At 49.6% G+C, this 68,857-nt stretch overlaps 4 protein-coding genes and 1 pseudogene across 9 annotated transcripts; 2 read left to right on the top strand and 3 right to left on the bottom strand.

The window, feature by feature from the left end:
• Positions 1-1,434: 1,434 nt before the first annotated feature.
• On the bottom strand, positions 1,435-8,186 carry EBI3 (Epstein-Barr virus induced 3). Of its 3 annotated transcripts, none has more exons than XM_087816002.1 (5): positions 7,978-8,186; positions 7,222-7,353; positions 5,707-5,885; positions 4,669-4,826; positions 1,435-1,763 (listed from the first exon to the last, which is right to left on the bottom strand). In XM_087816002.1, the coding sequence occupies exons 1-5, from the start codon at positions 8,088-8,090 to the stop codon at positions 1,611-1,613; spliced, it is 735 nt and encodes a 244-aa protein (XP_087672128.1). In that variant the 5' UTR covers positions 8,091-8,186; the 3' UTR covers positions 1,435-1,610. The 3 variants fall into 3 exon arrangements, with proteins under 3 accessions (XP_087672128.1, XP_087672129.1, XP_087672130.1); XM_087816003.1 differs by having other exon boundaries at positions 7,222-7,345; positions 7,979-8,186; XM_087816004.1 differs by having other exon boundaries at positions 7,222-7,342; positions 7,979-8,186.
• Positions 8,187-9,618: 1,432 nt separating this feature from the next.
• ANKRD24 (ankyrin repeat domain 24) lies at positions 9,619-24,468 on the bottom strand. The gene is given in 22 exon segments (XM_087816001.1): positions 9,619-9,661; positions 9,663-9,692; positions 9,694-9,806; positions 10,020-10,145; positions 11,760-11,927; positions 13,966-15,468; positions 15,652-15,830; positions 16,003-16,075; positions 16,966-17,064; positions 17,151-17,195; positions 18,125-18,232; positions 18,399-18,479; positions 19,108-19,136; positions 19,620-19,807; positions 19,982-20,088; positions 20,278-20,348; positions 21,480-21,537; positions 22,048-22,112; positions 23,054-23,142; positions 23,220-23,350; positions 23,455-23,541; positions 24,427-24,468. Coding segments are annotated over 22 exon segments (3,435 nt in total).
• Positions 24,469-34,100: 9,632 nt separating this feature from the next.
• On the top strand, positions 34,101-43,994 carry SIRT6 (sirtuin 6). 2 transcript variants are annotated; one of them, XM_087816654.1, is made up of 8 exons: positions 34,101-34,186; positions 36,102-36,229; positions 37,761-37,943; positions 39,984-40,043; positions 42,064-42,159; positions 42,242-42,322; positions 42,884-43,007; positions 43,112-43,994. In XM_087816654.1, the coding sequence occupies exons 1-8, from the start codon at positions 34,121-34,123 to the stop codon at positions 43,451-43,453; spliced, it is 1,080 nt and encodes a 359-aa protein (XP_087672780.1). In that variant the 5' UTR covers positions 34,101-34,120; the 3' UTR covers positions 43,454-43,994. The 2 variants fall into 2 exon arrangements, with proteins under 2 accessions (XP_087672780.1, XP_087672781.1); XM_087816655.1 differs by lacking the exon at positions 39,984-40,043.
• Positions 43,995-45,104: 1,110 nt separating this feature from the next.
• Positions 45,105-53,935, bottom strand: CREB3L3 (cAMP responsive element binding protein 3 like 3). Of its 3 annotated transcripts, none has more exons than XM_016197972.2 (10): positions 53,909-53,935; positions 53,294-53,422; positions 52,640-52,940; positions 51,655-51,767; positions 49,650-49,787; positions 48,991-49,097; positions 47,317-47,385; positions 45,929-46,013; positions 45,618-45,714; positions 45,105-45,418 (listed from the first exon to the last, which is right to left on the bottom strand). In XM_016197972.2, the coding sequence occupies exons 1-10, from the start codon at positions 53,933-53,935 to the stop codon at positions 45,105-45,107; spliced, it is 1,380 nt and encodes a 459-aa protein (XP_016053458.1). The 3 variants fall into 3 exon arrangements, with proteins under 3 accessions (XP_016053458.1, XP_016053461.1, XP_016053459.1); XM_016197975.2 differs by having other exon boundaries at positions 49,650-49,781; XM_016197973.2 differs by having other exon boundaries at positions 52,640-52,937.
• A 2,428-nt stretch (positions 53,936-56,363) lies between these two features.
• On the top strand, positions 56,364-56,862 carry LOC107525698 (ubiquitin-ribosomal protein eL40 fusion protein pseudogene; annotated as a pseudogene).
• Positions 56,863-68,857: the final 11,995 nt, after the last annotated feature.

Below are 68,857 nucleotides of genomic sequence, written 5' to 3'. Positions count from 1 at the left end.
TTCAGCAAATAAAAGGCTCGGTGTCGGGCGCTGACCCTGTGTGCTGGCCTCTGGAAACCCACACATCGTCCGTGTCCTTAGTGCTCACGTGAGGACTGGGAGCAGTTGCCACGGATTACACAGGTCGCGGGCAAAAGAGTACCCTGGATGTCCCACCCCAAGTTTACCTTGAGTCACAGGCAAAGACTCAAGCCCAGGCTGCAAACCCACCTTCCGCCTACATACACACACTAGCTTTCAGATGGCCCCCCATGCCCGGCTGCATTGTCTTTTTAAAAAGGAAGCCCACCCCATTCCTTCCCCAGCCTCCTCCAGTCCTTTTATAAATGTTTGTTCTGTGTCAGATAGGTGCTCAGTCACTGGGGACACATCAGAGAACAAGACAGAAGATTCCTGGGCTCACAGGGATCGCTGTCTGTCTGGTGGGACAAACACACAAAAAGGACACTTTCGGGCTTGGTAAATGGTCTGAGGACAAAACAGGGTAACTATGGAAAGTGAAATGGCGTATGAGTTTCCTGTGGCTGCTGTGAAAAATTACAAGCTCAATATCTTACACACATCTATTATCTTAGCGTTCTGGAGGTCAGAAGGTCTAATGTGAGTGGCAGGGCTAGTTCCTTCTGGAGGCTCCAGAGGAGAATCCATTTTCGTGACTTTTCGGGCTTCTAGAGATGCCTGCAATACTTGGTTCATGGCCCGGCATCACTCTGGTCTCTGTTTCCCTGTCACATTGCCGCCTATCTCTCCCTCTGATCTCCTACCTCCCTCTTATAAGGATCCTTGTGAGTTTCTTGGGGCTCCTGGATAATGACCCTCCTTGATGCTCATTAACTTAATGAAAGATCATTAAACTTTAAATTAAGGAGTCTTCTCACAATTCTTAATTTAATCACACCTGGAAAGTCCCTTTTGCCATGTAAGGTACCATATTCACAGGTTCCAGGGGTTAGGATGTGGATATCTTTAGGGGGGTATTATTCTGTCCACCACAGAAAAGGTGGTCAGGGAAGGCTTCTTGGAGGAGGTGACCTTTGAGATGAGACCTAAATGAAATCCATAGATTCAGAAAATCCTTCCAGGCCTGGCTTCTTTGCCCCCCCTCAGAGAAATCTTCCCAAACTTATGTCCATCCACATTGGGGCTCACATCTGGGCAACTTTTGAGATGACCGGTGAGCCAACCTGCTGAACTGAATGGATCCCACCGTCACATCCCAGGCAGAACCCCCTCTACACCCACCCCAACTCCTCCAGCCCCGCTCTCTTCCTCCGGTCCAGCCCTGACCCTATCCATGGAGTGGTGATTCACTGTATGTGTGTTCTGCTCTGTCCTGTCCTCTCAGACTCCTCTTTGGGTCTATTGAACACAGGGAGGAAGAGTCCTGATTCTTGTAACAATGGTCCTTGTCTAATTACACAAATAAATAACATGTCACATTCACAGTTTTGTAGTCAAAGGAGGGAGTACATCCCTATTTCACAGATTAGGAAATTAAGTGTCAGAGAAGCAAAGTCACTTGTCTAAGGTTGCCCAGCAACTCGGCAGCAGTGAGTGGGAGGGGGATGTCAAGGAATCGGCTCCTCTTCCGGGGTGCTGGGATGCCCCTGCTACTTGCCCAGAGTCACTGAGGCAGTGGCAGGGACACTCCAGTCGCTTGACTCCCCGTAGTCAGTGAGGTCCTGAGCAGCCACCTGGATGCAATACCTGGCTTGGGGCCTCACAGCCCTGAGGGTGAAGGATGTGTCTTCAATGGGCCCCACCTGAGAGCAGAAAGAGGGTGGGTCAGTGGGGATGAGGAGGGTGGGAAGGGCCATTGTGCACAGATTCGTGTGACTGAGCCTTCATTCCTTATTCTCCATCCTAAACTACACACCCTCCACAGCCCCCTCCCAGTCTTTGGCCCTTCCTGGTCCTAACCTGGACTTCCGTGCGGGTCCCAGAGCCAACTTGTTCAGGAATCCTTTGTGGACCACACCAGTTTTAAGGGATGTCTCAGTGGTGAGAGCTCTCACTCCCCAGACTCTCCTCCCCACCAACCTCACTCCTCTTCCTGGCCCTGATCCAGAGCCTCTATCATTGGCCTCAGTGCCCCCCTCCCCCCTCCCCATTCCCACTGTATTAACCATGTTTTTTTGTATGTTCTTTAAAATTTTTATATCTTAGGATGTTTTGACACCTTAAACATCTTGCTGGCTGGGAACAGACTGCCCTTCTTGAGGTCAGCCAACTGTTAGAAATGGCAAAGGGTGGCCAGGAGCACACCTTTCATATACCAACCAACCAATCCTAAATCTGTACCCCTACCCCCATTTTCTCTAATTTCCCACACAAGCCAGAATTCCCCCTGCCCTAGATCACCCCAGGGCCAGCTGCCAGGCAACTCAAGATCACCCATGTAGCCCAGAGCTCGACAGAATTATTTACACTCACCAACCCCAAGCATTCACCCCATCCTGTCTTTCCTTTCCCTTAGAAACCCCAGCAGAGGTTCTGGCCTTGGCTCTCCACTCCCTCCTGCTCCAGCCTCCTGCCATCCTGATGTTGCCTGTGTGGCCCTGCATGGTTTGGCGTGTCCCCTTCTCTCAGGAAATGTAATCAGTTCTTCATTCAATAGCATTGACCTCTCCATGTCTCCACTCGGGCACCTCCATAGACTGAAATCCCATGGGCACAAATGAGACACCCACTCAACTCCACCTTTCCTGCCTTCTCTCCTGCTCGTCTTTTCTTCCTGGTCTCTGCTGCTCCACACTCTCCCTCCTTTACCTGGCCCTCACCTCCTTCCAACTCCCACCTCATTCTCAGAATGTGCCATTTCAGCCACCACACTCAGCTTCCCAACCCCAGGTCTGACTCTCCCTTTCCTGCTCTACCTGAGTTGTCCCATATCATAGGCTGATGTGGTGCTGCAAGTCTTAAATTTAGATTAATGGTTGCACAACTTTATGAACATACTCAAAGCCACTGGCTTGAACACTTTAAAATGGTGAGTTTTCTGGTATGTATGTGAGTTCTATCTCAATTTAAAAACTGCACTCCGGCCAGTGTGGTTGAGCCTCGACCCATGAACCAGGAGGTCATGGTTCAGTCAGGGCACATGCCTGGGTTGCAGGCTCGATCCCCGGTAGGAGGCGTGCAGGAGGCAGCCGATAGATGATTCTTTCTCTCATTGATGTTTTTGTTTTGTTTTTTAATATATTTTTATTGATTTCAGAGAAAGGAAGGGAGGAGAGGGAGAGAGAGAGAGAAACATCAATGATGAGAGAGGCATTGATCAGCTGCCTCCTGCACACTCTCCACTGGAAATCAAGCCTGTAACCCGGATATGTGCCCTGACCGGGAATTAAACCCCGATCTCCTGGATCATAGGTCAATGCTCAGTCACTGAGCCACGCCAGCTGGGCCATCATTGATGTTTGTCTCTCTCTCCCTCTCCCTTCCTCTCTCTGAAATTAATTTAAAACAAACAAGCAAACAAACAAAAATGTACATTTTTTTAAAAAGGGAAAAAACTACAAAAAATTTTAAAAATTAAATTAATGAACACCAATACAATTTAAAAGCCGGTTCCTGGGCTATTCGCCACATTGGAATGGCTTGGCAGCTAACTGCAGCTCATGGCCACCGTCTTGAGAAGAGCAGATGGAGAAGATTCCCACCGTCACAGAAAGGTCTATGGGACAGGGTTGTAAAAAGCTAAACTCTGCAAAGACACAGCTTCTCATCCCAGGATCTAACACTGACCAGGACACCACTGACCTTGGATGCTCACAGGACACTGCCTTTATTTTTTATTTTTTAAGAAGTTAAAACAGCCCTAGTTGGTTGGCTCAGTTGGTTGGAACATCGTCCCATACACCAAAAGGTTCTGGGTTTGATCCCTGGTGAGGGATCCCTGGCGAGGGGTGTGCAGGAGGCAGCTGATCAATGTTTCTCTCTCACATTAATGTTTCTCCCTCTCCGTTGCTCTCTCTCTAAAAATCAATAAAATCTTTTTTTAAAAAGAGTTAAACAATATATATTGTTTTCAATCAAGGTGAAATTCACATGGCATAAAATTAACCATTCCAAAGTGGACAATTCTGTATCATTTAGCACATTCCCAATGTTGTGCAACCGGCACCTCTAATTCTAGAAAATTCCATCACTCCCCAAAATACCCCATCAGCAGTCATTCCCCATCATCCCTCCGGCCCCTGACAACCATGAATTGACTTTCCATTTCTGGATCTGCCTGTTCTGGACATTTCATGTAAATGGAATCACACCCTGGCCTTTTGTGTCTGGCTTCTCTCACTGAGCATCGTGTTTGTAAGGTTCATCCACGCTGCAGTGAGTGTCATTGCTTTCATGGCTGAGGAAGATTCCAGTGTGTGGATGGGCCCTGATTTGTGTAGCCATTCACCCACTAATGGACGTTTGGGCTGTTTCCACCTTTCAGCTGTTGTGAATGGCACTACTATGAGCATCTAGTATAAGAATTTGTTTGAGTCCTTGTTTTTAATTCTTTGGGGCAGATACCCAGGAGTGGAGTTGCTGGGCTGCCTTTGTTTTGCACACTCGCCACAAGCAACCTCAAGCTACACGGGAGGCCCCAGCGCACCTTGGCAGCGCTGTTCCCTCTACCTGGAATCACCCTCCCCGGTCGCCACTCATGTGCCTCACCTGGCGGAAGCGGGCAGCTCCGTGACGCTTGTAGCGAATCCAGTACTTGAGTGAGAAGACCTCTGGGAAGGGCCAGGAGCTGGGAGGTTCCCACTGCACCCGCAGCCGCTGCCCATGGAGGGGGCTCAGGCGCACGCCTTCTGGAGGGTCCGGTTTGACTGATACACAAATAGGAGACACGGTCAGCAGAGGGCAGTTCCATCCATTCATTCGCTCACTGATGCAAACAACCAACAAATATTAATTGAGGGTCTACTGAGTGTCCGGTGATGTTCTGGACACCGGGGGACACAGCAGTAACCCATATAGACCCAACTCCTGTCCTTTTGAAGCTCAACCCACAGGACAGAATCCAGAGACAAGAAGCAAATCTACTGGTCATAAAGAGTAGGGAAGAAAGTTCAGGAGCGCAAGGAAGGGAGTGGTTTGCAAAGCTTTTTTGAGACATAATTCACATACCACAAAACTCGCCCTTTCAAAGTGTACAGTTCAGTGGCTTTTAGTACATTCACAATGTTGTGTGACCACCACCACTATTTAATCAAAACATTTTCATCATCCCAAAAAGAAATCCCACATCCATTAGCAATCACACACACACACACGCACACACACACACACACACTCCCAGCAGGGAAGAGATGGGGCAGGTCACGCAGGGCCCTGTGGGTCGTGGGGAAGACTTGGGTTTTTACCCTAAGGGAGGCGGGAACTAGAGGTCTGTGGGCAACGGAGGGGCAGGATCTGACTAGGGTGCTCACAGGTGCCATGTGGTGGCTGCTTAGGGAAGAGGGTGGAACTGGGGAAACCAGGGTGAGAGGACTGTGGACCAGGCCAGTGATAATGAGGCTGGATCAGGTGGAGGCTCGGGAGGGGAGAGAAGTGGGTGGATTCTTGATTTACTGAAGGTGGAACCCACAGAATCCAAGATAGAGGACAGGCCTGGGTGACGAGAAGGTGGGGGTGCTTAGAGAGAGAGGGAAAGAGCAAGAACAAGCCAGTGGCCTTCTACACCCCCCAACCATGGCCCCCACTCACTGATGTGCTCTGGGACAAAGGGCACGAAGCTGCTGCTGCTTCCCCAGGGGTGGACAGCTGTGAGGTTCAGCATGTAGGGTACCATGGAGAACATTTGGACGTCTGGGATGGTGCAGCTGGTGGCTTCTGGTGTTGGCTGGAGGCAGGGCTGGCTCTCCCCATGGGCGGCCACTCCAAGTCTGGACACAGGGTAGGCACTATGAGGGCCTCAGCACTTCCTGATGGCTGTGCCTTGGACCCCAAGTGGGGACAGCAGATGAGGAGCCCTGGTTCGGGGTCCTGCTCTTGTCTGTGTGACCCAGGAGGGGGCACTCACTTGACAACACAGAGCCCACAGTGACCCAGCGTTGGGGGTGAAAAGCACAGGAGATGCTCGGGTCACAGATTCTAAAGGTTTCTGGAATGTCAAAATTCCAGCCTCAGAATTCCAACGTTCTGAGGTCTACAGATTCACAGACTCTGGAATCCGAAGTAACAAGATTCTGATTCTCTCCATTTCTGAGACAGACTTTAGAGACTTGAGCTCAGTGCCACCCATAGAGCTTTCAAAGTGTCCTGTTCCTACCTTGTCCGATGTAGCAGTCATTAGCCACCTGTGGCTACCAAGCACTTAAAACACGGCTAGTACGACTGAGTGAGACTTTTAAGTTTTATTTATCTAATCTAAGTGTAATGTTATCAGCCCAGCTGGCATGGCTCAGTAATGGTTGAGCATTGACCCCATGAACCAAGAGGTCCCCGGTTTGATTCCCAGTCAGGGCACATGCCCAGGTTGTGGGCTCAATCCCTAGTAGGGAGTGCAAGAGGCAGCTGATTGATGATTCCCTCTCATCATTGATGTTTCTTTCTATCCCTCTCCCTTCCTCTCTCTCTAAAATCAATAAAGACATATTAAAAATAAATAAATGTAATGTTTCCAGTTATTAGAAAACTCTGAAAAGTTGTTCAGAACAAGTTGGGTGTGTGAATTTACTGCTCTAACTGCAAATTTTATGAAATCCAATCAGAGATAAAGAATTTCTAATGAAAGTTTAGTATCTGAATTGAAATGCACTATATGCAAAAAAATACACATGGAATTCTGAAGACTTAGTATTAAAAGAAAGAATGTAAAATATCTCACTAATAAGATAATGATTACATGCTGAAATATTTTAGTTACTCTTATTGAATATTCATTTATATTCTAAATTTATAAACATTGTATATAAGCATGTTCAATTACATTATGCTCAATCACATTAAATGATAAATATTTGGAATATATAGATATTACTTAAATAAAATATTAAAATTAATTTCACCCACTTCTTACGTTTTAAATGTGGCCTCTAGAAAATTTTAAACTACACATGTGGCTTGAAATATGTATTGTAGAAGGTATATTTCTATAGGATAGCGCTGCCCCTACGACTCGGCGGGTTTCAGGTCAGCGTTAAGTCTGCAATTATTCCCATCCTAGGAGGGTCAGGCCCAGCTATGGAATCTCCAGGAAGCCCCTCCAAGCTCTCTGACCTGTATGTGGCAATGAAGGATGTGGGCCTGGTGGAGTCTGCAGCAGGTGGCAGGGTCCAGAAGCAATCCACGGCAATCGGGTACCTAAAGGCCCAGCACCACACCCTGGGCTGGGTGGGGGCTGCTGGGGTGGGGGTGGGGGTGGAGGGAGGAGTGTGAGCTTTTGATCCACCCCTGGACCACAATGCCCTACCATGGGTTTGTCCTCGCCTCACTGCCAGCCAGTGCCAGGCATACAGTAGGCACCTAATTAAGGTTTGTGGAATGAATGAGTATATGAATGAAAGGCACCTACGTCATCTCTCATCCCCACTACAACCTGCCAAGTTAGGAACTATAGGCTCATTTTCCAGATGGGGAAACTGAGGTTTAATAAGCCACAGAGGAGACCTGGGTAGTGGAGAACTCTGATGAGAGGGAGATATTTTACTGTACCCCCTCTTTGCTACAGTTTTGTTTTGAAGCACATGAAAGAAATGTATGCAATTAACCCCCCTACCCCACCCCCCTACCATTTCTCTCTTCCTCTCTCTTTCTCCAGGCTGTGGCTGCCACTACCTGGTGTCACTTTGGGGGACTCGTCTTTTCTGTGTCTCACTTTCCCCATCTGTGCAAATGGATGGTAACCCCCTCTTACCAGGAGGTATGCATACAGGAGGTGTGTGAGATTGCACCCTACCCCAGAATGTCCCAGAACAAACAAAGTCCAGTTTCCAGACTGGCCCTGGTCCCCCAACCCCCCAGGGGTCCTACATACCTTTTCTCCCATTGCAGGGTAAGTAGCCAGCCCAGAGGACAAGGGCCAGGAGGAGTCTTGGGGCCATGCCTCTGTAAGTTCTGCTTTCAGGAGCTGGGGCAGAGAGCACCATTGGGGAGGTAGGGCACTCAGACCCACCTGGGGGATACCAGCCCCGGTCAAGGCCCCCCACTTCGGTCAAGGCCCCCCCACTTCCCCTTCTCCAGATCTGACTCACTGGCAGGTTTGTGGGGCGGTGGAGAATCCAGCAGGAACAGCAGAGGAGTCGCCAGTCCCTTTACGGGCCACTCTGGGACAAGGGTGCGGAAGGCTCTGAGGATGGGGGCAGGGAGGAGAGGCCACGAAAGGGAGAAGTGGAGACCCTGTGGCCTTTCCCAGCACAGTCAGTCCTTCCTTCCGGCTTCAGTGAGGAGGGGCTGGGGAAACCCCAGGAGGGGGATGATCACATGGAGAAAGACCGAGACACAGCCAAGAGGGGAAGGACAGAGAAAGAGACAGAGAGGGAGAAGGACACTCAGAAGGAGGGAAAGAGAGGAGACACAGAGAGATGGAGATAGAGAGAGACACACAGATAAGAGGGGAGACAGAGAAAGACAAGGGAGCTAGACACAGACAAGAGAGACAGAGAAAGAGACAGAAAAGAGAAAGAGCCGGGACACTGAGATATAGAGGCAAAAACAGGAGCAGAGACAGAGACAGGGACAAAGGTTTAGGAAAAAGAAGATAGGGACCCAGAGAGACCCAGGCATCTACTCCGAGATGCCACAGGGATGGGGTCCCATGCTTACCAGCCACACTTCACCTCCACACCCCAGGCCATGGAGAGGCAGAAACACACCCCCTAGAGAGGCAGCCCCACCCCCACAGTCGTTCTCCTAGCGATGGGGATGTCCAGGGGCAGGCTGAACCCTTGCTGGACACTGCGCCTGCCCTGGATGAGTAAGGAAACCCCCAGGGACAGGCTGAACACTGGGGGGTTCACAGCCATAGTCCCCTCCCCTCCCTTAGCTGGAAAGAGCTGAGAACCACCAGGGTATTTCAGGGAAGTTGCCCAGGGTCAGGGAGGTTGGACTCTCCCTCCCAGGGGCTCGGTTCAGGGTAGGGACAGTGAGGTAAGTGCAGGCTTGGCTTCCATCCTCACTTAACACTTGGATATTTTGTTCATCCTGAACTTCTGGCATCCATTTTAACATTTTAAAATATTGCATTAACATAGCGTTCATCTTGGAGACTGAGATTTTGGTGCAGGAGGGGAGTACCTCACTCTCCTCACCCTGATCTTTACGACCTGCTCTGGGCCACTCCCTCCCCTCCTTGCAGTGGGAGCCCAGCAATCAGGCCACACGATTTCCTCTGCTCTGTGAACATTTATTCTTGTGGTGACATCTGGTGACGGGACATGAGAGAGGGAACTCACAGATTCTCTGATGGGGGGGGCATGGTCAGGGCCTGAGTGATGGGCAACAGGGACAGTCGGGAGGGGGACCAGGCTGATCCCCAAGTTCGGAGGGTCCGTGCATGAGCCCCAACACCCGCTGTACAGGTCCTAGCTAGTGGAGGATCAGTGTTCCAGGGCTTAGTGTCCCTGAGCCTGGAGCCTTTGCATCTGTAGGATCTGGCTCAGGATCCGTTGCACGTCTTCATCCATCTGGCCCTGGGGCGGAGGGAACAGAGGGAGAGCCTGGCGCCCCTGCCACTGTACAGACGGGGAAAGAGGACCGGAGGGCGGCCAGGGGTGTAACCAAAGCCAGGGCGGACTCACCTGAATGGCGTATAGGAGGTGGCTCCTATACAAGGCCACCACTGCACTGTGCTCCCTGGCAGCTTCCTGTGGGTATGGCAGATGGACGTTCAGAAAAGCAAGACAAAATGCCCCCTTTGCATTCTGAGCCCCTATTTTGATGGCACGGACCAGTGTGACAGTGCCACTTGACAAAAAATTGCAATATTTTCCTCCCATGCCTGGCACATGTACCCCAGGTTTCTGCGTGCCCCTGAACCCTCTCCTGGGGTCTCTGAATGTGCCCCGTGCAGCTCTCACCTCCAGCTGCCCCTGGAGAGCCTTCACCTGGCCCCGGAGGGCCTCCACCTCAGGGCTGCCTGGGGCTGCTGGCTGGTCCTTCAGCGCCTCCTTAAGACTGAAGACCTCCTTGGAGAGCTCTGTGATCTGGGGTGGGGGTGGGAGGTGTCAGCAGTCACCCTGGTCACCCTGAGCCCAGGGCTCTTACAGCAGCAGTAAGAAAGGTGGGACAGGCTTGCGAGGGAAGGTCACACCTTAGAGGTTAGCAAACTCTGGCCATTGGGCTAAGAATGGTTTTCGTAGTTTTAAATGGTTGGGGGATTAAAAGTCAAAAGGAGAATGCTATTTTGTGACATATGAAAATTAGATCAAATTCACATTTCCATGTTCACACATAAAATTTTATTGGTGCATGGCCACACCCATTCGTGTTCATGTCACCTATGGCTCCTGCTGCAATGGCAGACATGAGCCAAAACCACTGCCTATTGGGTTCTTTACAGGAAAAGTTTGTCGATGCTGTCACATCGCCTCTTGGAGTCTCTAGAAAGGGAAGGCTGATGGAACAGGGGTCAGGAAGCCCGGTGAGGCTGCGGTGGGGTTGTGTCAGACAGCCCTGGGTTTGGGTCCCTCTCTATCCCTTTCTCAAAGGAGATCTTGGGAAGATGATTTAACCCCTCTGAGCCCAGTTTTCTCATCTGTAAAGTAAGAAGAATCATGGTTCTCACCAGTTAACTGATTCTGAGCAGTGATTAGTTTAAACTGCTTGGCAAAGAGCAGGCACTCAATAAATAATAAGCTTTATTATTATTTCTATAGATAAGAGATTCTCAATCAGAGGCCATTCTGCCCCCAGGGGACACTGGGCAATGTCTGGGGGGTGCTGCCAGCATTATGTAGGTGGGGCCAGGGATGCTGCCAACACCCCACAGTGCCCAGGAGAGCCCCCTGCCCCCAGAGAGTGACCTGTCCCTGAATATCAGTAGTGCTGAAAAGAAGAACTCTGCTACAAATAAAGCACAATCTCTACCACAATTTTATCCTCATTTTACAAATGTCAAACTGGGGCTTAGAGAGGTCAAGTGACTCATCCAAGGTCACACAGCAACTCGTGTCTGGGTGACTCTTTGCACTAAAGCACCTGGGGCCTTGGGGATCACATCCACTATCAGGTGACATGCTGTGTAACTTTGAGCCATTCACTTTGCCTCTCAGAGCCTCAGTTTGCTCATCTGGAAGATGGAGATAAAAGTGCTTTCTGGCCCTTAGGGTTGTGAGATTAAAAGTGATGGTGTGTGAAGAACAGCTGAGTCAAAACCAGAGGTCTCTGTTATTATTATTCTCACTATTTGAGAAAGGAACTTGGGAACTTGGGTTTGAACCCTGGAGGAACCATTGCATAGCTGTGTGATCTTGAGCAAGTGGCTTCACCTCTTTGTGTCTCAGTTTCCTCAAATGGGGATAATAAAAGCAATAATCTTATTGGAACTTAATGTGAGGATTAAATGCATTAATCCATATTAAATGCACAACACAGGGCCTGGCATGCAATAAGCACTCAATAAATGTTACTGTGGTAGTAATTAGTGGTTGGAACAGTAGCCTGTGTGTCTGAGCTGTCCCCTTCCTTCTCTGCATCTCAGTGTCCTATCTGGAAAATGGACTCGTTTCCCAGAACCCTTTTAGCTGGGACATTCTTAGATTCCTCCCAACCTCTGTTGAGTGGGGGCCTCTGACTAAGTATAGCAAAAGGGGACTCACCTTCTTGTCCTTCTCTTTGGCCCTGTCCAGGGCCTCCTGGGCGCGGCTCTGGGCCTGGCGTGCCTTCTCGGCCTCAGTACGTAGCCCACGCAGCTGCTGCTCTGCCGTAGCCAGCTGGGCCTCAGCTGCATGCCTTTCACTCTTCATGAATAGCGCCTCACGCTGCACCTGTGGCCCAAGTCCATGTGTGACCCTGAGGACACTTGGACCCCAAGGATGCCTGGACCTCAGAGTTGCTCTGACCTTCTATTTTGGCCTGAGGATATTCAAGCCCATTTTGACCTTGAGGATTTTGATTCAGGGAAGTTCTGAATTCCACAGGGCACTGAACATTCTGACCATGCCAAACACCTCTGATTTGCTAGTGGCCTTAGACAAGGGACTTAACCTCTCTGTGCCTCAGATTCCTCATATGTAAAATGAAGATAATAACAGCCCCCCCCTCCCCCATTTCATAGGGTGGTTGTGAGGATAAAATTAGCAAATATATGGAATATGCTTAAAACAGTGCTTGGCACACAGTAAGTGCTATATTTGAGTTGGTGGTATTATTATTACCACTAATGTTCTTTCCTCTGCCTGTGGTTGAAGACCTGTAGATTTCTTACAAAATGAAAGAAAACTTGAAGAATTTGGATGAGAAACAAACAGATGTCCAAAAGTTGACGACCGTATTTTCACAAAAATATCAAGATCGCAGCAATGTTAGATTTGCAAAAATTGATCCTGGAGGAAACATTGACCTTTACAGAAATAACAGCTCCAGGGAAAAATGGATAGTAATTAGATGTTCCAATTAGTATAGACTGGCACACATTAACAATTTAAATAAATCCTAAACTGATTGATAAATCAAATCAGACTTGTAAATTTTACCCAAAAAGAAGTGCTCATGAGGAAGGTAAAATTGCGGAGACATCCATGAAGATGATCACACTTAGGTTGGACTGTGATCAAGGGTTTAACTGGTTTAAAAGAGGGTGTTCTTGAAGAAAGAATAATTCTGGATGTTATTTATTGATTGCTTGTACTGTCACTGTCCTAAGTAGCTAATATAAGTTAAGCCACTTCATTTTCACGTGAGGATTCAGAATTATTATTATCTCCACTATATGAGTGAGTAAACAGAAGCTCAGAGAGGAAAATGCTTTCCTGATAAATAACGAATGTAGCTTCTTATTTACATATTTGTTAAAACAGTTCCCAGTTTTCTCTTGTTTTGTTTTGTTTTTAAGAAAAAACATGAAGTCAAAAGGTCCATCATCAGGGACAAAATAAATATTCCATGGGTTAAAAAACCCACAAAACTCAGCATCAAAATCTACTGGGTTCAAAATGAGATAAGAAATCCGTGTCTGATGCCCTCCTCCAGAATGGGTTGAAGCATCAAAATGATCATAAGATAAAATGACAATCTCAAAAAAGCCAGCTGTAAAAAACCATAGGGTCATTTTGACCAGCAGAGAAAATGGGGCATTTGGTAAAAACATCAAGGCAAAACCCCCAATTCAGCCCTGGCCAGTGTGGCTCAGTGGTAGAGCATCAGCCCGAGCACAGAAGAGTCACAGGTTCAATTCCCAGTTGAGAGCATGTACTTGAGGCAACCAATCAATGTGATGTTTCTCTCTCACATCAATGTTTCTTTCTTTCTCTCTCCCTCCCTCAATCCCTTCTACTTTCTCTGGAAAAGCAATGGAAAAAACATCCTCAGGTGAAGATTAACAACAACAACAACAAACCACAATTCACTACTTGCAAAAAGAATGAGTAAACACTGATCCCCACCTCGCACCATACATACAATCAGAGCCAAAGCATAAACAGGATTATGAAACGAAAACAATAAAGATGCTGGCAGAAAACATATGAGAATATCTCCATGACTTTGGTACAAATTGGTTTTATAAAATAATTGCAAAAAGTACTAACCATTAGAAAAAATGATAGGGTCGAAACGGCCAAAGGATTTAAAGAAGAAAATATAAACAAAAGAAAAAAAAAGAGAGAAAAAAGGAAGAAGAAAAGGCAAGTTGAAACATCCAGGAGGTCAGAATGGCAGCAGGGTCAAAGGTCGACCTAGAAACACTGGCAGGATCTTGTCTGTAGGATTAAAATCTATGGGACTGAAACCCCCCTTGGCTGTAGGATCAAAACAGATGCCCAAGTGGCTGCTGGGTGTGACTGGTAGGGGCCTGGCCATGCTCACCTGGAAGACTTCGGCGCTGGTCTTCTCGTGGCGGCGTCCTAGCTCCTCCAGCTGCCCCTCCAGCCGGGCCACGTCCGCCCGAAGCGCGCCCACTATGCGCTCGTGCTCCAAGCGGGCTACACTGCCCACGCGCTCCCGCTCCAGCTCTGCCCGCAGCCGGGCAGCCTCCTTGCCTGTGGCCACCACCTCCTGCTCCAGGCTGGCCGCCCGGCCCCGCAGCTCGAGGGCCTCCTCCTGCAGCCGGTGATGCTCAGAGGCTGGCACTGCTGACTGGCGGAGCACCTCCGAGGCCTCGCGCAGCTCCGCCAGGCCCCGCCGAGCCTCCTCACAGGCCGCGGCCAGCTCAGCAGCCCGGGTCTCTGCTGCTTCTCGAGCTTGACTCAGCTCAGCGGCCGCTGCCCGCTGTTGTTCCTCAGTGGCCGTGGAGGTGGCCAGCTGCTCCCGTAGCACCTCCAGCTCCCGGATTTGCTCCAGCCGCACCTCCTCCCGCTGGGCCAGCTCTGCCCGCAGGCCCCGAGCCTCCTCCTCGGCCAGCAGCCTGCCTGCTCGGGCCTCATCCAGGCAGGCCAAGGTGGCCTCCAGCTCCCGGAGGCGAGAGTCCCGTTCTCGGAGGTCCTCCCGGGCCTGCTCCAGGGCAGCTCGCAGCTGGACCATGTCACCACTGCCTCCACCACCAACCCCACTGCCCTCGGCTTCAGCCTCTGTAGCCTCGCCCTTGCCACGGGCTGCCTCCAGCTCTGTGGCTGCCTCCCTCTCCCGCTGCCAGAGTGCCTCCTCCAAGCCACGAATCCTAGTCTCCAGTTCAGCTTGCAGCTTTTCCGAGGCCTCAGCAGCACCAGGGTGTAGGACAGAGCCATTGGGGACTCTAGGGGTGGTGGCCTCCACTCCCCTGGCCTCCATGTCTGTGGTCTCTGCATCTGTGAGCCTTCCTTCCACAGCACCCACTCCATTGGCCTTCATTTCTGGTGCCTCTACTTTCATGTTTGTGGCCTCTGTTCCTGTGGCCTGTGTTTCCAGGTTCTCTCCTTCTTCTAGAGATTTCGTTTTTGTGACCTCAGCCTCTGTAACCTTTGTTTCTAAGGCCTCGGCTCCCGCACCCTCTGTTTCCATGGCCAGAGTGTCCATGGGTTTTGTTTCCATGACCTCGGTTCCTGTGGATGCTGCTTCCAAAGTCCTGGCTTCCGCAGCTTCAATGTCTGCAGTCTCCTCGTCTGTGGTCTCAACTCCATTAACTTTGGTTTCTGGAGCCACGATGCCATCAAGTTCCATTTCTGTTGGCCCATTTTGGGTGGTCTTGGCTCCTGTGTCCTTGCGCTCCCCGGGGGTTACCTTCTGTTCTCTGGGGGTCCCCTGTGCTTCCTGCTGCTCCAGGGCCCGCACAGCCTCGGCGTGCTGCCTGCGCAGCTGGTCAAACTCAGCCCGGAGAGAGTCATAGAGAGCCAAAGGGATGACCTCTGCTGAGCCATTTGCCTCCATTTCATCCTTCTCAAAGCTCTCTAGGATCTGGAGGTGGAGGTGGGGGTGGGGGTGGGGAGGGAGCTGGCGGGAGCTGAAGTGGCCATGGGGGCACAGGGCAGCCTTGCCACCTTCCCTGACCATGGACTTGGCCACATGCCACTCCAACCCCCTGGGGGAGCAATCCCTCAGCTCTGTCCCCAGCCCACTCTACCAGGCCTTGTTTCCCACCTGGACCTTTTCCATCAGCTCCTGGTTCTGTCTGGTGAGGGTGGCCACCTGCTCCTGCAGCGAGGCCAAGAGCTCCTGGGCTGACGGGCTTAGCTGCTTGGAGGGCAGCATCTCGGCCCCTGGCAGCGGCACAGAGTCAGACCCTGGGGTTCCAAACCACAGGGGATGGAAGCTGGGGTCTAGGGCGGTGCTTTGGGGCCCCCAGGGCATGTGAAATAAATAACAAGTGAGGGCCAACCTTCCTTTCAGCTTCAAACTCTCTCCATGCCTGTGGGTAAAAGCTCCCTCTCCTGGGACCCCAGGGACCAGGTGTGTGGGGGTGCATGGGGGGAAGATAAGGTAAGGGCTCACCTGGAAAGTCAGGCAGCTCACCCTCCTCATCCTTCAGGGTGGCCACGTCATAGCTGGTGTTCTCCCGCTCATTCTGAAAGGGGGCCCAAAGTCTGGTTTGGGGTCCTGCCCCCCACCTCAACAACCCCCAGGAATCTAGAATGGACAGAGGTGTTCATGGGTCTGTTTGACTCCCCACAATCATCAAACTGGCTGTGGCCCACAAGTTTTAATTGAGTGCCTACTGTGTGCCTAGGACTATGCTGGACTCCCAGGAAGATTAGTAAATGGCCCAATCACTGCCCGAGTGTGTGTCCATAACCCCAATGACTGGGGTTGTACATGCAGCTGGACACAAGGGACTGAGAGAGAGATGGTGGGTGCATCCTTGCGAGGGTGCATCTATATGGTTTGAGGCTGCAGTGTGCAGTAAGCACGTGTATGCGTGTGTGTGTGCCCTATGCGCCATGGTTCTTGCCTTTCCTGTGTGAGTTCCTGTGACAGTGTGTGATTCTGCACTTGTGTTTCAGTCTGTTGTGTGTTTGTGGTTGCATTTTGAATGTGTATATGAATATGTTTGTGTAATTATGTATTTTGAGAAATATGTGTGTGTATATGTGTTTGTGGGTGTGCCATCTGTGTGTGTGATTGGATGAGAAGTTTATTGTATGCACATTTTGTGATACGTGTGTGATTGTGCTTCCATGGATCTGTTTGTTGTCTGTTTGCCTGTTATATGTGTAAGACCACACGCATATGAGTGTGGCTGTTCATCTGTATGTGTGTGCGTGTGTGTGATTGTATGTTTTGGAAACTGTCCATTATGTGTATGTTATCTGTCTGTGGTTGTGTTTGTATGTTTGTCTGTTGTGTGTGTGTTTGCATGTGTGTGAGACTGTATGTGCATTAGTGTGGTTATCATGTAACTGATTTGAGAGAGGCTCCGCCCCTGGAAGCCCCACCCTCACTCTCCACCCAGCCCACCTCCAGCAGGGACAGCCGGCTCTGCAAACTTTCCACCTCCCGTCCCAGACTCTCCTTCTCCTCCTGCTTCTCTGCCAGCAGCTGCTGTAGCTCTTGCACCTGGAGGAGGGTGGTGGAGGCTCAGCCGGGCTCCAGGAAGAAACACTGGGCAGCTGGGAGGCTGGCTTTCCCGACCTTCCACCTACCTGTCTCTCCAGGCTGTGAAGGGAGCTGGCCTCTGCCTCTGGCAGCTTATGAAAGAAGTGGGGAGAGAACTTAGATCTGGGCTGGGGGCCTCACTGGCCCACCTCCTTAGTAGCCCTCCATCTCAACCACAGACACCCGCTGTGCAACTATTTGCACGCCCAGCACTGCTCAGCCCGCTCACTCATTACTTAGTACTTGCTGAGTACCTACTTCGTGCCAGACCCTGCTTTTGACCACTCACTCATTCACTATTTGTCCATCCTATAAATATTTATCAAGCATCTCCTGTGAGCCAGGTACCATTAACTATGCTTTCCCTCGTGGGCTTATAATTGAATGAGTAGACATGAATAAAATATATAGCATGTCCAATAGCCATAAGTGCTTTACATAAAAATAAAGGGAACTGGGCCCTGGCTGGTGTGGCTCAATTGGTTGGGTGTTTTCCCATGCACCAAAAGGTTACCAGTTCAATTCCAGGTCTGGGCACATGCCAGAGTTTCAGGCTTGTTTCCCGGTAGGGGGAGTGCAGGAGGCAGCAGATTGATGTTTTTCTCTCTCTCCCTCTCCCTCTCCCTCTCCCTTCCTCTCTAAAAATCAATAAAAAATATTGTTTTTAATAAAGGGGACTGGGAAGTGAATAGAAGAGCATTACAATTTTAAATAAGGTGGGCAGGGAAAGTATATTTGACAAGGAATCTTTGAGCAAAGACCTGAAAGAGATAAGGGAGGGAGCCATGGAGAGATCTGAGAGAAGAGTGTTCCAGGCAAAGAGCACAGCACATGCAAAGGCCCTGGGGCAGAATTGTGCCTGATGTGTTGGAGGAACAGCGAGGAGGCTCATGAGGCTAGAGCAGAGTGAGTGATTGGAAGAGAGGGAGGAGGTGAGGGTGGGGAGGTAGGAGCAGGCTTCCCTCCAGAATTGCACCTCACCCCAGACAAAGCCCCAGCCTGTGTTCCTGCTGCTCCTCACCTCCTGCTTCCTCCGTTCCTGGTGCTGCTCCAGGCCCCGGATCTTCTGAAGCAGACGGCCCTTCTCCTGTCTCAGCCGTACAATCTCCTCATAGGCATCACGATCATCCTGTCCCCCAACCCCAGGACCCACCACTTTTACATGAGGCTCAAGGGCTGGTTTCATGCTGTGGTGTGCAGTGAGTACTCATCCCATATGTGAGCAGGATCTTCCTCCCCCATTCCTACTCCTGCAGACACCCCCCATTCTTACCCATGGCCAGGGTATCTCTCACCGGCATAGGGATGCTGGTAGGGGGCTGAGGTGCCTTCCGCTTCTTGGGAGCCCCTCGCTTCTCATGGCTGGACACAGAGTTCTGGTGGGAGGGAGCGAAGAAACACATGGGAGACGTGCCAGCCTCCCACCCAGAGAAGTGAACCCACATAGCCCACTCTGTCACCAGCTCAAACTCTGCCCTCGCTTCCTGTGTGATCCTAAGCAAGTCCCTGCCTCTGTCTGGTCCTCACTTATCCCAGCATAAAAGGGGATGAGACCATGTTCCCAGAGAGTTCCAGATCTTTTGCTTTACTTTCTGCTCCTCTCTGTGACTTAGGACTTTCCCCAGCTAGACCAGACAGTCTCCAAGTGACCTTTCCCTGTGGAACTGAGGTGCTGTAAGCTGGGAGAGGGAAAGAGGCAGACCTGCCTCCTCCCCTGACTACATCAGTCCTCACCAGTCTCAGTCCCCCTCACCACCTCACCCCAGTTCCATGATGTGACCTCATCCCCACAATGTTCTCACCCAGTTCTGAGTTATGCTGTGGGTGATGCTGCCACTTGGTGGCAATGTACCCTGAAGGTAGCATTCTTCTCAAACAGGTCCTTTCGAGTCATAACCCTGTGGCAGGGGTCCATCTCTTCCTTCTCTTCCCACAGAGTTTAGGGCCAGGGGAAGGCAGTGTGTGCACAGGGGGGGGACTCGCTCACTGCGTAGAGATCCATACCTGAGATGATGCCTCGCCTGACTCATCCTCTAGGGGGGCAGGGGAGAAAGAAAAACAGGGTCAGGCACTGTGTTCTAGGGAATCCCCCCCCCCCAGGAAGGGCATTAGTGAACCCAGGGGACCTATGGGGGATCTCCTGATTGCCCAAGAATCAGAACTTTTACATTGGGAATCAACCACATTGGCAGAATACTGATAGGAGAGGCCTTGAAACTCAAAAAAGAGAGGACAGTGACATCTCTAGGATGGGGCAAATGAGATGTCAATTCTTAGAAAAGATAAAGACCCAAGAATAAGAACGACCCAGGAAAGCAGAGTGGACCACTAGACTGTTCTAAAAGTGCTGGTGCTCCTTGAAACTGTCCCAATTAGGATCAGGGAAGCCAAGAAGCCTCCTCTAATGCAGCATATAGGGATACCTTGAAACTATCCACAGTAGGAAGAGAAAGGGGTAGCAAGAAACTGCCTAGAAAGAGGGTGCCTGGAATTGCTTAGAGGCGGGGCTTGCATACCGCTGGGTGGTGAGGGGCGCTGGGCCGCCTCCTGCAGGAGGTGCAGGATAAGTTTGTCCCCTGCCAGGGTGCCATAGTGAGCAGCGTCCTGGCCCAGCGCGTCGGTGATGCCTGGCTGGGCCCCTCCCTGCAGCAGCACCTCCACTGTTTCAGGGCTGGCCCCCTCACAGGCCAGCATGAGGGCGGTCCTAACAGGAGAGGGGGCTACTGAGAGGGTAGGACATCCTTAAACCCCCACGCCTCCCTCAACACCACCCTGGGTTGAGGGAGGAGGCCAACTAGATCCCCCCAACTAGGTATGTTAAGAAGCTTCAGAATGTTACACAGCACACAGTGGGATGGCTAGGAGGAGAGATGCTCACCTGCCCTGCAGGTCCTGGTCATTCACAGCAGCCCCCTGCTGCAGGAGGAGGCGGCACAGGTCTGTATGACACATCTGGGCTGCTATGATGAGGGGCGTTGTACCCAACTGGTGGGAGTTGGGGGAGGAATGAAACATCAGAGACTGACCCTGGGAGGTGGGAAAGTCCCTATATAACTGCCCCTGAGCTGCACTTGAAGCTTTTCCACACTTTTCAAAGGGTGCCTGGGATGCTACCACTTGGTGGCAGCGTATGTCAAGTACAGTATCCTTCCCCCAAAGATCCCAGAGGCTCACCCGGTCGCGGGGATTCAGATGTGCCTTGAAGGAGCAGAGCATTTCTGAGCAAGAGATGCAGCCACCAGCCGCTGGAAACAGAGAAAAGGATGGCATGGAGGTAGGGTAAAGCTTAGACATATCCTGGGAGCCTTTTGTCTGGGTGTGATTCTTATATTTCATGAGAAATTCCCACTTCCCCTGAAAGATCAATAACAAAAGTCTGAATCCTGTTTTACAGTTGAGGAGACTGAGGCCCAACCAGGTCCACGGTCACCCAGTGAGGTTGGAAGCAGAGGCACGATTAGGACCCTGGTCTGTTAACTCCCAGTCCCAAGCTCGTTCCACATTCCTTTGTGGTTCTCTCTTAAGGTAGAACTGTGGGATGCTTTTCATATATTTCCCCTCTTTGATTCACCTAGCATTTATTGTGTACCTACTATGTACCAAACCCTCAGAGTGTTAATGTTTACCAGAGGGATCACACCTCAGCTGAGGTTGGGCAGGCTTCTCAAGGTTTGATCTGAGTTCTGAGTTTCAAAGGTGAAAGGGGGAAGGTAGAGGTTACTGCATGGGCAGGGGTCCTGAAGTGGAAGCTGGGTAAGGTCGACGTGGGAAGTGGTATGGATGAACTTCCATACTGTGACCAAAGGCACTGACACACCACTAAGTGGCAGCATACTCCATCTGTGGAGAATTTTAAACCAGTGAATAAAACTCTAAAGCAGACCCAAATTTATTCTGTGTTCCCAAGAGGAGAGACATTTTTGGACTCATCAGTGAAAGTCATTCCAGAATCTCATGGGCATGGTGGGCAGACAAAGGGCTGGGTTCTGGCTCAAGTGGGTAGGATCGGATAAGTATAAATGCTGCTCAGACCCTTGGCCTTCCTGGACTCCCTAGGAGTTCTTCCAAGGAAATTACCCTCTGGTCATACCCCTATCATCCTCCCCCAGGCCTAGCATACAGTAGGCTGTGCTTTGGGGTCAGATGGCCTAGGTCCTCCCTACTTTTTTGTGGGTGAGCCTCAATCACCTTGTCTATTCAATGGGATCATTACCTGTGGCTCAAAGAGTCACTGAGGCACAGTGCCTGACACACAGTAGGTGCTCAGTAAGGAAAAAGGAGAAGGAAGGCAGGTCCCCAAGGCATTGGGTAGAATAACACCCAAGCCTAGCACCCTCTGGGCCATGGTGCGCAGGGCAAGGCTGGGCTGCACCCACCTGCATGATGCAAGGCCGTCCACCCACTGCTGTCCACAATATCCACCACGCAGGATGCCTGCGGAGGGGGTCAGGTCAGTTCAGGAGCCTCCTTGTTGCTGGTTTCTTTAGGAACTGCCCCTCCTTGGCTCTGCTATATTTCAGGCTCCTTGCCTCACCCCTTCCTCCCCTCCCACTTACCTGCTCTGTGGAGCCCGTCTCCTCATGAACCTCTGAGTGACTCTTAGCTTTTATAAAAGTTGGTGAGAAAAAAGCTCAGAAGCAGCTGAGGGTTTGGGGGGTAGATGGGAGCTCTAAGAGTACCTGTGTCCAAGAAAGTACCTAGGGTTTGGGAGAAACTGGGGCCCAGGAAATATCTGATATTGGGAGTATATCTTATTTGTGGGAAGTATCTGGACACTCAGGGAGTATCTAGTTATCCAAGGAGTAGCTCAGGAGTAAAAGGGGCAAGGAATATCTAGGATTCAGGGAACACATGGGGGTTCAGGGAACTGCTGTAACCCAGGAACAGTCAGGGCAGAGGGGTATCTGGGGTTCAGGGTGTATCTGAGACAAGAGAAAAAATGACCTGTAGCAGTTGCTTCAAGCACTGTGGGTGCCCATACTTGGCGGCCAGGTGGAGGGCATTGTAACCTAAAAGGGAGAAAGGATTTACTAGGGCTCCGGGTACTCAAGGAGCTCTGGCTGCTCCCTAACCTGTGTCAGCTTTTTGTGATGATTCAGGTTCCCTGTGTCTAGCACGTCCCCAAACCTAAGTATTTCTCAAAACCATGCTACTCCCTGTGGTCAGAGACTCTCCAAGTCCCAGCTAGTCTATGTCCCAGACAATCTCATCTCAGTTACACTCCACACCCACCCACTCCCCAAGCCCTACTGCCCCAGCTACTTCCCATATCCCCAGCCACGCTAAATGCCCAGCTACACAGAAGCACCAGCGATGCCCCTCAGAATCCAGTTTTCTGCATGTCCCAGCTAATCCATGCACCCTTGCTGTCCCGTATGCCAGCCATGTCCCCGTCGTTGATACTCTACAGACCCACTGTGTGATATGCCACACATCCTGGCACGATGCCTGAAGCTTCACACATGGCTATGCCCTATGTCTAGTTACTCCCTGAGCCCCAATTTCTCCTTTTGGCCATGCAATATATCTACCTCAGTTATTCCCTCAGGTACCTAGTTAAGTCAGAAACCCAGAGTCTCCTTCTGTTCCAGCTATTCCCGGAGCTTCAGCTCCCTCTAAATCCCGGCTACTCTACATAGTCAGACGCCTCCTCCAAACTTATTATTCTCAAGCTCACACACTCCTCTGTTCCAACTACTCCCTCTGACTCAACCACTCCCTGAGTCCCAGCTACTCCTCAAGTTGACTCACCTTGCTTGGTGACAGCCATGGTCCCTGTCCTTGGGCACCGCAGTCTGACATGCCCCTGTGACACCCTGAGGGCACTAAAAGGAACCCCCCCCCCCCTTTTTCAGCAAGACACTGAGGACATGAAGCAGGGCCTGGCTGGACCCTCAGGCTGGGCACCTGGTCTGAGTCCCCCTCTCCCCTGGGGCCTGGTCGGCAGTACCTGCCCCGTCTGTGCTCATGACGTTGGCGCCGTGTGCCAGCATCACCTCCAGACAGCTGGCTGCACCCCTCATAGCTGCCAGGTGGAATCTGGAGGTCAGAGGTGAGGGGTAAGCAGCAGGGTGGCCACCCCTCAGCCATCATACCCCCCAGGCATGGACACTCACGCGGACTTGCCCTCGGGGTCCAGCTTCGTGGGTACCAGGCCCTTGCGGATGATGAGGGAGGCCACCCGGGCGGCATCGTTGCCCTCCACAGCCTGCAGCAGCCGCTCATCGCTTCTGCCCCAGTCCTGGCTCTGTGGGGCACACCCAGGGGACCATGGGGCTGGGCAGCCACTGCCCCTCCCCACTCCCTTGGGCAGGGGCTCTGGCCTCTCACCGCCCACCCCTGGGCACTTGCCTGGCGCCTGACTCTGGCTGCCGGCTTCGGGATGGGGCAGGGACCACAGGGTGGGCAGGAGCCAAGGTCGGTGGGGCTGAGGCGCAGCTGCAGGGGGAGGTGGTCTTGGGTGGGGGCCTGAGACAGTGTCCTCCAAGCCTGTGCCTCCCAGCATCTGTTCTCATTGCCCCAAATGTCCATCCAACGCCCAGTGCCAGCATCCTCCCACTAAACCAGCCCAGATAAGCCCCCAGCATCTTTCCTAAAATTGTCCCCATGCTTAGGCCCCCAGCCTGTCCCTTAGCGAGCAGCCTCCTTTCCAACATCACCCCATCAAAATGACCCATGCATCTTACCCTCAGAAGTCTTCCCATAGGAACCCCTGAAAGTATTCCTTTAAACATCCCTCATAACCATCCTCTGCCATCTATCCTTCTACCACCCCACCCCCCAATGCCACAATTGTCATCCAAATGTCCTCCAAGATCTATCCCTTAAACCATAGCCTGAAATGCTTTCCAAAATGCCTTCCCAAAGTTCTTGATGGGTTTTCCAAAATCGTTCCCCTAAATGACCCCATTGTCTGTCCCAAAAATGTCCTCCCTGCAAATCTCTCAAATGTCCTCTGAAACTGTTCTCCAAATGTCAGTATCTTTCTCCAAAACACTGTTCCCTAAAATAGTATCCAAATTATCCCCCAAATGACCCCGTCCAAAACTGTTCTCTGAAACTGTCCCTTAAAATGCCCTCTCAATTATCCTAAGTGTCCCCCATCTGTCCTCAAAGTCCCCATCTGTCTCCCCAAAAGCCTTATCCACCCGCCCACTTCTGCCCCCTCCCAGCTCATCTTTCCCGGGTCTGGGCGTGGGGAGGGGTGGGAGAGTCTAGGCTCCGAGCGAACAGGGAGGGGGTGGGGAGGGGCAGGGTGGGGGTAGGAAGGAGAGTTAGGACCCAGTCCCTCTGGCTCCCTCCGGGCCCCCTCCCCTGGCCTACCGCAAAGGAGGTGGCGGTGGCGCACAGACACAGCTGCTTCATGGCATCTCTCTGGCCACAGGGGCCGGAGGGCGGGGCAGGCACTGCCAGAGCTCGGAGATCTGGCCAAGCAGTGCTGCCAAACCTAGCGCCACCCCTCCCTACCCTCCTCACCCGCTTGCTTGCCCTCCTCCCGGTGTCCTTTCCCCCAAGGTGTGGGGGAGAGCCAGGGAGGGGGCTGGGCGGGCCAGTGGGGGAAGGGTGAGGTGGGGGGTGGGCAGGGAGGGGTGCCACCCTGGCCCCGCCTGACCTGATTGCCAGGAGAAGGCAGCCAAGGGGCCTGGCTCCCTCATCCCTGCGGGCTGCCCACTGGATCTCCAAGGACCTGCCTACTTGTGTGGTCTCCACCTCCCTCAGGCTGGCCTGGTCTGCAGGTGAGTCTTGGTCTGGGTCTGGATAGACAGAGTCTCCTGCTGCCACCTGGACACCCTGCTCACTCGCCAACTCCCTCATTCACACCCGTCACTCATTTGCTCACTCATCCCCCATCCATCCATTCACGCATCCACCAGTGGGCTCTGCAGTTGGAGAGACATGAATTTAAATCCAGGGCCCCACTCCCTGCATGCCCATAGGTACTGTCACTCCATAAGATACTTACCTGCTTCAGACTTCACTTTCCTCATCTGGGAAATGGGTTCCATAATAAACAGTTGCTACTGCAGAGGGTATTGGAGGACCACATGAGATACTATATGCAAAGCACTCAGCACAGTGCCTGGCAGATAGTAAATGTGCCATAAATGTGGATTCACTCATCCAAAAAAGATGTGATTGGGTCTGTTGCATATCTAATGCTGAATCCTGGGGATGAGGGACATAGTAGGTGCTCAGTTAAATCACTGAAAGGCAGAGAGGACACAGCCTCTGGCTCTAACTCCAAGGGACTGGCTTATCCAGAGAGGAGACTGAAATGGATCTCCTGGCTCAGGCCTTGGATTTCCAACTGCCCTTGGCCTGTCCTCTTGAACAGGCCCCCACAGGGTGCCATGGGCACCGCTGTCCCCCCAGGGGCTTAAGCCAAGTTTTGGCATCATCTGACCCCTCACTCTCACTGCACACACAACCTACCAGCCAACCCCACTGGCTGTAAACTACGATCGGGTCCACCCCTTCTTGCTGGTGGCCCAGCCCATCACCAAAGTTTCCATGTGGGGACACCTCCTCCCTAGCCTTCCACTGTTTGCCCTCATCCCCTTGGTTCCTCATCTTCCAGCTTCCTAAAGCCTGCATCAGGTCCTCTTTCCTGCCTGCTCCAAAGCCTCCCTCGATCTCGCTCAGCATAAAATGCTCATAAGGCCCAGGAAGCTCTATGGCAGAGGGTCTGCAAACTGGTCCTGAGGTAAATCCCACCCCTGCCTGGTTTGTCAGGCTCCAGAGTTCAGAATGGATTTTACACTTATAAGTGGTTGGGGAAGAAATCAAAAGAAGAAGAATATCTTGTGACATGAGAAAATCATGTGAAATTTACATTTTGGTGTTCATAAATAAAGTTTTATTGGGACAGAGCCATACCCATCCATTAAAGACAGTCTATGGCTGCTCCCAAGCTGCAATGGAACAACTGAAGCTGGAGGGTCCAAGAAGCCAAAAATATTTTCTGTCTGATCCTTGATAGGAAAAATGTGCCCACCCCTGCACAAAACACTCTCCCTTGTCAGCTCCCTGAGCTCATCTCTCCCTACATTTTTTCCCCTGGTCCAATCCATCCTGCCGCAGCAGCCTCCTTTTTAGTCCTCAAACTGCTTGGTCCCACCTCCAGGCCCTTGCTCTTGCTGTGCCCTCCACCTTGAGCACCATCCCTCCCCCACTGTCCACATGGCTGATCCCTTTACTGTTGTCTGCACTAGAAGACACTCCTTCAGAGAGCCTACTCTGACCACTCTTGTCACTCTCTAGCCCTTAGTAGGGTTTATTTCCCCTTCATTGCTCTTATCACCATCTGACGTCATACTGTGTACCTTTCTGAAAACATTGTTTCTTCTTTTTTTTCATTCTGCCTCTTCTTGGTCTGTCCCCTAGAATGTCATTTCCACATGGGCAGGGATTTTGGTCCATCTTGGTCACTGCTGTATCCCTAGCAGGCACTGGGGATAGATTTTGCAGGATCCAGTGCAGAAGGAAAATGTGGGGTCCCTTGTTCAAAAATTATTACAAATACCAAGGCAGAGAGTAGATGGAAATGGGAGAGGGGATAAAGAGGATAAATGGTGATTTAAAAAAATAAAATAAAGAGAAAAAGAAGAAATAATTTCAAGACAGTGAGAACAGAGCATTAAACCAAACAAGCACCTAAACAGGGCCTGGCACACAGTAGGTGCTTAATAAATATTTGTTGAATTAATTAAAGAAATGGTGACTCTGGAGAATAAATATGAGAGAAAGAAAGAGATTGATTTTCCAGGAAGCGTTGAGGCATTGGGAGTCTATGAATCTCTAAAACCCCAATCTTCTTTCTTGTGGGATTTTTCTAAAGCCTGAAATAAGGGCAGCAGGTCAGTAGGAGACTAGGCTCATGGCTCCAGTTAACTCCTATTTGATGGATGGAAACACTGAGGCCCAGAGAGGGCTGGAGAAGGCCCAGAGCAAGTACTGCCATCGCTGGGGCCTTGGAGAAAAGGCTGGTATTAGAGGAAGCGGATGGAGCAGGAGAGCACAGCAGGCAGCAGAGAAGGACTGGGGCCAAGGTGTGAGGGCTGCGCAGAGAGGAATAAAAGGTCCGCAGAGACATGAGGTGGGACTTCTGCAGTCACGGGTGTTTGCTTTCTTCCCTCGGGGAGCTGAACAAAAGCTGAACCTGACTCCTGATGCCTGCTGAGAAACTGGAGCTGGGCAGGTGGAGGGAGGGATGGCAGACGCCGGGTGTGTGTGTCCGGGTGGGGGCAGGATGGAGGACAAGCTTCTCCCCCACTTCCTCCCCCAGGCCTCCCAGCTGCTGCCATCCCAGCTCTGAGCAAACACTATTCCCTGCCCCAGACCCCCCCCCCAGACCCTCACACACAGTTTGGCATTTTAACACCCACCAGTCCCCCGCTTCTCTTGTGCCACACACCTATCAAAACACACCCATGCCCTGAATTAGGAGTCTTTTTTTTTTTGTTCAGTTGCACAAAAGTTTTTGAAAGATTTCATTTCAATATAATTCTGTTTTTAAAATTAAACAGCTACAACTTCTGTAAATAGGCTACAACTTCTCAGAAATTCTTGAGGGCTAATGTGAAAAATCTAAGTTAGGAACCGATTCCAAACTGAAGGAAAAAATTTAGGGTGATTTCACAGTAAATGAAACTGAGCTCATGTCACGTTTTGTAGGAGGTTAATGAGCCATTTATTGCTTTCTCTCTATTTCTCTCTCTCTTTATTTTCTTTTCAGTCAATATACTAGCCTCCCTCCCCTCCAAAAAAAGCCCAAATCATGTTCACAGTGACACAGCCTTGGGGGAAGTCTGGTTTTTCAATTCCAAGCTGTGTGACCTTGGGCAAATTCCTTAACCTTTCTGGGCCTCCATTCCTCATCTATAAAGTAAGGATAATAAAAGCTACTATCTCATTAAAAGAATTAAATGCATTAATATCTGAAAAGCACATGGTAAACTATTTATACTATTTGAACACAAATAAATAAAAATGAAATGAAATAAAAATTCAATGACCTTCAATTGAAAAATGAAAATAAATTTGAAAATGAAAAGGAATGTTAAAATCAATAAATAACAAAAATTAATTAAGTAAAATGAGTTGGGAAAACTGAGGGAAGCCACAGAATGGGTGTCAACAGACCCAAAGTCACCCAACTTGTCAGGGACAGGATTCAAACCCAGAGCTACCTGACTAAAACCGGGCTTGTGGCCCTGCCCCCTTTTTCTGGCTTTCAAGGACTCCTCTGGCTGGGCCCTCTCTGCCCTCAGCTCCCCATAACATTCTCTGCTCCAGCCAGAAGCACCTGCTCATAATTCCATATGTCCCTAAGTCAAGCAGGCCTGGTCTAGCCTCTGAACCTTTGCCCACACTTGTCCCAGTCCCCCTCCTGTGTGCCTTCACTTGTCTAAATCTTCCCTGTTCTTCCAGGTTCCTCTCTAGCACTGCCTCCTCCAGGTAGCCTCTCTCACTGCTCTGGGCTATGGGTGCCAACGGGAGGCCCTATCACTTGGTGGAAAGACTAAGGGCCCTGAAGTCAGACATGTGTGTGTTTGAATCTCATGATGCCACTTTGCTCTGTGTGCTTTGTGACCAGGACAGGTGAGTTAACCTCTCTGGACCTTGGTTTCTGCATGGTGTAAGTGTGAAGTCAAGCCTGACTGAGCTCAGCACAAAGAGGCACTCTGCCTCTAGATGCGAATCCTCACAGGTCCCTTAATCTGTGCCCTGGACCAGCCCCCACATTGGCAGGAACTGGGGTGGGCAGGAGGGAGCGGGAATGACAGAAGGAGCATTTCCCTGTGGGGGTACACAGCCCAAGACATAGCTGCAAAGGAAGCCAGCTTGATCCCACATCAGGGCCTCTGCACTGGCTATTCCCTTGGCCTGAAATGCAATTTCCTCAAGTAAACACACAAGTCCTCCCCTTTTTCCCTTCTGATCTGTGCTCTAATATCAGCTTCTTGGCAAGGCCTTTGCTGAAAACCAGTTTAAAATTGCAACCTAGCCTTGGCTGGGTAGCTCAGTTGGTTAGAGCATTGTCCTGATACCCCAAGATTGTGGGTTTGATTGGTCAGGGCACATACAAGAATCAACCAATGAATGCATAAATATGTGAAACAACAAATCTCTCTCTCCCTCTTTCTCTCTGTCTATCTGTCTTTCTCTCTCTTCCTCTCTCTCTCTAAAAAGAATTTTAAAAATTAAAATAAAATAAAATTGCAGCCTATTCACCCTACACAGCCCAGTTTCAGTTTGCTGGCAACCAGTTTAAAATAACAACCATCTCCCTGGACACTCCAATTCCCTTTCCTTGCTTTCTTTGTCTCAATGGCACAAAATATGCCTTTCCACTCATTTATCTTGTTTTGTGTCCATCTCTCCCACCCAGCTGGCAGAGATTTCTGTCTGCCCTATTTATTGCTGTTGGTTCTGTGTAAAAACAGTGCCTGATACAAATGTTTGCTGAATGTGTATAGTCAAAAGCAAGAGATCGTGGTGAACACGCGATACAATATGCAGATGATGCATCACAGAACTGTACGCCTGAAGCCTGTATAATTTTATTAACCAATGTCACCTCAATAAATTCAATAAAAATTTTTTCCCAAGGGTTGTTGCAGCTTTGTCACATAAAATATTGAAAGTTAAATGTGACTTGGAAAAGCATCTAATATGTGACAGCAAAGACTTGGGGATAATGACTGAGTTTTTTAAAATCCTCACCCAAGGACATGCTTAGAGAGAGGGAGAGAGGGAGAGAGAAAGAGAGAGAAAGATCTGTGTAAGAGACAAACACCAATCAGTTGCCTACTGTATATGCCCTGACCAGGGATCGAACCTGCAACCCAGGCACTGTGCCCTGACCTGGAACTGAACCAGTGACCTTTCAGTGCACAGGACGATGCTTAACCAACTGAGCCTCTCCAGCTGGGATGCATTATATTTTGAATCAATTAAATTCCTTGAATGTGAAGTTGCCCTTATATATGAAAAATAAAACAAATTTGCCTATTAGGAAAAAAAAAAAAAAGTAAGAGATCAAGGTCCCCAAGAAAGTGAGTCCTCAGAAAAGCAAGTGGTCACTGTAGCTGGGAGAACAGAGATCTTCTGGAAGAAGTGTTATTAGTGCCAAATTGGAAGGGATGGGGAGGGTTTGGTAGGTAACAATTCAGGAAGAGGGATTCCAGGGGGAGGAGCAGCCTGGGCAAAGCTATGGCGGCTGGAAAGCTTGAACAGAAAACAGTGGGGACATCAGGACAGCAGGGGGCAGTAGAGAAGAAAGGAAGGGGAGGTAGCCAGAGGCTAAAGGGGTAAACTGGAACCTGTGGGAGGTGAGGAGCTATGGTAGAGTTGTGAACAGGGAGAACCTTGGTCATATGGAAGCTGCCAAAAGAATCTGATGGGCAGAGGATAGTGGCCCACCAGCCCAGGGGATCTTCAGCTAGGCCCTGGGGGACAGCAACCTGAGGTTGGGGTACAGCGTGCATCTCAGTGGCCTCAAGCTCACCTCTGTCTTCTTAAATCGAGCCCGGAGAGTCTTCATGGCCAGCATCCGGTGTTTCTCCTCAACCCAGGCCACCTGGGAAAGGACGGGGGTGAGGAACATCAGTCTTAGCAAGCGAGAGGGTCAGCTGCCTTCCCCTCCTCAAAGGGCCCACTTTCTCCTCCCTGGGCCACCCTGGCCCCTTGAGCAGGACACAGACATGCTCCATCTCCTAACTGCTGTGTGTCCTTCAACAGGTCACCTGCCCTCTCTGAGCTTTATATCTCTCACCCTTAAAATAAGGAAGATAATCCCCTCTTGACCAACTCATGGTCAGTTTTCAGTGAGGTCTGAGGCATAAGGTCAGCAAACAGTAGGGGCTCAAAAGTGCAGTTCACCAGTATTCCCTGTGACCCAAGTAGATCAAATTTTTCTGGTCTCCAAGCTTTTAACTGTGCAGTTATTGCTACCTAAAACACCTTTCTTTTTTCCTACTCTGGACTCCTACAGGGCCCAGTTTCAAAATCCCATGTTCTGATCGATCAGTTTTGCCTCTCACCTGTAGGCAGAGCTGTAACTCACCAAAATGGGTTCCCCCAGCAGTGCCTGGGTCCCTTATAACCCAGCCCTGGCTCCACAAGCTCAAAATGTATGGCTGGTTCTACTGTCCTGAACAGTTAGGGGCTCTTTGGGGGCCAGATCTAGGGCTGTGGCTCTTAGCACAGAGGCATGTTTCTTGGATAGTCAGAGAGAACATCTTGCAGCTAAGTCCCCTTACACCAGCCTGGCTTCTGCTTGAGTGAGAGCATGGAAGAAAGTCACCCAAGGTGGGTGGAGGTCTGGGTCAATGGTTTTGTGCATGTATGTGCACACACAAGCATGAGGCATATGTGTGCATGCATGTCTGGGCACCTTGGCCTGTTCCGTATTCCATGCATGTGCAGGATTAGGCAGGTCAGGCAGGGCTATCTGGAGGGGATTTTTTTTTTCTTGTTCTTTGCTTTTTTTAAAAATTAATCTTTATTGTTGAAAGTATTACAGATGTCCCCCTTGCCCCCCCCATTGACCCCCTCCTCCCCACTCCTGCCCCCTCCCCACAAGGGGATGTTTTGCTAGATGTGGGGTTCTGAGTGGAATTTCTGTGAAGGTGTGTCTTTCGCCTGCCCTTTCACCTGTCCACCTCACCATGACTTCCCCAAGCCATCCTTCCATCCCTCTACCCACTCACTGTGCATCCATCTTCCCTACCCAAGGATTTGTACATCCACCCACCAACTCACCCACCTAACTCATCTTCTCATGGTCCTTCATGCACCCCTTAACCATGCTTTATTCACTGTGCAACCACCACCCACCACCCACCCACCCAGCCAGCCAGCCACCCACCCAGACATCTATCCACCCACCCACCTATGCACTTACCCAAACATCCAACACCCACCCACCCATCTACTCATCCATCCATCTTTCGTCCACCCTACAATGACTTAATCGACTTACCATCCAACCATCCATCCATCCAGTCCCTCTTCCATCCACCCACCCACCCACCCATCTACTGCCTATCCATTCATCTCCTCAATTTACCCCATTCACTCAGTGAACCTCTTCACTCACCACCCACCCCATCCTTTTTTACCCGTTTAAAGGACTCAATCACACCCAGAGAAGAGTGTAATAGGACACTCAGGAGAGGAGTCCACAGGTTGCTTGAGAGGGTGGGAATCTGTGGGCTTGGGGGGGGAAGGAAGGGCCCTCACCTAGGGAGCTGCTTCCTGGAAGAGGTGATGATATACAAGCAGGGCCTGAAGGCCAGGCAGGGTATTAAGCAGCAGGAAAAGAGGGTACATACCCGAGACAAGACTAAGTCTGAGAAGTGGGAGGTGCATGCAGGTACAAGTGCGTGTGTCAGGGCGCCTGGGTAGCCACTCAGTGTGGCTGGGATATGTACCAGCCCCTCCCTTCTCCCACATCCTAGGGCTTAGGGGCAAGGAGCCCAAGATCTTAAGGGGAGCCCCCATCCCAGGCCTCCCTTGTCTCCTTCCTCTCCTACCTCCTGCAGCTCCAGTGACTCCAGCACCAGGCCACCGTGTTCACTGCTGGCTCCGGTTACCCTCTCCCTGCTGGGCCACCAGCTCGCACCAGCAACTCCGTGCACTAAGCTCTGACACCTGATCAGCTCTGAGAGGGTGGCCAGCAGCCCCAGGGGGCCGGGGATGAGCTGAGGGAGGAGGCAGGCTGGCAGCAGGGCTGCCTGTTGGCCAGCAGGATCTAGTGGGAAGACACCCGTGCTCTTCCCTATCATCACTGGACACATTTCAGTTTCTGGAATGAGCTACTCTCTTCCTCTCCTCCCAGCCTTTGCACTTGCTGTTCCCTCCATGAGGAGCACCCTTTCTGTACCCATGTCACCCCCAACTTGCTCATCTCCCCCTCTCACTCCTACTTACTCTTCAGATCTTTGCTACAACATCCACTCCCCCAGGAAGCCTTTCTGGACTGCACCTCAGTCACACTAAGTCACCATTGCCCAGTCACTGGTTTGTGTCCATCATTAGCCACAAGGTGCCGCACACAGAAGTAGATGCTCAACACATGTTTCTTTTTCCTTTCTTTTCTGTTCTTTCTTTTTTTTATTTTGAGTGTAAAGCTGGGGACAGTGAAACAAGGAAGGGTTTAGCATAGAAAAAGCAACAGGAGAGAGCCTGGGGGGCTGCTTCGGTTCTCTAGAGATGTTATAGGAAAGAAGTGAGCTAAGGCTAGGCTGCTGCTGGCTCACTTTGAAGTAAGTCACGGTGACAAGAGTGAGCGGAGGTAGAGCTGCTGTTGGCTCACTTGGGGGGGGTGGGTAAGCCTGGGAGGGGCTGCTGCTGCCTCTTAGTCCCCTGGTTACAAGTCTCCGTGGGACCCTTAGAACTCAGGGAAAAAAAGCAGGACTGAGAAAGGCATGGGCGTGCTCCAGAGGGAGCCAGCTCAACACGTGTTTCTTAAATGAATCCTAAAGGCCACCTTCTCTAGCCTCCTGTGCAGTCTGGCCCAGTCCTGCCGAGTGGAGATCACCATCCACCTGAATAATATTCAGATAACTTAGTGCGGCTCCCTACCACACGCATCCTTCACTTGTAACTTCATAAACTTCTGAACTGTGCAGTGGAAGGAACCTTGGACTGGAAGTCCCAGTTCTGGGATGCTTCTCTATCCTCAAGGGGGGCGGGGGGCTGGAGGTGGAGCATCAGTTTCCTAATTTATAAAAAGGTGAAATCGCTGTGTCCCTCGTTTTAGAGCTTACTGGAGAACGCTCACCTGGGCGGCCGCCCCAGCTTCCTGCGGGGTTACAGCCCCACGAGAGCGTTTAGAAGTGAGCCAGCTTCTTTTACCAGCAGTTAAAATGGCGCCTGCGGCGTCAGCGAGAGACGCATGCGCCTTGGTGGGAGAGACCGGGAGGCTCCTCCTTCTAACGAGTCCCTCCCGGTTTCCGGCGGAAGTGGCCTCAACAAGGGAAACTTTATTGTTCCCGTTGCAGTGGCGAGAATGTCGGTGAATTACGCTGCGGGGCTGTCGCCGTACGCTGACAAGGGCAAGTGCGGCCTCCCCGAGGTGAGCGCGGCCGGGGATCCCGAAGGCCGCCCCTTCCTGGGCCGCGGGCCGGGTGGGCCGGACGGCAGCAGGGCATTGTGGGACTATTCGGAGGCACCGAGGCTAGACAATGGGAGGGACTTCCCACTGAGGAGCGGGTGGGAAGTGACGCCCCTAGCGCGCCCCGGGACGCAAACATGCCCAGCCCCGGGTCGGCGTGGCTGGCAAAAGGCGAAGGGCCCGCGTTAGCCAAGTCCTGACGTTATGATGGGGGGACAGGGGATGTAGTTCTAGGCGGAAGGCACTTTAGGGGCAAAGGCAGGGGGAGTGGGAGTAAATGCACTTGGGGAACAGATTAAGCCAGGGACATCTCGTGAGTCAGGCCAGGGCGGTCCCCAGATGCTAGCTTGGGACGTTGACACTTTATCCTGCGAGTGATGGAAACAGATTTTGAGCTGGGGAGGAACCTGGGATGGATATAAGTATGTGTCAGGAAGACCCCTCCATACACCGAGACCTTGAGCTTGTCACTTCCGTTCTGGAGAGGAGTGTCCCCTTCTGTAAACTTGCGGGGTAACATTGCCCTCATCCCACAGAAGCAACTCAGTTCATTCTGAGTCAGACATTTAAGGAGCTCTGAGAAGGTGTGAATCCCTCTGGAAGCCCTGTTCCTCTCCTGCTTGTGTTCACTTTATTCCTCCAATATTTGTTCAGCATGTACTGTGCACCAGGCACTCTCTGGGTCCTGGCGCCACAGCAGGGAACAAGACAGACAAAACCCCATCATTCCAGTGGGGAAAGAGAGAAGCAGTAAGTAAATACAAGAAGTGAGGTGGACGCTAAGGAGAAAACGCTAGAGAGAAAAGTGAAGCTGGCAGTGATGAGAGCTGGGGGCTGCACTGAAACCAGGTGGCCAGGGAGGCATCACTGAGATGACTTTTTTCAATGTTTTCTATTGTGGTAAAGTACACCTTTCATAACATCATCTTAATGTACCCTTAATTTTTAAGTGTACATTCATTGATATTAAGTATATTCATGTTGCGCAGCCATCCCCACCATACATCTCCAGAACTTTCTTATCTTCCCAAACTGAAACTCTGTCGTCATTAAACTCTTAACTCCTCATCCCACTCCCCTAGCCCCTGGCACCCGTTATCTACTTACTGTTTCTATGAATTTGACTCCTTTAGGAACCTCATAAAGTGGAATCCCACAGTATTTGTTCTTTTGTTTCTGGCTTATTTCACTCAGAACAATGTCCTCAGGATTCATTCACATTGTAGTGTGTGTCAGAATTTCCTTCCTTTTTAAGGCTAAATAATATTCATTGTCTGGATGAGTCATATTGTGTTCATTCATTCATCGATGAATACTTGGGTTGCTTCTTTGTTTTAGCTGTTGTAAATAATGCTGCTATGAACCTAGGTGTGCAAATGAGGTGTCTTGTGAGCTAAGACCTAAAGGAGGTGAGGAAGGGAATCTAGGAAAGAGTATTTCAGGCAATAGGCCATGGGAGACGACTTGGGCTTTTGCCCTGATGAAGGTGGGAGCCCTGGAGGATTGTGGGCAGAGGAGGGACATGATAAACTGCCTTTTCAGATTCACTCTCCTAGGCAAGGCAAGGGCAGCTCAGTCTGTGACTAGTGGTCTTGTGGACTGTGGAACACATTCTTTTTTTAATATATCTTTATTGATTTCAGAGAGAGGAAAGGAGAGGGGGAGAGAGAGTTGAAACATCAACGATGAGAGAGTCATCATTAATCAGCTGCCTCCTGCACACCCCTGACTGGGGATCGAACACAACCCGGGCATGTGCCCTGACCGGGAATCGAACTGTGATCTCCTGGATCCTAGGTTGATGCTCAGCTGCTGAGCCATGCCCAGCTGGGCAGGACACATTTTGACCATTCCCCTTTGCTCTCTCACACAACAGATCTTCGACCCCCCAGAGGAGTTAGAGCGGAAGGTGTGGCAGCTGGCAAAGCTGGTTTGGCAGTCCTCCAATGTGGTGTTTCACACGGGCGCTGGCATCAGCACTGCCTCGGGCATCCCTGACTTCAGGTCTGTAGGTGTGGAGGGAAAGTTGAGGCAGGACCCGCTAGCTACTGAGGGCTTCCCTGTGAGCTACAGATACTCAGGCATTGGAATCCATCCTGCTGCCTTCCCCCTCTCTGAATAGTGAACCTCCATTCCCTGGGTGTTTGGACTGGGAAAGACCCCTCCCCTTCAGACTTGTCCCTTTAAGTCACAATCAACATTTCAGTCACCCCATTGGCCAAAACTTGGTCCCCTGTCCATGCCTAGCTATAAGGGATGCTGGGAAATGTAGTCTTTTATCTACGCTCCGTGTGCATAGCTAAATATCAGGGTATTACCCTAAAAGAAAGGGGAGAATCATATCAGGGACAATTAGCTCCACACTCCCTTGCAAGTATTTTTCTATAAGACCTGGTGCCAGGCAAGTGGCTTAACCCTCTGGACCTCAGTTTCCTCACCCATAAATGAGGGTGTGAAACCAGATAAACCACCGTATACTTCAGGCAGCCTGTGTGACAAGAATTTTGTAGCTGAAAAGCAAGGTTCTCAAACTGGTGGCCCCTGGGTGGTTCTTATAGGTGCTGAGTCTGCAACCCTGCCCCAAAGGGCAGGCCTATTGCATTTTACTGTCTTTCCAAGTCCTCTTGGGCCCCCAGCCGAGGTTCAAACAGTGGAAAAGCAGATTCCTTGGAGGAGTGTTAGAATTCTAAGGCATGAATTCCCTCCACCCCTTCTCCATAACCTGTCATGGCTCCCCACTGGGAGAGTTCCAAGGCTATTGCCAGCACCCCAGGCCTTTGCTTACCCTTTCTGCCTGAACTGCACTGCCCATCCCTTTCACAGTTCAAGAGACAGCTCAGCCTCCTCCAGGAAGCCTTTCCATACTCCCCACACAGAGCCCTCACTGCCTTCTTTGGGCCATCCCAGCCCACAGGGCTGAAGAGTCTGTGTCTACCAGTGTCTCCCCTGACAAGATCATGGACTCCTCAAGGGCAGGGCCTGGTTTCCCTAGGTCCCCAGCATCACCCAGCACAGTGCTAGGCTCAGTGCAGCAGCAGTTAAGTGTTGGTCAAATTGAATAATTTTTGCCCTTGGTATGCACTGTTCTCTCTCCTTCCTCTCTTCCCTCCCTCTCAGTCTCTCTCTCTCTCTCTCTCTCCCTCCCTCCCTCCCTCTTTCCCCCTTTATCTCATTCTCTCTCCCAGTCTTTCTCTGTTCATCTCCAATTCTGTCTCTCTCCTTTTTTTTAAAATCCTCACCAGAGGATATGTTTTTATTGATTTTTAGAGAAAGAGGATGGGAGAGAGAGAAAGAGAAAGAAACATTGATGTGAGAGATAAACATCGATCAGTTGCCTCCCGTATGCTCTCCGAATAGGGATTGAACCTGCAACCTAGGTATTTACCCTGATCGGGAATTGAACCCACAGCCTTTTGGTTTATGGGACAATGTTCCAACCAATTGAGCCACCCGGCCAGGGCTGTCTCTTTTTATGTCTCTCTCTTTCCCTGATCCCTAAACTCCCTCTGCATCTCTCCCCACATGTCACCTTCAGGGGTCCCCATGGAGTCTGGACGATGGAAGAGCGAGGCCTGGCTCCCAAGTTCGACACCACCTTCGAGAGTGCACGGCCCACACAGACCCACATGGCGCTAGTGCAGCTGGAGCGCGTGGGCCTTCTCCACTTCCTTGTCAGCCAGAACGTGGATGGGCTGCATGTGCGCTCTGGCTTTCCTAGGTAACACCCAGCTGCCTCCCCTCTAGGCCTCGGTTTCCTCATTTGTAAAATGGAGATTGATGGCAGCCTCTCCCTTAAGAGATTGTTGTGGCGACTCAGCAAGGCTGCAGGGGAAAAGCACTTGACGCTTAATAGGATTTTGCAAACCAGAGCTGTCATTGTCAGTGCCTCCTGGCACATCTCAAGAATTGGGTTCCCGTTTTCCAGGTCCCAGGGCATCTACAAAATCTCCCTTGAGATGGGGCGGAGGGTGGTCAGGGTCTAGGATTTGCAGTTGCATTTATAAATTTTCTTTATAACTTTTCTACTGAATGTGAACATGGGATTCGAGCAGAAACACTGATTCCTTAATACTGCGTGTGTCGCCCTCCCTACCCCACTTTCCCCGATATTACCCTTGGGGACAATGAGAGCCCCAGTCATTCATACAGGTAGCCAGACCCTCCACAAGCCAGGGATGAGGGGCAGGACTCTCCTGCTTACAAAGGAGAGTGAGGCAGCTGTCCCCTGCTCTTTTGAAATGGGCCCGAGTTCTAACGCCAGGCCTCTGGCACAGAAATTCAATTTCCCTGGGAGTCAGGCAGCTCTCCTGACCTAGAAATGTTGCCAGGTTTGGGCCTTTATCCACTTCGACATGTAAATACCTGAGAAAGCAAGACCCCAGCCTTCCTGCTGGGTGACCCTCAGGCCCCTTTCTGGGCTGTAACTACTGGTTACCTTGTTATCCCTGCAATCAGAGTAATTCACTAGAGAGGTGACTGCAGACCTAGCCCTTGTGGCCTGTGCAGATGTTTCTAGAAACGAAAGCAAACATTTTCTCACTATATAGCAAATACATTTCTGTGGCACAGGAGGATAGGGCTTTAACAGAAACAAATCCAGGGAAGTCTGTTCCCTACACACCTGGACAAGGTTGAGTTCGGGTGTGTAGGTGGATGGGGAGTGGGACAAAGCTACCCACTGGCACGTTCCTTCCCAGAGATGGAGGGGGGCCACTGGGGTGGGGGTGTATTTGGGGATTTCAGTGCCTCCACTTTCCTGACTGATGGGTTTTGCACCAGCTCTCTCACCTGTACCCAGGCCACCCCCAGCACCCACTGCTCACTTTGCAGTGACACCAATTTATCTGTCTGTACTGGGGGAAGCACCAATCCTCCAGCACTGACTGGGTACAGCTAGGAGCAAAACGGGCCACACTCAACAACTATTTATTGAGCATCTACTGTACACCATACACAGTTCTAGATGCAGGACACAGCACACCAGACAGATAGAAAGCCTTGCCCTCCTGGCTTTTACTCTAGTGGGAAGGAAACAGGCAGAAAACAAGATAAATAAGCGTATTAAATTCTGTGTCAAATGGTGATCATTGTCATGGAAGAAAAGGAGAGGGTTGTACAGAGAGGGGAGGTGGGTAGTTGCAGCTTTTAACAGGGAGATCAGGGTAGCTGTGACATTTGAGCAGGGACATAAAGGAGATGACAGAGGGAACCATGCGGAAGAGCCTTCCAGGCCTGATCATTGTTCCCCTAAGCATACTAAGAGTTACACACTGTCATCCCATTTCACAGATGGGGATTGAGATACAGAGAGGTTAAGTGGCCTGCCCAAGGTCACACAGCAGGGAGGTAACAGTGCTAAGAGTTGATTTCATATTCCTCTTAGTCTAAAGTGCATGCTCCAGGGCCACCCATCACCTCAATTTCTTCCTTTGCAAACTGGGAATTAGAATTCCCGTCCTTCAGACCTAGTTACATTGGGAGATTCCGCCATGCTTATGGGTGGAGTTTGTGAATGGAATGGGCTGCCCATGTGTGAAGGTGGGGTCAACTGTGAGGGAGTTAAGGATTCCTTAGGCTCAGAAAGGTTGAGCCACCTGCCCAAGGTTGTACAGCTGGAGGAACCAATAGGAGGGAGTCCATGGATCCTGTGGATGGGGAGTTAGGGAAGGATTCCTGGAGGAGGAGGGCTTGGCACCAGACCTGAAGCCTCAGGATCTGGGGAGTCCACTGCACCACCAAGCCTCTTCTCCTCCTACAGGGACAAGCTGGCGGAGCTTCACGGGAACATGTTTGTAGAAGAATGTGTCAAGTGTAAGACGTGAGTGTCACAAGGGGGTGGGGGCAGGCAAGGTGTGGTGACCCAGGCCCCTGGCCCATTTTCTGCCATTTCCCAGGTTGGGCTCTGCAAAAGGGTCTTATGAGTTGAATCTGACACCAAGAGACTCATGGTGGGACGTAGGACTGGGGTGTGACTGGGGAGGTGGGGGAGGCTTATGGTGGGGCTGGGGTCCGTGTCTTCCTTCTGGGAAGGTATATCTTCCTCCTGGGGAGGTATATTCATTTCCTGTGGCCGCCACAACAAACACTCACAAATCAAGTGGTGTGAAACAACAGAAATTTATGTCCTCACTGTCCAGGAAGCTAGAAGTCCAAAATCAAGGTGTTGGCAGGGCCATGCTCCCTACGAAACCTGGAGGGGGAGGATCCTTCCAACCTGCTCCAGCTTCTGGTGGTTTTTGACATTCCTTGGTGTCCCTCGGCTGTAGATGCATCACTCCAACCTCTGCCTCTCTGTTGTCGCATGCCCATCTTCTCTGTGTCTCCTTTTTTTTTTTTTTTAATATGTCTTTATCAATTTCAGAGAGGAAAGGAGAGGGAGGGAGACAGATAGAAACATCAATGATGAGAGAGTCATTGATCGGCTGCCTCCTGCATGCCCCTCACTGGGGATTGAGCCCGCAACCCGGGCATGTGCCCTGACTGGGAATCGAACCCCGATCGCCTGGATCCTAGGTCGATGCTCAACCACTGAGCCACGCCTGGCTGGGCTGTGTCTCCTTTCTTATAAGGATAGTCATATTGGATCAGGGCCACCCTACTCCAATGTGACCTCGTCTTAACTCATTACATCTGCAGCCACCCTCTTTCCAAATATGGTCACCTTCTACAGTAAAGGGATTTGGACTCCAATGTATCATTTTGGGGCACACAATTCAACCCATAACAGTGTTGTGGGTTGATGGATGTGACCCCAGCTCTGGGAAGGCTGAGCCAGATCCCTTCTTGGAACAGATGGGCTCTAGATATGTCTCCCTATTGTGAGAGAGCAGCCTCACAGACAAGAATAACTGGAGATGTCAGTGGCAGGGAGCATGGCCCTGCCAACACCTCCCGCAGGTAGAATTTTGGATACCAGGGCACAAGTAGGACCCCCTACTTGTTATGAAATATTTTTCCCCCCGTATTTATTTTGAAAAATTTTCAAACTAATGGAAAACAAGAATCATATGATGAACTCATACTTAACCTAGACTAGCAGTTAACAAACTTTCCTGTAAAGGGCCAGATGATGAATATTTTCAGCTTTGTAGGCCAGACTGTTTCTGTTATAGCCATTGACTGCTATTGTAGTACAAAAGCTGCCATAGAAACATAAAGGAATCAACATGGCCATGTAGCAATAAAACTTTATTTACAAAAACATAACTGGAAGGCTAGATTTGATCCAAAGGGCGATAGTTTGCTGGCCTCTTAGATTCCAATATTACTATTTTGCCACAATTCGTTTTCCCTTCTCTCTGTGTGTTACCAGTGTTTGCTATGCTGTTCAAGAGTAAATGGCAGACTTCCTTATCCTTTGCCCCCCAAACCCTTAAGATATTTATCTCCCTTGAGCTTCAGGATTGTCCTCCACAGCCACAGTGCCATTATTCAAGTTGGGAAACGTAAAAACCGTAATGTGATGACTTAGTCTCCAGTTAATATTCCCAGTGCTCCCATTGTTGCTATTTTTCTCCTGGTCCAAGACCCAAGCCGGGGTCACACTTTGTGTGTCATTGTCACGTCTCTTTAGTCTCCTTTGTCTAGAACAGTTCCGACCTTTCCCTGTTTTCCATGCTGTTGAGGTTGCAAAGTAGCTGTTCCATGCAAGGTCCCGTTCCCCTCAACTTTCTGGGCTTGCTGGATGTTTCCCTGTGCTTTGATTCTAGTCATGTAGCCACTACTTCCCTGGGAAAATGAGAGCTCCCCAAAAGCAAGAACCATTGGGTGTGGCCATAAGGTGGGAAGGTGGTGGGTTTGACCCGGCCCCGCCATCCCTCTTTTCTCCCCCAACATAGGCAGTACGTCCGGGACACTGTCGTGGGCAGCATGGGTCTCAAAGCCACCGGCCGGCTCTGCACCATGGCCAAGGCAAGGGGCCTGCGGGCCTGCAGGTGAGTGACCCCTCTCATGCCCTGGGCCCCTGGGGAGGTGGCAGGTCTCCATACTGACTGTCCTCAACCCTCACCATTGCAGGGGGGAGCTGAGAGACACCATCCTGGACTGGGAGGATGCCCTGCCTGAACGGGACCTCACTCTTGCTGATGAGGCCAGCAGGTCTGACCCCCAGATGAGCCCAGGGTGGGGCAGGCAGGGAGAGGGGCAAAAGCACAACCATCTTTAGCACAGTGCAGGGTACTCCAGCTCAGAGGTGGGGTCAGGAGAGGCTTCCTGGAAGAGGTGGCTCAAACCCTATCTGGGCCTTTATTTCCCCGTAATAATGGCAGCTGCTAGCCTTCTCACTCGTGATCCTGGGCTTCACAGACACTGTTCTCACCACGGCCCATGGGGGTTCTACACTGGGCCCATTTTACAGGCAAGGAAACTGAGACTTTAGCAAGGTGACTCCTCTGTCCAGTTCTGCCCAGCCAGGATTCAACCCAGGAGCCCAAGTGTGGAAGTTCCCATCCACATCAACTTCCCTCTGCCAATGTGGTAGGGAGGTGGTTCCAGTAGAAGGGAAGGAGCAAAATTCAGGGAAGTTTGGCCTCCCAGGGTGTGCCTGGGCATGCTGCAGTAGAGTTTGAGACCTAAGGGTTGGAGACTCCCTCAAGCCCAGAGGGCTGCAGAAACCAATGAAAAGAGAGGCTCAGCCTAACCCCACCTCCTGGCCACCAGGATCGCCGACCTGTCTGTCACACTGGGCACGTCCCTCCAAATCCGGCCCAGCGGGAACCTGCCGCTTGCCACCAAGCGCCGTGGAGGCAGGCTGGTCATCATCAACCTTCAGCCTACCAAGCATGTATGTCCTGAGACCCTCATCCTCTTGACTTTCCCCTCCCCCCACCTCCCCACCCATGAGCAGTGAGCCCTCTGCCTCCACCTGACGCTGCCTTGCCCCAGCAGGACCGCCATGCTGACCTACGCATCCACGGCTACGTAGATGAGGTCATGACCCGGCTCATGAAACACCTGGGCCTGGAGATCCCCGCCTGGGATGGCCCCTGCGTGCTGGAGAGGGCACTGACGCCCCTTCCCCGCCCGCCCGCCCCCAAGCTGGAGCCTAAGGAAGAGTCTCCCACCCAGTTCAACAGCTTAGCGCCAGCCAGCCCCAAGCAGGAGCCTGCAGCCCAACCTCCTGCTCAGCACAATGGTTCTGGGCCGGTCAGCCCCAAAAGGGAGCCACTGGACAGTCCTGCTCCCCGCAGGACCCCTAAAAGAGTGAAGACCGAGGTGCTTCCCAGCTGACCAGAGGGTCTGGGAGAGTGGGGCTTTTTGGAGAAATCGTGGATTTGGTTTTTTTCTTACCAGTCTCACTTTGTTACTTGCCTCTATCCTGGGGCAGGAGATCTCAGGGCACTTACAGCTGTGCTGCAGGTTCTCCATTGGGGCTCCCTTTAATCCCAGGGGCCTCTGGTAGGGGCCTGGGGAGGAGCAACCTTGCTCTGGACCCTGAACTTCGAGCTGAAACCGCAGGCACCTGCTCTGCCCCAGCTCGACTCAGGACTTTCTGGGAGTTGTGGCTACGCCCTCCCTCATTTTCTGGCCTAAACAGAATTAACTCTCTGTGCTCCCTGTGCCCTCACACCCCTAACCCCTGTCTTCCCCCAAGTGGCCTTCACGGTCCCTCCAGAAGGGAAAGGGGGCAGATCTGCTATTTAGGAACCAAACTTCATGGTGGGACAGACAATAGAGGCTTACACTGCCTTTGGGCTGAAGGGAGAATGGTGGGCCCACCTGGCTTCCTCCAGGCTTCCAGGAAAGTCTTCAGTGCAATAAAAGCAGAATTTCTTGTATCTGAGTCTGTTTAATATCCACAACCTTGCATCAGGTCCTAGGCCCTGGGGAAGGAGTGTGTGGTTCCTCGTCCCCTGGGGACGTCAGCCTGGGCTTCCTTGCAATCCAGACCTGGGGGCAAAGGAGGGCAGTACCAGCTGCTGGCATTCCTTAAGCCCTCAGTTTGTAATTATGTACCTATTTGCATGGTTTTAAAATATTTGCCCTTGCTACTAGGCTGTGAGCTGCTTGAGGAAAGATCCTTTGGTTGCTATTGCACCCTCAGACACCTGCTCAAAGGGAGAGGGCTGGTGTGACCCGTTAAGAGCTCCAGCTGTAACCTTAGATGGGTCCCCTCACTTCTGACACTTCAGTCTCTTCATGGGGAAAATGAGCTGGATGGGCAGCCCAGCCCTCCCGGAAGGCGGATGCCCTTGAAGGGCCTCTGGAGGCTGCGGGAGACCAGCGCTTCGCGGGCAGCCTGCTGCCGCTCTCCACGGTGCTGAAGACGAAGACGTTACTGGAGCATCACACGCCGCCTCTCCAGCCTGGGTGCCTGGGGTACTCCACCTCCCCCATCCGGGCTGGCCCAGCCCCACCTTCTGGGGTCTGGGGAGCCCCAGCCTCCAATTCAGCCCCCACCTGATTCTGCTTCTGCCAGCCATGTTCTGTCACAATATTTTATTAAGGACCACGGCAGTCTTAGAGAAGGTGGGGGGTGACTGTGGGCCATGGCCATCCCAAAGTTCAGAGCTCAGCCAGTGCTTAGGAGTCAGGGTCCCTGCAGTCTCAGACGCTTCCTCCTCACTGTGTGCGAAGGCGCAGGAAGGAGTCCCCAGGCAGGGCAATTGTTGAAGCATGTTGTGTGTTTATGTCTGTCTGGGCCTATGGATCACTGTGTATCTGCCTCTTTCCTTCTCTGCCTGGTTCTGTGTGTATTTCTCAGGCTTTGTGGCCTTATGGTTGCCCTGTGTCTGAGCATCAGTTTCTGTTCCTGTGGGTTTGTGCCATCCTGGCATCTCCACAAGGGTCTCTATCTCACCTCCAATCCTCTGCCTCTCCACTGTAGCACCCACCACAGTGCCCCTGAGCGGAGGGGCCCGGGGTCACGTCCAGGTGGTGCTCACAGCTCCTCCCCCACTGCCTCCAGCCCCACGCGGCCTGGGCTGAGTGCTGGCTCAGGCGAGGCCCAGTCCAGCAGGGTAGACCGGCTCAGCTCCTCTGTCCAGTTGTCCTGGACCAGGGTCGACTTGTTCATTTCCTCCATCGAGTTGTCTAGATCCAGCATATCCTGAGATTTCCAGTGCACCCTGGGGCTGCCTGGAGACCCTCCCTGGGGTGCGCCAGCCTCGGGCTGAGGACCTGGGGCCTCGGAACCTGGTGTGGTGTCGAGGGCCACACGGGAAGCAGCGTCGTTGTGCAAAGTTCTGGAGAAAACTGAGCGAGGGTTGGGGGGTTCATGAGGGATTGAGGAGGCTGGTGTTCCTTCTTTCCTTATCTCCCAGCCTCAGGGAGCAGTTATATGGGGGGCTCCTTCCCCCTCCCCCAGAGGCCCAATATGGGGACTTGGGGAGCCAAGGGGATTGTGCCCATGGTGCAGCCCAGGGGGACCCAGAAGCACTCCTGACCCACCTACCTCGCACCGGTGTGAAGTCTCCGGGACTCTCAGCTTTGTTGGGGGCAAAAGGGCTGATGGAGGGGAGGACGATGAGGGCAAAAGAGAGCAGCAGGACCTGCCAGAGACGGGGGCGGGGTCACCCCATCCCTCCACCATCCCCGTGAGCACAGTCATCTTATGGGCAGGGAAACTGAGGCCCAGAAGACTGGATTATGCTTTAACTGGGGCTGGGGCCATGCTACTCACACCTTTCCCCCTCCCACAGGCCGGTCTCCCAAGGCTGAGCACCCCTTTATCCTGGGGGCCATCAAAGCAGAGGCAGGACTCACCGCTATGCAGGTGCCTGCCTGGGCTGACTTGCTGGTGGACTGGACCACAATGGCCTGTAGTTTCTTCAGCTGCTCCAAGAGGGACCTTAATGCAATGAGCAACCTTGGCTGAGCCCTACAGGGCCTTACCCTGGCTCCCTGTCCATTTCTGGGGTCCCTCAGCATGGCTGATGTCTGAATCCTGTCCATCCTTCAAGGCCCCACTGCTCTTACAAGTCCCAGACCCTTCTTCTTTGCTTTGATAAATCTCCAATGACATCCCACCCACTTCTCTGCCACCCCATCTAGGCCTCTAGGATCACTCCCCTGGATGCCAGCCAAGCCCAAGCCTCCTCTCTTGTCCTTCCATCTTTCTCTCTCCCTTCCCCCCTGCCTCTCTCACCCCCTACTCAGCAACCAGGGGATGCTTTTCAAATATAAAACAGCTTCTCCCAACCCTCTCAGGGCTCCCACCTCCCTCAAGTCCTCCCTGCAACTGAAGCCCTGCACAACCTGCCCCATCCTCTCCCTGCCCTCACCTCCTCCCTCTCTCCCCTTCACTCACTCTGCTCCAGCCATACTGGCCTCCTCATCGTTCCTCCAACATGCCGGGCACAGTCCTGCCCCAGGACCTTTGCAAGGGCTATTCCCTCTAAGGACACTGTTCCCCCAGGTCTTTTGGTAGCTGGTTTTTTCTCATCCATTAGGTCTCATCTCAAATGTCACCTTATCTGACCTTCCTGTCTAAAATAGCCCTTCAGCCCTGGCCGGGTAGCAAAGTTGGTTAGACCGTCGTCCCGATACTCCAAGGTTGCGGGTTTGATCCCTGGTCAGGGCACATACAAGAATCAACCAATGAATGCATAAGTAAGTGGAACAACAAATTGATGTCTGTCTCTCTCTCTCTCTCATCAGTATAAAATAAAACAGTCCTTCATTCACCCTGCTTTATTTTTCTTCCTACTTGCTATCATTATTTGCATGATCTTTTATATATTTTTTTTCTTGAGTATGTCTCCCACTAGACTGTGTCTTCTTTGTTCACTTGTGGTCCTAGTGCTCAGAACTATGATGCAGAGTAGATACTAGATACATGGACTAAATGGATGCGCCCCTTAGATGGAATTATGTGCCATTCTCCCACACACCATACCCCTAGCCTCTGGCCATTCATATGTCATTTCCTCTACCGGGAGCAACTTCCTCCTATGAATTCTTATATATCCTTCAAGACCCAAAATCCAAATCCCCTCTGGGATGTAGCCTGCCTCCTTTCTAGGCTGAACCCTTACCCCCTGCTCTACCCTGCCATCAATGAAGCTGTCCCCTGCCCGCATTCTTCACCTCTCCTGCTAGGGATTTGGGGGCCAGCTCCCCCTGTCCTCTGCCCTGGCTCGACCAAGACTCACCGATTCTGCTTCTCAAGATGCAAGACTTTCCTCTGAAGCTCCTGGTTCTGGGCAGTGCAGGCTGACATCCTGCAGGGACAATGGCACAGTGACATTCAGAGTATGCCTGTCACCAACTGTCCCAATCATATCTTCCTGTGAGGCCCCGCTTTACTAGCAGGGAACCCAAGGTCAAAGAGGAGAAGTCACTCATTCAAAGTCACTTCGGCAAGTCTGTGAGAGGGTCAGAATTTGAACCCAGGTCTGCCAGGTACCTAGGTCCCATGTCTGCATTGGTGTCAGGGGCTTCATTCAAGTCTGAGCCCCCAGGATTGGGATGGAATGCCAAACTCAGGCAGTGATGCTTCCAGAAGATGAACTAGCAGGGAGACTGAGAGTCCAAGGAGAACCAAGTTACAATCTTCACCATCCCTGTGACCTTGAGCCACTCAGCTCTCTTACCTAAGTCCCCTCATTTGCACAATGGGGTTACAATTACCTAGTTCACAGAGTGATTGGGAGGATGGCATGAAGAAAAGTTGACTGGGGGCTTAGCAGACTGCATTTGAGGAACAAGACAATGATTATTGTTCCATCTAGGGTGCTGGGGTCCAGCCAGGGGACCCCACCTTTCCCATCTGCATCCATCTGTGAATATGGTTTCAACTCCACTCAGATGTGGAGTTGAAATACTCAGATCACAGCATGAGGATGTGTCAGTCCTTGTATCACAACCAGGGAAGAGAAGAAATTCCCTCACTGAAAGGCCCTCCTTCTAAATAACTCATAAAATAAAGAATTAAATTACAGAAAACCTAGGGTCCACATGGTAATGACAGTACAAATAAAAATGTGTGGGATGTAGCTAAGGTGGTGCTGTGAGGGAAATGTATAGCCTTAATTCAGCTCAATGAACTAAACATGCATATTTAAAAACTAGCAAAAGAACAACAGCATAAACTTCCCCACCACCACCACCACCCCACACACAAAAACATTCTAGGAAGGACATAACAAAGCTTACAGTAGAAATGAAACAACTAGAAAAGAAAAATAGAATTGGGTGGGAGGAAAAGTCAGAAATCCATTCTTTGCAAAGAATAATAAAATAGACAAACTTCTGGCATGACTGATCAAAAAGATAAAAGAGAAAGAGAAGGTACAAATAAACAAATGAATTATTTAAAAGGGTATAAGTGTAGATGGCTCAGAGCTTTAAAAAATAATAGGAGAGAACTATAAGTCATTTTATGTCAATAAATTTGAAATCGGCAACTTTGCAGAAAAATATAACACCCCAAAACTGACCCAGGAATAAGGAGAAAACCTAAATAGACCTATAACATTCCATAAAGTCACTCTTGGCAGTCACAACAGCTCTGAGGACCAGTAATATCAGACAAGGGAAAGAAGCATCCCATCATCCCATGTTCTGACATGGAGCCTGATGGGTAATACCTCCCCCTTTCTTGGCACCACATATTCTAGGGGATAAAGGGACCCTGAAACCCTTGCACTGTGCCATCACTAGGCATATTCCCATCCTTACAATTCACATGAAAAACGTCTCTCCCAGAGAAGGAAAATAATTCTAATTTTGTCAGGCTTTAAAAACTGTGACCTTAGGCCCATTGCACCCCTTTCTCTGGGCCTCAGTTTCCTCCCTGAATGTGCAGTCCCAAGACCCAGCCTTACCGAGTTTCCAGGCCATCAATATATTCCTTCTTCTTTTTCCGGCTTTCTTGGGCTGACTGTTTGTTTCGGATTTTCCTGCGGATTTTTTTCAGCACTCGCTCCTCATACTGCCAAGTGACATGGGGAGCAAAACTGAGTCAGGCTGGAGGGTCTACTGTTATCTAGACCCAACAATTTTACCCTATTCTCTTCTCATGGGAGCCATCCCAGACTGGGGGGGTCTGAGGGCAGACTCCTGATGACTTTAAGACCAGCTTTCCTGTCCCTAAATTCTTGCATTCTCTAGGAGGGGCCTGGGTCATGGCAATCTTCCCAGCTCCTAGTCCGTTAGTAACTCCTACCAAACTCTGTGTATGGTGCAATCGCGCCACCTTCTGGTCATATTTGAGAACAGTGCTTTTCATGGGGCCAGCTGATACCAACACTAATGTCTTCCAATTGGAAGGGCAAACTCAGGTGTTGATAGTACGTGAACGGGCTGGAAGGGAGCTGTGGTGAGATAGAGAGGTCCCACTAGGTTGGCTTTCTGCATGATTATTTTTACTGTGGTGACAGACACGTCCAAACATTCTTAGTGTGGGGGGCCTAAAGGTGAGACTCATGGGCAGCTAGCTGCAGGAAGGGGGAGAGACCCAGGGCCAAGGGTCTCACCCACTCACCTTGGTAAGGGGCAGCTGAGTGGGCAGCGTGATGCCTTCTTTGGCCAACAGTTTCTTTTCATCCTCTGTCAGCATCAGCTCCTGGCAGTTCCCAGTCCCTGATCTCAACGGGTGGGGGCCTGCCAGATGCTGCTGTTGCTATGGAAAAAACAAGAAAATTGCATTGGGACAGAGAGAGTGACAGCCTTTAGGAAATGAGGCATCAGATTTGAGAAACTATCAATCCACCTGCAGTAGAGTACCCACTAGCACTAGGGCTCAAGAGCCCAGCACACGGCCCTTTGACCTAGCAATTCCACTTCCAAGAATTGATCCTACAGATGCCCTCACACATGTGCAAAAGTATGGGCATAGAGGATTTTCACTCGCTTAACAAATAGTCAGCTATTTATAGTCACCGACTACATTCCAGGCACCATTCTGGGCTGTGCATATTCATTGTAACACTGTCTGCAATCTCAAAGGGTTGAAAGCAATGAAAATATCCAGCAAAGAGGGCACAGGTTAAGTAAGGCGTGACACATTTATACAATGGAGTATTGCACAGCTGTGAAAAGGGATGGGCTCTCCATGTCATGCTATGGAGCAATGACCATGATAAACTGTCAAATTAAAAAAAAAAGAGAGAGGGCCACAACATTGTTACATGTGGCGTGCTACTTTTTATATTAAACTTGTTTTTTAAAGGCATCTCTCTGGAAGAAAAAATTGGAACCTGTGTAGGGAGCTCAGTGTCTGGGCAACTGGGGTGAGAGAGTGTTTCTCCCCATCTATTCATTTGTTCCATTGGAACTTGGACTGTGTGAATGCCTTTCCCTATTCAAAATATTTTTAATTAAATTTAAATTATTAAATATAAACATTAAAAATGAAAGAATCTTGTCATCAGAATGTCATATCTCTAAGGAATGGGAGACTCAGGAATAAAGGTAGAGATTGGGACAGTCTGTCATTCTTGGGATCAAACTCTACTACTTAGAACTCCAGTTCGTTAATTAGCCCAACCATTTTCTCTCCAGGGTCCAAGCCTCCGTGTGCTCATCCATAAAATGGGGATAAGGTCTCCCACATCCCAAGGTTGTTGACATACAGAACTATGATACTGAACTTGATGTAGTTACAAAATCCAGTTAGCATTTCCAAAGCGATCATTCTCCTTTCCTATCCTTCAAGGCTGCTGGAGTTCCACCTCCTCTAGGATGCCCTCCGGGACCTGCAATGACCCTCCAGCCTCTCTTCCTCATTGGTACACTTCCATGAGCAGTCAGTTTTCTCATCTTGACCATGAGGTCCCTAGAGGCTGAGCACAGAGCTGGTGCTCACCCCACACCTTTCAAGTTGGGAGAGGCATTTTGGTCTTGCCTAGAGATTGTCAGGATGACTTTTGGTATCAGACAAACTGGAGTTGAAATCTACTGGGCCACTTGCTTGCTGTGTGACTTTGGGTTTAACCTCTCTGGGCTATGACTTTCTCATCTGAGGAATGAGGTCACTAATAGGGTTGTCACATCTGGTTTACAGGTACTTGAAGCCCTTGGCAAGATAGATGGCCCTCCGTCAGCATGCAATGGGCACAACAGGCCCTAGAGGGCCAGCCCAGAGATAGAGCCTGCAGCAGCTGTGTGGCTTAGGGCAAATTAACTCCTCTGTGACCATTTCTTCATATGTAAAATTAAGATAATATGAGCCCCAAGCTTCAGAGTTGTTGTGAATTAAAAGTTGATACATTTAAAGCATTTAGAAGAGTGCCTGGCCTATAGTAGGTACTTAGTAAATTTTAGCTTGTTTTTTAAAAATTTTGTACTACCACTACAGAACGTGTCCCAGCTCAGGAGATAGAGGACTCTGGACTGGAACCCACAGACTTGCTCTGAGTGTGACCCTGGACAAATCCGGCCTTTGCGACTCAGTTTTCCAGTCTCTGAAATGGGGGTATTGGGACTCCATGAACCCCAGCAGCTCTCCCAGCTCTAATGCTCGGGAACCGGGGGTGGAGGCTGCTCACCAGGTCCCCGCCACTGCCGGAGAGGAGAAGGTCTTTCACTGTGAGGTTGCAGCTTGGGGGCGAGACTGCCAGCTCAGTCTGCTCCTCAGGATAGAGCTCCGGGTTCCACATTTCTGACCAGGATAGATAGGGACAAAGACAGGAAGAGTGTCAGGCAGGGGGCTCTGACCTCCCAGCTTCTATCTGCCTCTTCCAGCAAGAGTTCCAGGATTGACCCCAATATGCTAAGGACTTTTAATACAGCTTGGGGCCCCAAGGCCTGGGTTGAAGGAGACAGCCCTTGCTGGTGCCTCAGTCTCCCTGCTGTAACATAGAAACTCAAATTCATCAGGGCATTGTTGAAAGACCCACTGGTATGCAGTAGAGAGCAGTTGTTATTACCCAGGATTATAGACTAGATCTGTAGCCAGCCAGGCCTTATCTCTCTTTGGGACAGGGGCCAGGTCTGATTCACCTCTGGTTCCCTCCCACCTGGTGCCTGGCCCACGGTAAATGGGCTGCTTTCCAGAGCACAAACTTCAGAGTCAGATAGCCCTGGGTTCTAATCCTGACTGGGCTAAGCGTGTGACCTTGGATAAATGACTAAACCTCTCTGAGCCTGTTTCTTCAACACTCCAATGGGACTCATAAGAGCTGTGACCCCACTGCAAGGCTCAAAGGACAAAGGACGCCCTGCTGGGAGTGCCTTCTGCATAAGGCCTGCCTTGAGGAGAGCCTCGAGGACTGGGATCCATGGCCTCTCTCACTTTCATGGAGCATCTACTATGACCCAGACATGGGAGGTACAAAGATGAGGTTGCCAGCATGACGCCTGGCCAAAGTCAGCCTGCTATGGTTGCACCCCAGCTCTGTGGCTTTGACTTATTGCTTAATCTCATGGGGACTCAGTTTCACCATCTGGATAATGGGCCCACAACAGCATCCATCTCAAAGGGTGGGTATGTGTGTAACGGGGTAAGAGCAGGAGAGAAGACACAGAACTCACCCAGGTCTATGGCCACAGAGGCCTCGAGCACTTGGGCCACTGGCCCAAGGGGCTTGGTAGGGTTGTGGGGAACAGGATGGTAGGAGGGGCAGAGCCCCTTGCCAGACTCCGAGAAATGGCAGCCAGCTGGGGTGGCGGCCAGCCCATTGTGTGGAGGGGTATCCTGGGGGTCTGAGGGCAGATCTTCAGAGATGCCGCTGTCACTGTCCGCAGGAGACCAGAGAGGAGAGCTGGGCACTGAGTCTCCAGAACCCAAGATACAATTGAGGAAATCATTGGAGTCCGGGGCTGGCAGGACCTGCTGGGATGGAAGAGGTGGGGTGGGAATGAGGAGGTCTGCACTTTGCTCTGGATTGCTGTGTGACTGACCCTCTCCGGGCCTTGAACATAATCATGTGGCATGGGGACACCATCCAGCCTGGTCAGGGCATGAGCCCTGAGTTTGAGTTTGGACCCAACTCCAAACTTCTGTGTGAGCCCAGACAAGCTACTGACCCTCTCTGGGCCTTGGATTCACCATCTCTAAGGCACTGATTCTGTCTGCCCCTTGGAGTAGCTGAGAGGTTCAACACAATAATGTGCTTTGTTTAAATCACACACCATGAGCTGTAAAAGATACTGAGCTGAGAGGAGTTCTGTGCAGTGGGGCCTCACCTGGTCTCCGGCATGGCCCCAACCCTCGCCCAGATCTACGTGTCTCAGGATTCCATCCTGCTGATCAAACAGGAGATCCAGGAGCTCCAGGCTGTCGATGGGGCCCATGGCACAGGTGGAGGAAGTCATCTGGGGCAAGAACGGATGGGCGTGAGTCATGCAGCCTCTCTCCTCCGTATATCCCATCTGCATACCTCCCACGTCTGTCTAGCCCCAGTTCAATTTCCGCTCAGCCCCTAGGTCTGGCTTCTACCTCCAAATCAGTGCTGAGGGGCTGACCCAGAGATGCCCGGGGTATGAGAGCCAGTTTCTTTAAAAAGTGCTAGACAGATGCACATATGGGGAAATCAGCCTGGTCACTCCCTCGAGGCTGATGGAATTGGCCCTCTCTTTCATTCCCAGCCTGCCCATGTCCCCCTCCTGGGAGGTGGGGGGCCTGGAAGAAACAAGAGAGCAGCCCTGAATGGAGGTATGGTTTTGGTCACTGCATTCTCTCTCTGCACCTCAGTCTTCCCATCTGTGCAATGTGGTGGGGGCTCCTTCCAACTCTGGGAGCTTGGGGAGGGTTTCCTGGCATAGACCCTCCCGCCCCCCATGGACCCAGGCAGAGCTCACCTTTCCAGCTGCTAAATCTCCATTCATGAGACCGGCCAGCTCTACCTCCAGCTACTTTCTGTGTCTCTGATCCGTGGAGGCTCACCCCAAGTCTTGTTCCTGTCTGTGGATCTGTCACCACCCCCAAAAGATGCTGAAATAGCCCTGGGGAGCTCCCAGCCCACCCCCAGCTGCTGATTGGGGGACAAGCAAGATGGACAAGGTTAAGGGCCAGTGATACCAGGGCAGGATGGGGGAGGGAAGAGAAGATCCGTTATCTTGATGTTTTGTGCTTTTCCTGCAGGCAGGGGCAAAGGCCAAAGTCTGGGGTGCCTCTGCTCTGCCATGACCTCTTCCCTACTTTTGGGGACTGTTTCTTATCAGGAGTCCTAGATGTTGGGATCCAGGAGAGCCCAGGGCTCCTGGCGGGGTCTGGTCCACTCCCTGGACAGAACAAAACAGGAGGACCACCCCAGGCCTTTGCTGAAGCTGTTCTCCCTGCAGGAGCTCCCTTCCCTCATCAGAGCTGGCAACCGCCTACCCACCCACCCCAAGCCCTCCACGGCTAAACCCGTGCAATGGATTCCTTCTAGAATCTTTATCATTCATTTATTCAACAACTATTTATGGAGCCAAACCTGTTTTCACCTCAAGGCCTTTGCATTTGCTGTTCCCTCTGTCTGAAACTTCCCCTCCTCCGTCCCTGACTCTGTCACTGTGCCCACTTATTCGTGAATGTTTAATATTTGTGAATCAGCCCAGGTGGTTGAGAGGCCATCTTTGACCGCAGCAGAGGACAGACCCCTCCCCATATCTCTTTATCACATCCTTGTTTTCACTGAACCTCTCATTATTTAAAATGTTCTTATTTGTGCATTAACTTATTTGGTGTCTTCCCTCAGTTTTCCCCTCGCCACTACACCCAGGATGGAAGGGCCTTAGGGCCTAGAATAGAGTCTCTCTGTTCTCTGCTGGGTTCTCAGTGTCCAGGAAATGCCTGGTACACAGTAGGTGCTGAATCAGCTCTTCCTCACTGAGCACCTCCTATGTGCCAACCACCATTTTAGGCAGTAGGGATGAGGCAGTGAACGAGCTAGACCATACATGTATAAATAAACCAGTAAACAGATAAAGGGGTTAAGTACTACTGAGAAACTAAACGTCACCAGAGTTAAGGGCTAGGAAAAGACCCTTTTAGAAGGTGGCCTTTAAGTACAACCCTGAATGATGGGAAGGAGACAGCCATGGGGAGATCTAGGGGAAGGATATTTCAGGCCAAAAAAAATAGCACATGCAAAGGCCCTGGGTGGAGAAGGACTGTGCTGCAAGTTGGAGGAACAGCGAGGGGGCCTGTGTGCCTGGAGCAGAGTGAGCAAGGGTGAGAGAGGGAGGAGGTGAGGGCAGGGAGGGGACGGGGGAGGGCTGTGCAGGGCTCTGCGGGCTCTAGCGAGGAGTCTGGCTTATACTAACTAGAGCAAGAAGCTGTTGGGAGCTGAGGGAATACACGGCTCCATCAAGGCCTCTGTGTGCCAGGCCTGATGCTAAGAGCTAGGTTTACAGAGGCGACTAAAGCCCCTGCCTGCTCCCAGGAAATTCACATACTGCTTTATATCTCTCAATGCATCGGTCACTATTTAGTCATGTGACAAAAATTTAATGAGGACACACATGCTGTGGTTCTTTTACCCAATGATAACTTACACTACAGCAGTTACCCCCACTCAGAGGGCACTGGGTAATGCGTGGGGGCATCTATGGTTGTCACGGCTAAGGGCTGCTCCTGGCATTGAGTGAGTGGCTGTCAGGGATGCTGCTCAGCACCCCACAGTGTCCAGGACGGCCCCACACAGAGTGACCCGACACCAGTGTCAGCAGTGCCCAGGGGTAGACTCAGTGTTACAGGTAACTGTCCCCTCTGGATGCTGGTATCATCTTGTCCTTGACCCCCAGATCGCTCTTACTTCCTTTTTAATCCCTCCGGGGTGGATCCTGAAGGAGTCTGTTCGGCTTGGCTTGGCTTTAGTGACGCAGTGATCACACTCACTCAGCCTTCGCTGTGGCACTGCGCCAGGGCAGTCCTGGCGGGTGTACCAAGGAGGCAAGGTCTGACTTCTGGACTTCTCTCTGCCTCCCCCTCACCCCCATTCCTGACTCGCAGGAGCCCTGACTCTCAGGATTCTTCCTCCTCCTCTCATGAAAACCTGCCAGAAAACAGGATGTGCGATTACTCATTTATACCTTCACACAAATTAAGGCTCTCCTAGTCCCCTCCCCAGGATATTTGTATTTCTTTATATTTTTTACCCCCCAGTGAAGCAATATCTGAACAAGAGGCGCAAGGGTAAACATTTGAGGGACAGCGGGACTTTTCGATACCCTGACATCACAATATCCCATGGACTAACCACAACCACCTACTTCAAAGTAATATTAAGTTGGAATCTGAAGTAAAATTCCCCTCACAGAGTCCACCAATATGGTTAAGTGTGAAACACAAGCCCAAAAGGATGCTGCGTCAAACAAGATTAAAGAACACTGCTCTTTCTCTTCAATGAGACGCCGAGCAGCGCCCCCGGCAGACGCAGAAAAGCAGATCTTTGTGGAGACCCTGACTGGCAAGACCATCACCCTTGAGGTTGAGCCCTGTGACACCACTGAGAATGTCAAAGCTAAAACCCAAGACAGGGAGAGCATCCCACCTGACCAGCAGCCTCTGATTTTTGTGAGCAAACAGCTAGAGGATGGCCACACTCTCTCGAGACACTCTACCACATTCAGGAGAGTCCACCCTGCACTTGGTGCTTCTGTCTGAGGGGTGGCATCATCGAACCCTCCCTCTGACAGCTGGCCCAGAAGTACAACAGCAACAAGATGATCCATCGCAAGTGTTAAGCCCACCTGCACCCCTGTGCTGCAACTGCCCCAAGAAGTGAGGCCACACCAACGACCTGCGCCCCAAGAAAAAGATTAAATAAGGCCTCTCCACCACCTCCTCGGGTCCATTGGGCAGCCTTCTGCCTGAACTCTGTGACCCTGAGGCCTCAATAAAGTTTCTTTTTTGTTGACTGGAGCAGTAAAAACAACAACAAAAAGATTAAGGGACACTGTGTTAATAAACAGCTTTTCAAAACTTATCAGAGCCTTTACACTCTTGGAGGGGACAGAGTCTGTTGCATTTCCCAAACATAGCTATATAGGTATGTTTTGTTTGTAATTTTTACTTCATTTATTCTGAACCATTTCTGACATGTGAAAATGTTGAAAGATACCCATTAGAATGACTAAAATAAAAAGACAGACAACATCAGATGTTGGTGGAAGCGATGGAGCAACTGGAACTCTCACCCACTATTGGTGGGAATCAAAATGGTCCAACCACTTTGATAAATTTTGGAAAATCGGGCATTCTCCTACAAAGTTAAACATTTATTTACCATATGACTTAGCAATTTCACTCTTGGGTATTTACCTAAGAGAAATGCAAATGTATGCTCACAAAAAGACTTGCACATGAATGTTCATGACAAGTCTATTCATAATTGTCCCCAACTGGAAAAAACTCAAATATCCAACAACAAGGGAATGGATAGACAAACTGGTATATCCATACCACACAACACTACTCAGCCAGCGCTCACCAAATTGAACATACCTAAGACATGCATTATTATTGTAAATTAATTCTACCTCAATAAAAAGTATACAAGATATATAATAAACAACCATGCACACAAAACACTTAGTAAAACATTAGAAACAACCAAAATATCCATCAATAGGGCATTGATTAATAGAGTCTGATGCATTCACATAATGGAATATTATGTAGCTGTGAAAATTAGTAAGGATTATTTGTGTGTGCTGATAGGGGACAATATTGAATACACTGACATGTCATATATTTAATTTATTTATTGTGGTGTGCATTCACTCAACACACACTTACTGAATGTCTATTCTGTGTCAGGAAACAAAAATGTATTTTGCTCCTTCCCTTCATCAATATGGTCCAGGCAGGAGCTTAGCTAATCAGAGAGAGGAAGAGGTGTAGGGTGAAGAGCTAAAAAGTATCCAGCTAGGATTCATCTGCAAAATAGGGACTATCATTATGACAAGATCTAGTGTGCACCATATCCCCAGTGCCTGGCACTATGCCTGCTACACAATAGCTGCCCAATCAATACTTATAAAAAGAACAACTGAACATGTATAAACATAACTGTTGAGTTTAGTGTATAACTGACAAGCTACAGCCTGTAAGTCAATTCTGGCTCTCTGCTTGTTTTTGTAAATAAAGCTTTATCGGCACACAACCACGCCCATTTGTTTACATAATGTCCATAATGTCTGTGGCAGAGTTGAGTAATTGCAACAGAGACCCTGTTGCCTGAAAAGCCAAAAATATTTACTATCTGGCCCTTTTCAGAAAAGTTTTCTGTGGTCTACAGGTTTAGCAGATTAGAGTTGCTCTGCCCAATACAGGAGCGACAGGTCACAATGGCTACTGAGCACTTGAAGTATAAAGAGTGTGACCGCCCAGCGGGGCGTGGCTCAGCGGTTGAGCTTCGACCTAGGATCCAGGAGATTGGGGTTTGATTCCTGGTCAGGGCACATGCCCGGGTTGCGGGTTGCAACTGATTAATGACTCTCTCATCATTGATGTTTCTCTCTCTCTTCCTCTCCTTTCCTCTCTCTGAAATAAAAAAAAAAAAAAAAAAAAGATATATTTAAAAATAAATAAATAAAGAGTGTGACCAAGTACCTAAATTTCAAATATTATTTCATTTTTATTTATTTATTTTTATTTTTTTAATATATTTTTATCGATTTCACAGAGAGGAAAGAAGAGGGGGAGAGAGAGAGAGAAATATCAATGATGAGAGTCATTGATCCGATGCAGCCCACAACTCGGGCATGTGCCCTGACCAGGAATCGAACCCTGATCGCCTGGATCCTAGGTCGATGCTCAACTGCTGAGCCACGCCTGGCCGGGCAAATATTATTTCATTTTTATTAAATTTTAAAGCCAATGCTCAAATCAATTAATGGACAAATTTTGAGTACACATGGAACAACGTGTATTTGTGAATCTATGTTTTTTACTATATATTTTCTGAACTCTATAAGTACACATCAAGGATTTCTGATGAAGAATTACTGACCAAACTGATGTATACATTGGATTCCCAAAATTATTTTGAAGAAAAGTGAAATATCCCATTAATAATTTTGATAGTGACCACATGTTGAAATGATAATAGCTTGGATTTATGAATCCAATCATTTAGATTAACAAAATATATTAAGATGAAACTTAATTTTACTCTGCTTTTTTCAATGTAGCTGCTAGAAAATTTAAAGTGATACGTGATATTTCTCTCAGTGCTGAGTTAGAACAGGGCCTGGGTTCAAATTCTGACTATGTGACTATGCTTCTCCCTGCCTCCGTTATCTGCAAAATGAGGAGTAAAGGACCTGCTTCATTGGATTATTTGGAGGATTCAATGAATTAAAATAAGTGAAATGCTTAGAGGGGTCCTCTATATAGTCAGGTCTAAGAATCTGGCAGTCGTCATGGTTGTTACTATTATTACTAGTATGTGTCTCTGTAAGAAATATGTTGTAATCCAGTCCTGAGACACTTGGCGGATGCCCCCTGCCTGTCACTTTAGGGTGGCCTCAGCTCTTTGGCCATAGCACAAGTCTGGTCATAACGACAGTCCCCATTTTGCACAGGGCAGAGGGGCTAATAAGGGATTATGACTCACTGTGGCCACTCCATGAGTCAGCTACAGTTGAGACAACGCCCAGGTCCCCTGATTTAAACCCAGGCTTGCCCCTTGTCACCATGTCACCTCCCATTTTTTTTGGCTTCTCTCTACACTTCTCCTTGTTTTCCAGGGAAGAGGCGAGGGATTCCAGGAGCAGCAGCTCCTCAACAACTCCTCCCCCTGCCCTCTTCCTCTGCCTCCTCCTCTGGGCCCCTCCCTTGGACATGGCTCAGCCAGGGAGTGAGTAAAACCCTTGTGACATGGGTGTGGCTGGGGCAGGACAGGGGCTGGGGGAGATGGGGGACTCTGATCTGCCTCTTAGGCAATGGCAACTGATTAGCACCTAATCCTCAAGGCTGCCCAGTTTTCTCCTCTTACATCATCCACTGTAGCATGTCCAGAAAGTTCTGGGCTCTTGGGAGTAGATGAAGACAAGGCTTGAATCAGGGTCTCCAAACACCAGGAGGGAGAAAATGGTGAGGAATGGGCTCCCTCTGCCCTTCCTAAAGAATGAAGGATGTTATGTCTAAGAATACATGCATTCATTCCTGTGACCACTATTTATTGAGTACCTGCTGTATGCCAGGTATTGGGGACATAGCTACAGGAAACATAAATTGTTCCCCACTCCCTGTCCCAGTGGAGCTGATGTTCCAATGGGGAGAGACAGATGCTAAGTAATATCTTTTGTGCATAAGCAAGAAAATAAGTGACATTAAGAGACCACATACAGAAAAATAAAGCAGGAAAGAGAGATGGGGAGCATGAGGGTAACTTGTAATTTTATATGAGGTGGTCAGATGGGAATGTGGAGTGTTGAGAGCAGAGAGAGCAGCCAGTGCAAAGGCCCTGAGGTAGGAGGAACAGCAAGGAGGTGCATTGAGCTAGAGGAGAGTGAGCAAAAGGGAGGGGAGAGAGGGAGGGGAGGACTGAGGGCCTTGTTCCAGGGTAAGAAGGCTAATGGTCAGTCCTGTGATGGCTCTAGAAGTTTCTAGAAGGGGCTGGGAGGGACATGTGTGTGGACAGGGCTAGGAGGCCTGGCTATCAGGGATACTGTTCTTTAAGCCTGGTGTTCAGGTCTCACTCTTAGCTGCCCATAGGAAGGTGGTTCCCCAGCTTCAGGAGAACAAGGCACCCCTGGGGTAGTGCCCCATGAGGTCCTTGAGCCTAGACCAGAAAACAGGGCTGCCCCCCCCATCTCCCATTCCTACCCCTCCCTCCATGTCTCGCCACCATCTTATCCTGTGATTGCTTTATAGTTGGTGGATCCAAGGGTCAAAGCAGACCTTTCATCAGGAAAAAGAGGCCTCCACGGTCTTCAGGTGTGGTGATCTCAGCTTCCTTCCTGTTGTAGGGGAGGAGACAGAGAGGGCGTCTCCTCTAGTTCCAACCTGGGGACTCCGGGAAGGTGCCCACAGAGGGGGGTGACAGTCATCTCTGGGTCTCCAGGTACTTGAATGAGTCCTGGCTATTGAAACAAAGAGACACAGACTGAGTGGCTGAAACAACAGGAATTTATTATCTCCCAGCCCTGGAGGTTGAAAGTCCAAGATCAAGGTGTGGGCAGGGTTGATTCCTGCTGAAGCCTATCTCCTTGGCCTGTAGATGCTGTCTTCTCCCTATGTCTCTGTGTTCAAATTTTCTCTTCTTATAAGGACACAAGTCATATGGATAAGGGCCCACCTAAATGACCTCATTTTAACTTGATTATCTCTGTAAAGATGTTATTTCCAAATACTATCACATTCAGAGGTCCTGGGGGTTAGGATTTCAACATATGAATTTGGGGTGGAGAGAAGACGCAGTTCAACCCACAACCCCTTTTCAAAGCCGTTACAAAACCCAAGCCTGGTGGTTTTGGCTCAGGGGTCACCTCCCTAGGAAGCTGCCCTGGTCATCCCAGTCAAAATCAGCCTTACCCATCACTCTAGCATACACCTTTTGGAGGTTCTGTTTATTTATCTATGTCACCTATTTACACCAGGAAGCAGGAACCTGTCTATTTTGGTCCCTGATATGTCCCCAGCCTTGAGAACAATCCCACATCATCAATGTGGCTTCAATATACTTGTGGAATAAACGCTGCACTCAATGTGCACTATAGATCTCAAGAGAAATGGGCCTGCTCATGGCCAAGTTGAAGTGTCAGCCATGTCTCTAACCAATTCATAAGTTTCCTATCTTGTGCATAATTACTTTCTGGACTGGGTACCAAGAAACCAATGTCCTGTCCCCAGCTCCACAACAAACTGACTGTGACATCACAAAGTCACTTCTCCCCTCTGAGACTCTGTTTTCCTATCTGTAAAATATGACAATTGATCTAAAGGTTATAGAAAGGTCAAACATTGGATAAATGTTCAATCCCAGGGACAATCTGATCAGGAGTGGTGTTTGATTGAGTCATGCATGGGCCAAGTTTTCTACAGATGTGGAGGGGCCCTCCACCCTATGTGAGTGAGGCTGGCCGAGCTGAGTTAAGGAAGCACCGGGCCTGGTTCTTCTCACCATGAACATGACTCAGCCCAGAACGTCCATCCTGTCCCAGCAGAAGGCCTTTGACTGCTCAGATCTTCACCAGAATCTCCACGTTAGAGAATGCTAAGAGGTCACTCCGCCTGGAATAGGACAACTCTCGGCAGAACTTAATAACATTTATTTTTACATTGCATTTCTTTTTATAGTTGCCTTCTATTTGGGGTATCTGATACTGGTCTCAATTTACCATCATGTTATAAAGTTTCTTTCTAAAATAAATGTATCAAAGGAAAAAGACAAAATTGACAATAATGCTGAAGATTGGACTAACCTTTTTCTTCAACAAATTTCTCTTAAAAGGACACATTGTAACACTAGGGTAAATAAATTAAAAAACAGTACCAGGTACCCAAAACAGAGGCACAGGAAAATAAGCAATGTTATTAAATTCTAGGCAGCTACTGTTGCCTGTGGAAGGTTCTAGACTAGGTTACTCTGTTAAAACAAAATTAGCAAAATAAGTGTTTAAGACACAGCAGCACCCAATTGAGTGCTTTTTTATTTAATCAGAAGGATTAAATAAAAAGAGGATTGACAAGGAAGTAATTTCTTATCTTTCATTAGTTTCCTTTTACATGCAATTTCTTGCTTCTGAATATGCAGGGAGAACTCACTTTGTGCATTGAATCCTCTCAACACCTCACTCTTTTGAACTTTTTTCTCTAAGGAAAACAATGCCATTTCTTCCAGGCCCAGCATCCCGGTCTAATCAAAACCACAGCTAGGATTCATTGATCACACCCTATGCCAGGCACCATATGTGGATCCTCCCAAAGCGATAATGCTGAAATTCAAGGCCAGCATGTAAAGCCAGACCAGCCCCTGGGTGGCCGTGCTTATGGCAATGTCAGGCAGGATGATCTGGGCTCTGCCATGTCATCAAGCGCAGAGGGGATGGCACGGTTACAACTCTCTGGGTTCAATCCAAGCCTCACTCTGTGCAAACTGTGTGACCTTGGGCAAGTTACTTGGCCTCTCTGTACCTCAGCTTCCTCCTCTCCAAAATGGGGATAATAGTAAAGACCCAGTTAGCTTCTATCCATAAGCACTGGCATACCAAAGATGGGGTGAAGGATGCAGCCCATCCCAAGTGCTGTCAATGAGGGGGAGCACTGTCTTTGGAAAATTCAAAAAGGATACTAAACACTGTTTTATTAGTTGCTTTTCTATTATCGCTGTGTACAGGCAAGTCTGAACAACGTCAATGATAAAATGCTCTCCCCCTAAGAAACCTTTTATTGGTCTAAACCAGAGGTCAACAAACTTTTTCTGAAAAGAGCCAGATAGTAAATTTTCTCAGATGTGCGGGCCAGAGGGCGACTACCCAGCGTGCAGTCATAGTACGAGAGCCATGGTAGATAATTCAGGACTGAGGGAGTGTGGTTGTGTGCCAGCCACCGGCGCAGATATGGGAAAAATGGTTGCTGAAATTTGAATCTTTTTTACTTTCACATGTTATGAAACATTATTCTCCTGGTTTTTTCCCCCATCAGTTAGAAAACCATCCTCAGCTCCTACAAAAATAGACATTGGGCTGGGTTTGGCCAGCAAGCCCTGGTTTGTCAACTCCTGGTCTAAACCAGTGGTTTTCAACCTTTTTCATCTCATGGCACACGTAAACTAATTACTAAAATTCTGCAGCACACCAAAAAATATATTTTTTGCTGATCTGACAAAAAAATAGGTATAATTTTGATTCATTCACACCGGGCAGCTAATATTGTATTGGCTGTTGTTAATTTTTTGTTTGACAGTCTAAGGGAAAAGAGGTCAGTGCCCCTGATTAAATAATCAGGTACTGCATGTTTTAAACATTCTTGCAGCACACCGGTTGAAAATCGCTGGTCTAAACAATCGCTATGAAGCCCTAGCTGGTTTGGCTCAGTGGTTAGAGCATCAGCCTAGGGGCTGAAGAGTCCTGGGTTTGCTTCTGGCCAAGGTCACGTACCTTAATTGCAGGCTCGATCCCTGGCCCCAATCAGGGCAGGAGACAACCAATCGATGTGTCTCTCTCACATGGATGTCTCTCTTTCTCTCTCTCTCTCTCCCCCCCCCCCCCTCCACTCTCTCTGAAAAGCAAAGGAAAAATATCCTCGGATAAGGTTTTTTTAAAAAAAGAGTAATTAATGGAATTAAACAATACTCATTTATTACTTTTTCCCTTGATTAGACTGAAATCTATTTATGTATGTTACTTGCATGATTTTATATGTGATGTTCAATAAAAGAAAAATTTCACTCACTCTATTTCTTTTCTGGCAATAAGTATTATTTATTGCTTTTCATAATCATTACTGAAACTTCTTGTCTTATAGAGTGGGTGTTAAAATGAGATCTAGCCCGGCCGGGTGTGGCTCAGTGGTTGAAGGTTGACCTAGGATCCGGACAATAGGGGTTCGATTCCCGGTCAGGGCACATGCCCGAGTTGCGGGCTCGATCAGTGACTCTCTCATCATTGACGTTTCTGTCTGTCTCTCCTTTCCTCTCTCTGAAATCAATAAAGATATATTTTTTAAAAAAACCAAGATCTATTCTGGGTGTTAAATGAGCTATATAGGCCACTGCATTTAAGCATTTAATACCTGATACCTAGTAAGTGTCAAACAAACATTATCACTGATGCTCTGTTGATAAGCTATACCTGAGAGCAAACAGCAGTTTTTGCATTTTAAAAAATATATATATCTTTATTGATTTCAGAGAGAGGAAGGGAGAGGAAAAGAGAGAGAGATCAAAAAATCAATAATGAGAGAGTCATTGACCAGCTGCCTCCTGCATGCCCCCCACTGGGAGTTGAACCCACAACCCGGGCATGTGCCCTGACCAGGAATCAAACCTTGGTCTCCTGGATCATAGGTCAATGCTCAATCCCTGAGCCATGCCAGCAGGGCAGTTTTTGCATTTTTTGAAGGTTAAAAAATAAAGAAAAAATTATTTCATGACACAGGAAAATTATGTGAAATTAAAATTTCAGTCTCCAAAAATAAAATTTCACTGGCATGCAGCTAAGCCCATTTGTGGATATGTAGTCTATAGCTGTTTTGGAACTAGAAGCACAAAGTTGACTAGTTGTGACAGAGAAACTATTTGCTATATGACCCTTTAAGAAAAAAGTTTGCAGCCCTAGCTGGTTTGGCTCAGCGGTGAGAGTATTGACCCTCGAACTGAAGGGTCCGGGGTTTGATTTCGGCCAAGGGCCCATACCACGTACCTTGGTTGCAGGCTCCATCCCTGGCCCTGGCTGGGGGCATGCAGGAGGCAACCAATAGATGTGTCTCTCTCACATTGATGTTTCTTTCTCTCCCCCGCCCCCCCCCCTTCCACTCTCTCTGAAAGCAATGGAAAAATATCCTTGGGCAAGGATTAAAAATTAAAAAAAAAAGTTTGCAGACACCTGCCCTAATTTGTTAACCCCTCTTTTCCAAACCTCCAACACTGGAAGCATAGTAGGGGGCTTTCAGGTTCAAAGACATAGACTCCCAGCCTTTTCTAGCCAAAAAGTCTCACAGTGGACCCCTCCCCTTCCTATCCAGGGCCTGGGGATGGGGGTGGGGGGGGGAGACTGGAGGTCTGTTCCTAGGACCTGGAGCCCTCTCCTGGACACCACAAGCAACTGTCTCCTTAACCTCCTTCCTTGAGGACCCCCTCCATGGTCTCCTGGAAAGTGGGAGGTTAACTTGGTGTCTCCTCCTTGCCCTAATTCTGTCCCCTGCCACCTGCCAAGGCCTCCAGGGCTTCCCCCTCCTGGGGTCACAATCCCACTATCCCACCATGCTTTATGCACTTGAAGGGTTCTCAATGAATTAAATCACACTTGGCCAGTGTCAAAATGTCAACACACTTGAACAGTGTTGTTATTTTCCAAAGTCCCTTTGTATATAAACCTACAACCTCTTAATCTGTGCATTTTATCTGTATCTATGCCCTGCATTTGTATACATGCCCTTCTTCGTTCCCCCAAAGTGTTTTGACCTGCATCATTTCACTTGACACCTGCAAGGACTGGCATTTCACAGTAAAGAAATAGGACAGAGACGGTAAGTGCTTAGGCTAACAGAATACTGGGAACAGAACAGAAGACTCAAGTATAGTGGTGCGCTGGCTCTGGCTGGGGAGATTCAATGATGCACGGCTCTGTCTAACTCTGTGCTCAATGACATTACACGGGTAGCCTGAAATTGGTCACAGTGGGGGTATTTACGCCACAGGAATTGGTAAATACTACAAATTAGGGGTTTCCCTCCTCAGAAGAGCCTCTTGTTCTGCATTAACCCAGCAGACTCAAGCTTCCTTGATCCTATCCGATCCTGCTGCAGGTGCCAAGCACCCCTCTTGCTTCTGTACAGCACCTTAGAAGGGCTTTCCTTGTTAGAACGGTGTGGCCTATGAGCATGGAGCTGGGATCAAGTCTCAATTCTAGTACTTGATAACTTCATGCTGCCTCTCCTGGTCTTAGTTTTTGTTGTTGTTGTTTTGCTTTGGTTTTTGTCTATAAAATAGAAACAATATACTCCGTGTGAACCAAATTAGGGACAGGGTAGTCACTGGGTTTTGGGATGAGAGCGGAGCATCAAGAATACAGCAGCCAGAAAGGAGGGCAGGTCTCCTGGGAGAAGGTACCCATGCCAGCTGTGCCAGGGCCTTATTGGAAGATAAGTCACTCCCTTTCAGCACCTTCATTTGTTCATTTATTCATTCATTCATTCACTTCCTCCACCAAATAGTATTTATTGAACACTTAACATAATAAGCCTTTATCTATTTCTTCACAGATATTAGAATAATGCTTGTACCTTCCTCCCTACAAAAAAAGCAGTTTATTTATAAGTCCAGTGCTACCTCTCAGAGACATCAGGTATGAGACAGTAGATTCAAAATGAATTATCTCCTTTCCTACTGCAAATGCAGAGTTCTGCTATGTCCATCATTCCTAGAATTTTGGCCTTGTTTTCAGGGTTAACTGCTGATGGTTGAAAATGGCTTGTATATCCAACTGCCTTTTCGATGTCTCTACATGGGGGTCTTAAGAGCATCTCGAACTCAACATGTCCGACTGAGCTCCTGCTATTCCCCCAAACGTCCTGCTGCCGGAAAGCTTTGTCCTTCCAGGTGCTCAGGTCAAAGCGTTGAACTGTCCTCGACTTTTCTCTTTCTGTCCCAGCCCACATCCAGCATCAGCAATCTTGTCAACCCTGGCTCACTCACACTGTTCCTCTAACACACCAGGCACAGGCCTGTCCCAGAGCCTTTGCACTGGCTGTTTCTTCTGCCTCAAAGTTCTTCCCCCAGATATCTATGGGGCACATCCCAACTTTTTATGCCTTTGCCCAAATGTCACCTTCTCAGTTAGACTTGACTTACATTCTATTTAAAACTGTAACCTTGCCCTGGCCGGGTAGCTCAGTTAGTTAAAGCATTGTCCTGATACTCCACAGTTGGGGTTTGATCCCTGGTCAGGACACATACAAGAATCAACCAATGAATGCATAAATAAGTGGAACAAATCCTTCTCTCTCTCTCTCTCAAAATCAATTTTAAAAAAATACAACCTTTTGCCCTAACCGGTTTTGCTCAATGGTTAGAGCATCGGCCCATGGACTGAAGGGTTCCGGGTTCAGTTCCAGCCAAGGGCACGTATCTTGGTTGCAGGCTCGATCCCTGGTCTGGTAGTGTTGGGGTGTGTGCAGGAGGCAACCAATCAATGTGTCTCTCTCACATTGATGTTTCTCTCTCTCTCCTTTCTATTCTCTCTGTAAAGCAATGGGAAAAACGTCCTCAGGTGAGGATTTTAAAAAATAATAATAATACAACCTTTTCCCTATTCCCATCTTCTGCTCTCCCTCTTCATGCTTTATTTTTCTCCACAGCACTTACCAACATTGGAAATATGTTTATTTTACTTTTATTTGCTCTGTTTCTCCCCCATCAGACTGTGAGCTCTATGAGAGCAGACACTGCATCTAATTCACTTTGTGAATAGGCCAATGCTTGGAGCACAGTAGGGATTCAATAAAGATTTGTTGACTGAATGAACTTGAGAGAAAGGATTTACCTTAGCTTGATACTAAAGAACATGGGTATATTTTTTCAATTAAATTATAATTGACATACAATATTATATTGGTTTTAGGTGTACAACATAGTGAGTCAATAGTTTTATACATTATAAAATGATCACAATAAGTCTAGTTACTATCTGTCATGATACAAAGTTATCACAATGTTGACTGTATTAACTATGCTGTATATTACATCCCTGGGATTTATTTATTTTGTAACTAGAAGTTTGCACCTCTTAATTCCCTTCACTAATTTCACCTGTTCCCCCACCTTCCCTTCCTCTGGCAACCATCAGTTTGTTCTCTGTATCTATGAGTCTATTTCTGTTTTGTTTTGTTTGTTCATCTGTTTTGTTTTTTATATTCCACATATAAGTGAAATCATACAGTATTTGTCCTTCTCTGTCAGACTTATTTCACTTAGCATAATACCCTCTGGGTCCATGCATGTTGTTGCAGATGGCAAGGTTTCATTTTTTTCATTGCTGTGTAATATTCCATTGTATATATGGATCACATCTCCTTTATCTACTCGTCTATTGGATGGTTGTTTTCATATATTGTTTATTACTAGTAATGCTGCAATGAACATAGGGGTGCAT

This window comes from Miniopterus natalensis, chromosome 4 (assembly GCF_054644295.1).
Source record: "Miniopterus natalensis isolate mMinNat1 chromosome 4, mMinNat1.hap1, whole genome shotgun sequence".
NCBI lineage: Eukaryota > Metazoa > Chordata > Mammalia > Chiroptera > Miniopteridae > Miniopterus > Miniopterus natalensis.
This window is presented reverse-complemented; position numbering and strand designations above follow the sequence as displayed.

What these genes read in the sequence shown, in the direction of transcription:
- EBI3 (XM_087816002.1), bottom strand. Translation starts at nt 8,090, where the DNA reads ATGGTGCTCTCTGCCCCAGCTCCTGAAAGCAGAACTTACAGAGGCATG. An exon ending in TCCTTCATTGCCACATACAG is followed by an intron (nt 5,886 to 7,221) that starts GTCAGAGAGCTT and finishes CCCTGTGTCCAG; the next exon opens with ACTTGGAGTGGCCGCCCATG. An exon ending in CTTTGTCCCAGAGCACATCA is followed by an intron (nt 4,827 to 5,706) that starts GTGAGTGGGGGC and finishes TTTGTGTATCAG; the next exon opens with TCAAACCGGACCCTCCAGAA.
- CREB3L3 (XM_016197972.2), bottom strand. Translation starts at nt 53,935, where the DNA reads ATGAATGGAGATTTAGCAGCTGGAAAG. An exon ending in GGGGCCATGCCGGAGACCAG is followed by an intron (nt 52,941 to 53,293) that starts GTGAGGCCCCAC and finishes CTTCCATCCCAG; the next exon opens with CAGGTCCTGCCAGCCCCGGA. An exon ending in AGACTTCACACCGGTGCGAG is followed by an intron (nt 45,419 to 45,617) that starts GTAGGTGGGTCA and finishes ACCCTCGCTCAG; the next exon opens with TTTTCTCCAGAACTTTGCAC.
- SIRT6 (XM_087816654.1), top strand. Translation starts at nt 34,121, where the DNA reads ATGTCGGTGAATTACGCTGCGGGGCTGTCGCCGTACGCTGACAAGGGC. An exon ending in TCGGGCATCCCTGACTTCAG is followed by an intron (nt 36,230 to 37,760) that starts GTCTGTAGGTGT and finishes TGTCACCTTCAG; the next exon opens with GGGTCCCCATGGAGTCTGGA. An exon ending in CTTGCTGATGAGGCCAGCAG is followed by an intron (nt 42,323 to 42,883) that starts GTCTGACCCCCA and finishes CCTGGCCACCAG; the next exon opens with GATCGCCGACCTGTCTGTCA.